At 37.7% G+C, this 71,672-nt stretch overlaps 3 protein-coding genes across 7 annotated transcripts; all 3 read left to right on the top strand.

The window, feature by feature from the left end:
- Positions 1 to 2,794: 2,794 nt before the first annotated feature.
- Positions 2,795 to 4,743, top strand: ccl20b (chemokine (C-C motif) ligand 20b). Its single transcript, XM_048175385.1, has 4 exons — positions 2,795 to 2,954; positions 3,414 to 3,516; positions 3,937 to 4,014; positions 4,112 to 4,743. The coding sequence occupies exons 1-4, from the start codon at positions 2,891 to 2,893 to the stop codon at positions 4,158 to 4,160; spliced, it is 294 nt and encodes a 97-aa protein (XP_048031342.1). The 5' UTR covers positions 2,795 to 2,890; the 3' UTR covers positions 4,161 to 4,743.
- Positions 4,744 to 14,783: 10,040 nt separating this feature from the next.
- Positions 14,784 to 32,495, top strand: tfr1b (transferrin receptor 1b). 2 transcript variants are annotated; one of them, XM_048174163.1, is made up of 19 exons: positions 14,784 to 14,824; positions 19,722 to 19,758; positions 20,369 to 20,418; positions 20,516 to 20,744; positions 22,492 to 22,738; positions 22,883 to 23,020; positions 25,403 to 25,490; positions 25,589 to 25,717; positions 25,838 to 25,933; positions 26,338 to 26,477; positions 26,568 to 26,728; positions 26,809 to 26,925; positions 27,005 to 27,090; positions 27,194 to 27,257; positions 27,458 to 27,584; positions 28,577 to 28,667; positions 29,649 to 29,885; positions 29,994 to 30,143; positions 30,244 to 32,495. In XM_048174163.1, exons 1-19 carry the CDS (start codon positions 14,813 to 14,815, stop codon positions 30,484 to 30,486), a joined length of 2,442 nt encoding a protein of 813 aa, XP_048030120.1. In that variant the 5' UTR covers positions 14,784 to 14,812; the 3' UTR covers positions 30,487 to 32,495. The 2 variants fall into 2 exon arrangements, with proteins under 2 accessions (XP_048030120.1, XP_048030121.1); XM_048174164.1 differs by lacking the exons at positions 14,784 to 14,824; positions 19,722 to 19,758 and adding an exon at positions 16,236 to 16,372.
- A 5,218-nt stretch (positions 32,496 to 37,713) lies between these two features.
- On the top strand, positions 37,714 to 46,809 carry tnk2a (tyrosine kinase, non-receptor, 2a). Of its 4 annotated transcripts, XM_048174970.1 has the most exons (16): positions 37,715 to 38,358; positions 38,538 to 38,715; positions 39,183 to 39,253; positions 39,929 to 40,156; positions 40,238 to 40,390; positions 40,753 to 41,030; positions 41,107 to 41,233; positions 41,310 to 41,456; positions 41,593 to 41,687; positions 41,937 to 42,131; positions 42,724 to 42,815; positions 42,936 to 42,980; positions 43,063 to 44,438; positions 44,526 to 44,621; positions 44,722 to 44,849; positions 45,141 to 46,809. In XM_048174970.1, exons 1-16 carry the CDS (start codon positions 38,311 to 38,313, stop codon positions 45,145 to 45,147), a joined length of 3,264 nt encoding a protein of 1,087 aa, XP_048030927.1. In that variant the 5' UTR covers positions 37,715 to 38,310; the 3' UTR covers positions 45,148 to 46,809. The 4 variants fall into 4 exon arrangements, with proteins under 4 accessions (XP_048030929.1, XP_048030930.1, XP_048030928.1 ...); XM_048174972.1 differs by lacking the exon at positions 42,936 to 42,980 and having other exon boundaries at positions 37,714 to 38,358; XM_048174973.1 differs by lacking the exon at positions 42,936 to 42,980 and having other exon boundaries at positions 37,714 to 38,358; positions 39,950 to 40,156.
- The last annotated feature ends 24,863 nt before the right edge of the window (positions 46,810 to 71,672 follow it).

The raw sequence follows: 71,672 nt of genomic DNA on the forward strand, positions 1-71,672 counted from the left end.
TCGTCAGCTCCCCATCATCACGGATCACCTGCACCTGGACTCTATTGTCAGCACCCCTATATATTGCACTCACTCCCTGCACTCCTTGTCCGTTCTCTGTTGTGTTTAGCGTATGTTGGATGTACTCTGCCTTTGTGTTCATTAAAGTATTGTCTGATTGTGGAAATCTGTGATCTGCCTCATCTCTACACCAGCATACCGTAACTATATATATAAATATAAATATAAATATGAGGACTATATTTGCTTAATACAGTAGTCAACATTTGGATCAAAAAGGTTCAAAGTTGTCCTAAGAAGAAGGTTTTAGGACAACTTTGATGACCCCTTCAAATGTTGACTACTGTACATTAATATGCATGCATACATAATAAAAATGCTTAACGTACAAAAATTGTCAATTTTCAATTTCATTTCAAACTCATTTTTTAATGTTTTTAAATGTTTAGATCTAAGTACTTGTTTTAAAACATCGTTTCTAGTGTATGTTTGCCTTGTTCTATATTTGCATGTTTTTAAGCATAAGCCTCACTAAATGTATTTCATCATCAGCTATTTTCCATGTAAATATTGCTGTCCTCATACACAGAACAACATTCACATCATTTCCTGGGTGCTATTTATAGCTCTTTAGGACATCTATATTTAGCACCTTGCTAATTTTAGACTTTTACATAAACAAAGTATATGAACGTAGCTGGAAAAGTTTGAAAAAAAAAAACAAAGGTCAAATCTATTTTAAGCCCAGATCCAAAATTGTACACATTTTGATTTTATCATTTTCCATAAATTAAAAATGATAAAAGGTCACATCTAAAATTAGCCAGTGCTATTTTCTTCATACAGTGAGTTATTAATTTCTGCAGATTTAATTGGAATTGGTGACACTGGAGTAATATAATATCAATTCAGCTTTAAAATATAAAATATATCAGCTATCCTGTCTACTTCATAAACACCATCACTTCTGTCCTCTCCTTTCTGTTTCTAGAATTCAATCATGACAACTGATTTCTTGCACAAAGCAGCAGGAACATGAAGAAAACGAACCACATAAATCAAGGGAAATGTCTCAGTGTAATACTAGAAGCGCTTTAAGATCGGCATAATGTGAAATGATCAAAAAGGATGAAAAGGATTAAAACCACATGCAACCCTTGAAATCTGAGCCTTATTGTGAAGTTTTGTTCGTCCAGAAAATTAAGAATAGGTCCGTTCCTTAAAGAGACAGTTCACCCAAAAATGAAAATTCTGTCATCATTTACTCGCTTTGTTATCCATACAGTGAAAGTCAATGGAGTCCAAGCTAACACTCTCATTGAATGGACCAAAAAAACACTTGAAAATATCTTCTTGAGTGTTCCAGAGAAGACATAAACTATCCCTTTATTGCTCTAGACCAGATAAACATACAAGTGAATCTTTTCTTTATATGTGATTGAGTCGGCACATTTGATCATATCTGCTTCACGTCAGTAGTGACACTCTCAGTGGAAGTTTGTCATTGCCAAGATAAAACATGAACTGAAGGATATGTGTAATAAGTTGTGACCAACTGTAAATGTTTATGTTATTTTAGTTCATAAGTCCAAAAGATTGAGTACTATAGGCCAATAAGATGAGTCATAACAGTTACTCTTTGATACATACATAAATCACCCAAAATTAATCTAAAATCAGATGCATTCATGATACATTGTTTACAAAAATGACTGCTCTTCATACATTTCTGCAGTGTTAATTTTAAAAGTAATGCATTACAATATTGAGTTACTCCCTAAAAAAGTAACTAATTGCGTTAGTTACTTTTTTATGGAAAGTAATGTGTTATGTTACTTTTGTGTTACTTTTTTCTCATCTGGCCGGGGCTTGTTTGTTTTTTTAATAACAAAAACAAAAATTCTATTTTTGGCAAATGTAAAGGCCCTTTCGCAACAAAAGTGACATGAATAAGCCTCAGGCTGAAGGAAATGCAAAATCGTGCCTGTACAGTAGAGGGCGCAACCCAAGAATAGGACACAAAAAATGAAGCACAAATGTGATTTTTATCTTAAGTTTTAAACTGAAAAAGTAAACTCACCTATTTTGTTGTAAATTTAAAAGAAATATATTACTTTACCAGTTACTTGAGGAAAGCAGTATAAATCTTGCATTACTTGTAATGCGTTACCAGCAACACTGCGTTTTTCTCTGCATGCAACGGTGCAACACAATGATCTCGTTAGTATTCATGTCATTAAGTGGTTCTGTCACATGCACACTTACTTACATTTGCATAAACAGCATCTAAAACGTAAATCATATAAACATGAACTTTACAGGTGTAAAAATGTGCTTTATTTTGAATCTTAAAGTTAATCTTTATTTAATCTGTGAATATTTAATTAGTTCATGGAATCAGTCAGTTGATTCTATTAGGCTATTTATGATCACAGGTATCCCAAATATTAGACATATTTTGACATTTTGACAATTTGACAAAATTTGAACGTTAAAAAAAAAGCTTTTTACATCTGAACTCTTTTACAAAAAAAGTTAAATGAATCACTTTATTTGTAAACTAGCTTTTAAATGAGCAGAATGTGTATTTTCAAGCACATTTGGAGCACAGTTCACCATTCCATCGATCAGAGGAATGTGGTTATAAAGCAGGAAGTAGATTACTGTTCAACTGTCTCACACCTGCTCAGTGGCATACAACCCATCCACTCCACATCTGAGGAATTTCAATGGGGAGTAAACAAATTCCAAAGGTGGGGGAACTCCCAAATCAAGGCCTTATAAAGAGTGATCTCAGTCAAGTCCAACATAAGCTCTTCTTTCTCTGTGTGGATTACCGCTCTCTTAAAAATACCCTTATGAGATACTGGACAACTTCCAAAGTTCGAAGATGGTAAAACTGTGTATTTTGACGTTGGTTACACTCCTCCTTTTTCAGGTGGAGACAGACGCAGGTGAGTGACTGCTTTTAAAGAATATGCATTAGATCTTTTAAAACACTGTTCTACCGTATGCGTTGATAATCCGCCAGCATGCTGTTATTCAACACGTGCTGTAAAAATATGCTGCTGAAATGTTGAGTAATTGCTTTAAACATTTTTTTATTATTATAGAACCCATTGATTGCCTGGACTATTATCAATTTAAAAATGAAGATGTTTCTTGATTAAGAGCACATTTGAAGTACAAAAAGAAGATGGATCTCATTACCTGTACAGCTTCTCCTAGTTGAAGTTATATTAGAAACCCTTGTATTAGCAGTCTGTTAAACTAACACATGTAAAAATCCTTAATGCGACACTAGATACAATACCGTTTACTATTGTTTTTGTCATTTTGGACATTAGTCGAAAGTTTGACACAGACTGTAGATGTGTGAATACAGGAATAACTCGTTCCCTTTTGTTTCACAGCCACCTGCTGCCTTAGTTATACTAAACACCCCAGACGCTGTGCAGTTCTGAAAGGCTATGATATCCAGGGCATAACTGGCGGCTGTGATCTTGCAGCTATTATGTAAGTATTTTTATTTTGTGTACATGTTTGATGCATGTTAAGTTAGGAATTATAAAAATGTGGCAACAACTTTTATTTATATATGAATTCAGGGCGATGAAGACACTTAAAAAGTGTCTCAATCACCCTGAATTCATGCTATTCAATTAATTTCATATAAAGTTATAACTAATATATATATATATATATATATATATATATATATATATATATATAACATATATATATATATATATATATATATGTTACTGATTGTCAAAAACAGTAATAATACAGACCAAACCATTCTTTCTTTGTATATTTTTGTGGGTTGAATTTGCAATGCCACATGAATAAACTGTGTTGACTTTGATTTGATAAGGCAACTGATAATATTGTCTCTGATGCTCATGGTATTCATGGTATTTTATGTCATTGCAGCTTCCACACCGAAAGAGGAAGATTAATCTGTGCTGACCCCACACAACCTTGGACACAAAAAAGAGTCGAGTGCCTAAAGTATGAGAAAGTGACTTATCAATCACTAACATGAAAGAATGCAGTCTTACCACATACTGTGTGCTGAAAATTAACGGAAATGTTCTGTCCCTTGTAGGATGAAAGCAGCAAATGTGAAGAAAATCAGCTCTACGAATTACTCTTAAGAACACAAAAATTACTTCTGAAGATCTTTCTATATATATATATATATATATATATATATATATATATATATACACATATATATAATTATATTCTTTATTGGCATTACTTAATTGCACTTTCTTCAACAGATTATTTATAGAGGGCAAATTACAAGCTACTAAATAGATTTGCTATGTATTTTAGAACTTTTTTTTACTTTTTTACAATGCAAAATACTTTTTGTACTGATAACTAACTCACTAATTCAGTTCATTGTTTTGTTTTTTTAACTAATTCTAATACCATTTAAATGTTTTCTATAAAGCAATTATATATTTAAAGGAATTATATATTTGATACCTGTAAACCATTCACAAATGGTCTCAAGCCTGTATTTTATTCTTTATTTTGTGGAATGGTGCCTATGGTTACTCAGTGCTGCCCTCTTCTGTTCAAGTCATGCCAGTATGACAAAGTAGGAATTTTTTTCCACTATATAAACTCTGTATAAAATTAAATAAACATTGTATGCAATTGTATATTTCACTCATATATTCCTTTATTTTTGTACTGTATTTTTTTAAATAAAGGTCCTTAATTTCACTCTGCACTTCTGTATGGAGGGAGGTGGGGGTGGGGGGAGGGAACAATCACTCATTTTAGAAAATGAGTGATTGTTTCTCTAGATAAGACCATTATTTCTTGTCTGGGATCGTGTAGAACAATTTGAAGCTGCAGTGAAACTAATTTTGACCAACTGTTTGGTGCCCATTGCAGAAAAATCCTGGAATGTTTTCATCAAAAACTTTAATTTCTTTTTGACTGAAGAAAAAAAAAAAGACATGAACATCTTGGATGACATGGGTTGAGTAAATTATCAGGAAAAGTTTATTTAAAAGTGGACTAATCCTTTAAGTGATGTTTGATCATTAATGATGAACACCTGTTGTTAACAAGAATCTGAAGAAAAGAGGAAGTATACAACTGACTTCAGCCAAAACCATTTAATTGAAATCAACTAAAGGTAAAAGACATTAAATCTAGATCTGATTTACTTATTATAACCAGATTGTCACACGTCTAAAGAATTTCTTATTGAGAATTAACATGATGTTTAGATGTTGGTGTTTTAAGTATGCCACCATAATGGTGGTCGGGGTTTGTTTTATTTGGGCTCTTGACCCTTTTATGTTTTTAAATTGATTTGTGTTTGAACAATTGAAATAGTGTTTCACAGCAAACACTTGTACATTGTTGAATCAAAAGACTAAAGGAGCAGATCAGCTTGAATTTGTGGCTTGAAAGCCATTTCAAATTAGCATCATAAAGAGGTCTCTTTCTCTTTGGTTTCTTCACTGAGATTCAGATATTACAAAACTGCAACAAAATAATTCCATTAAACAAATGCCACCATAATGCTTCAGTGTTAAAAATGAACAACTATTACCATTCAGGCTTATACATGAAAATATAGCATACAATCCTCAACAGTGGTGACAATAATTATTCATACTGCAGTGCATGATGGGAGTTTTGTCCTATGGTGATACCCAGCATGCATTGCAGTGTGAAGCATTTTTTTTTATCACCGTTGCGATTCACATGCTGAAGTTGTTCAAATATTTCTTATGCACCGCATGGTTTTAAAATTACTCAATATATCTGTTTGCTGCAGCACTTTCTTCTCATGCTGTAGTTTCACAGGGTTGGTAATGCAAAACCATTGTTGCAATAGAACTTTCTATTGAGTGTCGCTTCTTGTTAGTGTATATTCTTTGGTATACAACCCAAGAGGCGACAGTTTTTACAGCTTTCTTATTGGAAGAGTCAGAGATCAAAAACAAATACAATTTTAACTCCTCCAGAAAAACGTTAAAGAAAGGCTTAGAAAATTTACATTTGTGTACAAAATATTTAGCGAGAAACAAAATAAGATTAAGTAGGCCTAAATAAAAAACATCTCTCTCTATGGCTCTGGGTTGAAAACGCATAAACCATTCCCCTCCAACCGTTAGTGCTATGAGCGAGATGGAGAGGAGGAGCGCTGTATGCATCGACGTCACTTTCCCGCCGGAACGCGCTCCCTCAGCTGGACTGAGTGGCAAAAGAACCTGCTGCATGACTGGATTGAATAGGGGAAACTGCGAAAACGCGAGTAAAACAAACGATTACACTAAAGGTTGGGCTCGAAAGTGTTTCTTACAACTTGTCAAATAAACCTAATCCATGGATATTGACATGTAGCCAGGAGTCGTGTTTCCTGACATTTATATGCCTGATTTAACGCCGGGGAAACACAAAGCAAATCTGCCTGTGAATATTTTATATAACTACAATATCGGTAGGTTTAAATCCGCGTAATCACTTATACCAATGTTATATGTATCGTCATATTGTCCAGCCCTAAAACATATATAGTTTTATAGTATAGTTTTTGTCAGTGTTTATTTTAAAACACACAATTATGCAGAATATAAGAAAATATTTAATTGATGATTTGTCAACATAATAACAATGACAATACAATACAATACTGTATGATTTTACTTCAAATCCATGTTTCTCTGCCTGTAGTCCAGCTGTTTCTGTGAATAGGTTGTTTGCAATCACGTGGTTCTGGTGACGCACGAAATACCGGTGGAGGGCAAGCAGTGAAAATTAGAATGGAAGAGATGGAGAAAAGTCCTTTCTGTGCTGGTTTAGAAAGGTAAAACAGAAAATCACAAAATATGTTGGGCGTGATCTTTATGTTATGAAGATGAGCGACTTTTCCAATGAATTGAAAGACTTTCCTGCCATCGAGGAGGTAGATATAGAGAATGTAAAGCTGCCGTCACGCCGCGTTCAGTTCTAGTCTGGGTTTGTTTATATCGCGCTGCCTTTCTGCTAGTTAAGTTAGGGCAGTATTTTTGATTTTCTGTCGCGATTGTAGGTCATTTATGCTGAATCGAGAATTGCAACAGGAGCTCACATCATCGTTAAAAAAAAAACTGGACGGTGTAATACAATTGTTGCCTTTTATACGTGTAAAAACACACTAAGGGAAGCAGGTTGAGGAGGTGACAGGAAGACGCCGTATATCAAATCTAATAATGTCACTGATTTAACCCACTCCCTCTCACTCAATAAAATAATCACATAGCTGAGTGTTTTTGAAAGTGTTGTCTTTGTTGTTGAATCGACTTATGTCAGCTTGTTAAACATGTATTTATTTGGACATTTTCTATGATGGCTGAAGCAGCAGCGCGTGACACTGTTCTCATGGTAACCAGATCAACATTGTGAACTGAATACTACAAAACTTAAGTGAAAACACCAAATTACTATTCAGTGGGATAAAATAGCTTCTCTTCCCTGCAAACAATACCATGAAGAATGTGGATATTTAACCAAGTCAAAAACAAATAAGGTAAGCAGGTATCCATATTCATTTCAGTATCAGCAGACGCAAAACGCTATTAAAGGCGACAACTTTTAAAGTTAAAAAACGATATAAGTTATGTAAACGATATAAACACCTTCTGGGTTCTTGATTTTATCGATTTGAGCAACCATAAACGACGCAAAACATACAAATTTTGAGTTTTTGATAGGATTCCTATATAGAGGGTATGCATGTGACGTCACCATCGACGTTACGACTGTGGTCACGCCCACTGAGTGGCAAAAGACTGAAGGGGCTCGCACACCGGACGCGAAGCTCAGCGCCTTGCCACCAGGCCCGGTACTAGGCTTGCTGGACTGGGGGGGCAATCACAAATTTTGGTAGGGCAGCATTTTCTAGGCTAATATTCATAGCTAACTTTTTGTTTTTTTGATTAATCAAGAATCGTCTTGTGGCTAACAAATTATAGGCTATAGCCTAATTTGTACTGGCTATGTAGGCCATGGGAATTATTTATGGACATAATAAGGGGCGGAGCCAGACAGTTGTAAACATTCGGGGCTTAACCGAAATCTATATTTGTCTAATGACATTTTAATTTACTGACATGAAAGGAGCGTTTTTTGTAGTATTCTTGGTTAAAGTTCATAAAATGTACATTATATACCATCATCTAGGGGGGTCCGGGGGCATGCCCCCCCCGTTAAGAAATTTGTGTGTATTTTAAGGTTAAATGCATCAGTCTGGTGCACTTTGGAAGCTCAAAACTGAGAGCTTCAACCCATGTACAGAGTGCAAATGGAACAAAGAAACAGCATTGACTTGTACCTGGTCATGAAAGAGGGCTCAAACATCTTTTTAGTTGTCATATAGAGTCTCAGTCTACATTGTATTTTCGGATGCACACTTCTCTTTAAAACACGCAGCACAGAAACCTCAAACCTGAAAGATTCAGGGCTTTTGGAAAAACATTTGGGGTTCCAGCCCCCTTAGCCCACCCCTAGCGCCGCCCCTGGATATAATGTTCAAATTATTCATTGTTAACGAAATTACTGAGGAAATGTTCGCTGACAGCTATCTCAGCATGCAGAAAATATTTTCGGCTGATGCAGATGTGATCCTCATTGTGATATTTTTTTTAGGCTACTTGCTTGAAGATTAGGTGTACACTTGTTTTCGACTTGTTTTCTGATTAATGTTCGTTACTTCCCAGTTCGCATGTTTTTGGATTTTAAGTCCATTTTTGTGAGATTAAATATCATTATAAGCATAATATTCACTTTTTTTTCTGTGATTAAAGTGGCCGATCCTTATTCAATAGATAAGACGTTTTTAATGTTTATGTAGGCTTATTCATTTTTATTGTTGGCTGCACATTTTTGGGGGGGCACAAGGAAATTCTGGGGGGGCAATGCCCCCCCCTAGACCCGGCCCTGCTTGCCACGTCTTTAAAATTCGAACGCATTGTTTTCTATGAGTGTACGCACACCGGCGGCGACATTCGGCCATATTGTTCAGCCCTAAAACATATATAGTTTTATAGTGTAGTTTTTGTCAGTGTTGTTTATTGAAAAACACCCAATTATGCAGAATATAAGATGGAAAATATTTAATTGATGAGTTGTCAAACTAATATATAACAATACAGTATATACGGTATGGTTTTTACCTCAAAATCCAACAATTTGACACAAAATGATAACTGCAAATCCATGTTTCTCTGCCTGGAGTCCAGCTGTTTCTGTGAATTGCAGTGATCCATTTGCTTTTTTCCCTGTTGCTTTCTGCAGTTTTTAAATATATACCTCAGGGTTTGTATCAAAGCTATTTGTACAGTCAATCACAAAGCTTTTTCCCGTTTTGGATGTGTTTTGTGTGTTTTTCGCGACATTCACGCTGAAAACCAATACTGCCAATCAAGGGGCTCGCACACCGGACGCGAAGCTCAGCGCCGCGCTGCGCCATGACACGTCTTTCAAATTCGAACGCATTGTTTTATATTTTTTTCTGAGTCGTAGCTGGGCGCCGCGGACAGACGCCGAATGTCGCTGCCGGTGTGCGTACAATAGTTCTACAACAATGCGTTCGAATTTTAAATACGTGGCGAGGCGCTGAGCTTCGCGTCCGGTGTGCGAGCTCCTTCAGTCTTTTGCCACTCAGTGGCCGTGACCGCAGTTGTAACGGTCGACGGTGACGTCACGTGCATACCCTCTATTGACGCGTTGTTACATTTTTGAAGAGGTGCACATCAGGCTACGGCGTACACTCTATGCAGAAGTATAAATCAGCCTTTAGAAGTCGTAATACGTAAACAGCCCTGAGCAAAAAGTAAGTAGGCCTATAGACCTTATTTACCAGAGAAACAAGCGCGCCGCCATCTTTATAAAATTGTCTTTGAACTTCCGTTTTGCGGTAGCTCTGTACATTTATATGGCATCGCTGTCAAAGAATAATTAGTTGGTTAAGTGGATTTACTTGTTGTAGAGTTAATGAAAGTTATCATGAGCATTGTTATATTTAAAGCAGATGTCTTAACAAATGTCAGTAGATCGGGAAGATTTTAAAACGAGCAGTTCATTCATAAATGTAATATCGCTGTGGAAATACAAACCGGAAGTCAAAAGACAACGAGCGCAACGCTGAAAAGGGGCGGGGCTACATAAGGTCTATACGGTGTATACGTGCGTATGGCCCCGACTCTACACCACTGGTTATGTAAATTAGAATTTGTAAAAACTTGGCAAGTACACCTTTCTCACACACACACACACACACACACACACACACACACACACACACACAAATATATATTATATTAGAATTAATTTGTGTAATTTTACCCCACAAAAAAACTCCCACTAAATTAGCTATATTGTATTGTGTGAATCTATGAAAAAGAAAAAAGGAGAAAAAAAACCATTTAAAGGTCCCGTTTTTCATGTTTTTTTGAAGCTTTGATTGTGTTTATAGTGTGCAATATAACATGTGTTCATGTTTCGCGTGTAAAAAAACACAGTATTTTTCACATAATTTACTTATCTGTATACCGCTGTTTCCACTGTCATAAAAACGGGCTGATGACTTCCTTGTTCTATGAAGTCCCTCCTTCAGAAATACGTAACGAGTTCTGATTGTGCCAGCGGTTCCTGTGTTGTGATTCGCCAGCATTTTAGCGCATCTTGCCCGGAAAGGTCACGCCTCTTACCATAACGCGGAGATGCATGCGCTCAGTGTTAATGTAAACATAGTTTTACATGTGGATTATAATTTTCGGAACCGAGTTAAACATAAATTGTAACCATTGATCTCTAAGTACAGCGTCCCTGGGAAGGCCAAACAAAATTGATTGGACTGTGGGATGAAAATAACAGCGTTTCGACGACATGGCGACAAACACACTCTACAAACGCAACTCTTGCTCTTCTCCGTGGGAGCACAACAAGACCACGCCCCCTTTTTTGTGTATTCCTGTGGGCGGAGGTTAGTCAAAAAACTGTTTTAGTGACGTCATTAAAGGAGGAAGTAGAGGGATGTAGTCCAAACTGGCCGTTCAATGTAGGCGACTTCTGTTAAATTAAATATCTCGCTTGGCATTGAACTTTGAGCTTTAAAATTTTACAGATTTTATTTATACTCTAACAACAACATTACACACTAACTAAAGTTTGAAACATGGGATCACGAAGAACGGGACCTTTAATAACATCTGACTTTTTCACTGTACATATTATTGAGTTTTCATATAAAGCATTATCAGTTGTGTTTTAACTGATTTTTAAACTTATCAACCATTCTTTTTTTGTATATTTTTGTGGGTTGAATTTGCAGTGCCACATGAATAAACTGTGTTGACCTTGATTTGATAAGGCAACTGATAATATTGTCTCTGATGCTAGAATTCATGGTATTTTATGTCATTGCAGCTTCCACACCGAAAAAGGAAGATTAGTCTGTGCTGACCCCGCACAACCTTGGACACAAAAAAGAGTCAAGTGCCTAAAGTATGAGAAAGTGACTTATCAATCAGTAACATGAAAGAATGCAGTCTTACCACATACTGTGTGCTAAAAATTAACTGAAATGTTCTGTCCCCTGTAGGATGAAAGCAGCAAATGTGAAGAAAATCGGGAAATCCTTTTAAGAAAAAAAAAATAAATAAAAAAAAATAAATTATATATTATATATATATAAAAAATTGTCCAGTGAATGTACAGGTAATTACTGGCAAAAAAGTTGCCAATACTTTACTGTTAATTTTACAGTTCTTTTCCATACTACATTGCAGTATGTTGCCGTAAAAATACCATGTACTCAATCAAAACTCGTCAACTAATTTCATTTGCAGAAATTCATAAACTTATATTAATAACTATATGAGCATATTATTCACTTGAACTTATTTAATTTGAGTCCATTAAAAAAAAAAAAAAAAAATTAAACAAAATCATTAAAACTAGAAACATCATGTCAGCTATAATCTTTTGCAGATAACTGCTAACTAATAACAGCACATGTGCAATTACAATTTTAAGTGCATGGTTGGGAAGATTAAGTAAAACACTGGACAGAAAACGTATTGATTTAAGAGAAAAGCTCCATGGAAAAGCTAATGGAGGCTTGTTACCAATGCAAGATAATGGAAATAACAAACTGACAAAACGTTTTTAGAACAAATAACCAGCGGGCCAATGTTGATTCACGTTGTATTACGAGCTCTGTCACATTTTTGCCAGCAGGCTCTGTTTTTTCTTTTTTTTTTGGAGATTTAGCGTGCTCCACATCAACCTTTCTCACTCTGCCACTTCCACACACATTAGCAGCTTTTCAGTATTTACGGATATGACAAGACACGCACGGGCGAGTGACGTATGTATGCAATTTCCCACAAAAACCATCAGGTCTAGAATATAAACACTTATAAGAGGATTACTGGTGGATCCAAAATGGTCAATATTCATATTCATACATTTTATTCATATTTTATGTTAATCATTCATTGCTTATGATTTTTAATGTTACTTATGATTTCAAGTATTCATATTATCTTACTCAATTACTGGCATATAGTGGTAACATTTGTGGTTAAGTTGGGTTCCTGCCAAAATCATACCAGAACGAAGATGTTCTCAGAATCGATCAGACTTTATACTTTTTCTACAATAATATTTTGTATCTGTATTCAAATGAAAGGGGATTTTCTAAAAGGTGTTAACCCACCCTTTTGGGGGGGCTATTTTTTACTGTCATCACCATAATATTACCCAATGACTGTAGCAGGAAACCATGAAACGTCACAAAATTTCTTTAAATCCTCCAAAACAACAGAAAAGTTCACCATGACCTTTTCTTATCTATCAAAACCGACCTGAAAGGGTGATAAATTTCCCTATGCTTATGGTATAAAATGAACTGAGTCATTGATTGTTTAGCTTTTTCTTCTTTGCTCTTTCCTTTGCTCTTCTGCTTCATCTCTTCTGTCTGCAAATGTCTTAATTATTGTTCTTTCTTTCTGTATATTCTGAACTTCATCTATTAGATACAATACACTGGATTTTACAATACTCTAAATTTTATTAATAACTATTAATTACTTCTTTCTGATTGTTATTTTACCTTTTGGTTTTATTAAATATTTTCATTATCGATTAAAGTTTGCGTGTTAGGCTAAATTTAATTGCAATGAATAAATAATTTTTCAGCCTGGATCTCATTTTCTCAAGTTTTTGCATCAATTACTATAGTGAATCAGGGTAAAACAAAAACATGTTTTGGTAGAAGCATTGATGATGTATTGACTCATTTAAATTGTCAATTTCAAATTATATAGTGTATCTTTATATTTGAAACCATCAAACAGTTGTGGGAGTGAAAACACTGAAATAGATAACTAAATACTTGGACTCGATATATAATATGGCTGTAACACACCATGCGTAATACAAACCTTTCACAATTACAGAAGAGGATGACACAATGGAAATGTGAATGACGGTCTTTCCTTATATAAGCAGTTCAAGATAGCAGCGATTCAAGCAGGAAATTCAGAGAAGATTATAGCACTTAGCTGGATGAATACTTTCTTTGTTGTACAGGTACTGGATGACGTGGCAAAATAACAGACTGAAGACGGGAATTAAAGACAGGTAACAGGAAGGTATCCAGTGAGTCCTTCCTTCCAGGACAACATTAGTTCCTGTAACAGTCCTAGCGATGACACCAGACAATGCATGAGTGTTTGGTTCTTGCTTATAGAGCAACTGATGAGGTTGATGACAAACAGTTGTGGTGATTGAGCAGACAGCAGTGTGAGCCGGTGATGGCCAGGGAGGATTATGGGAAATGTAGTGTGTTGTGGTGATTGAAGATTGTGACAAATCCGCTAAGCACGTCATCGAGTTAAAATGAGAGTACAGTCCTGTAAAAGACTGGACAGTCTATACAAGAAAGGATTTTGTCTAATATGATTCTTTACCTGCACATTTTGCAAAAGTTAAAACAGTTGTTTAAAAAAAGCCTTGTTCATGTATGGATGGCTTGCATCTAGACCGGCCCAGCCAGAATGACAACCTTTTTGAGCAAGATGGTGCTGGATTGCTGAAATTCTGCAAGTCTTCTCTTATTTTAGCTGCAATGAGCAGCTTTACACTATTGAAGGTGCCTGTTAGTCACTTCTCTCACAATTATCAGTTCCTCAATGTAGTTTTGTAATAGCACATCCTTGTTGAGTGGTTTGCATGACAGCAAAACTCTTCTGATCTGCTGTTTTCAAGACACAAGATCAGTGATCTTTATTGTGTAAGGATCTAAATACAAGCGCATCTAATGCACAAATCTTATTTGCACCACATGAGTAAAGAAAACAGACAGTTATTTTATTCACCACTTCCTTCTCCACCACCAGTTTTAGTTATCAACCTTTTTTTTTTTCCAGTGGATTTCATAAAAGCAAAACATCACTCATCTCATTTCCTTAAGACACAAAATCTGGGCTTTTTATTTAGGATATAACACAAGTGCATTTAACGTAATGGTGAAATCATCATTTTTAACAGATTGTAAGATAATTCTGAAGAAATCTTAAATTCTTCCTGTATAAAGAATATATTTTGATAACACCCAAACATGCCCATGCAGAACAACTGCAAATGGTTGCACGCGTTTGCACATGAACACTTAAAATTAAAAGAAAAAGAATACAAGGGAATTTTTATTCACCACTTCCTCCTCATACACTGGTTTTGTCACTCAGCCAAAAGTCTTGTTTTCATTTCAGATTGTGCCTTCAATATGGACAACAAGGTAAGCTTATCACACATATCTGTTTGAAGTATGCTGTGTAGAACTTACAAGGGCATGAAAAGTTATTTTTATTATTATTATTTAAATTATTTATTTTTTATTATTCAGAATAATTATAAATGTAACACAGTATAAAATACATTATTTAACACTAAACAATATAGTCTGTAAAATGAAAAGAAGAAAAAGACAAGAGGAAAAGTATTCATATTTGTTTTTTACAAATTCAAGATCCAGTATATTTGGGGATTTGGGGCATTACTGTAAAGTACTTCTCCATAAAATGTAGATTTTTTTTTTTTTAAATAATAAAATTAAAAATTAGTGATTTTTAATAAAATAACTATATATAACTATATACATTTTGCACATTTTTTGTCTGCATGTCATGCAAAACAACATACATCATACTCCAATGATAGTTACTTCCATGGGTAAATTTTCTGAAGTTTACATCTTTTTTTATTTTTATTGCATAATTATAACAAAGAACAAGAACATGTGGGGATACAAAAGAGAAAAAAAATATTACAATTTACATACAAATTGTTTTATTATTTTCAAAGCTTTTTATTGAAGGTTTTTTTGTTTTGTTTTTAAATGATGACAATAGGCCTAAATGTAAATCATAAAGTGAAAGTTAAAGTTTTGTGAATATGGTATTTACCAATTATACACAAGACATCATCAGAGTGAAAAAGACCTCACTGACTGAAATATTACACAGCTGGTGAAACACAAGAAGTAAGGAAGCTGAAATTCGAAGCCAAAAACGTTTAATAACAGAAGTAGAATAGGTGTGAAAGAAATTCTTCCTCTTTTTATAAAACAGTGGTAAGGCGGTTCGGAACTGAGCACGCATCTTTTACTGGCTGATGTAAAAGCCAGTTTAGGGTCCGTTCACACAGAACGCGTCTTTGCGTCTAAAAACGCGAGACGCAGCGCTCAGGAGTGGTTTTAAAAAAAGCGCAGCATAGAACGCGAGAGTCTCGAGACGCGCCTTTGAGACGTGATGCAATAACGACAATAACGGAAATAATAGAAATAGGCAAACTGCAGAATTTACAGATACAAGTTTTGACATGGAAAAAAAGAAAATAAGATAATAATGAGCGCCTCCTCCGCCATGTTGCCATTATATAAAACAGTTGTCATGCCAACTCGCAACGCTTGCCCCGCCTCCGAGTTCTTCTGATTGGTGCACTGTTTTGGAACTGACATTGATGAGTGGCGCTGCGTGTAAAAGTTGAAATTCTTTTAACTTGACACGGCGTCTTAAAAACGCGGCGCTCATGTGTGAGGCGCTGCAAAAGACGCGAGATGCGAGCGTAACGGTCATGCACGTCCGTCAAGCGCGTGTTTACATAGAAAAACAATGGGAAAGTAGCGCATTGGAATAGAAAAACGCGTTCTGTGTGAACGGCCCCTTTTTTAGGAGTAGGAAGTGACGTTTAGATTTGCGTGTGGATGTACGTGCCGTGCGCGCACCGGGTGCTGGCGACCTAAACGCGTGGTGAACATTCAGGACGTTCAGAATCGCATTTCCAAGTAAGTACTGACATCTAAACAACACACACTAGAAGAAACACTTATTTACAGGACCAGTTTTCACATTTAAAAGTAAGACTTTTGCGCATCAATAAGCCACTTCGTTGCATCTTTTATAAATTAGCAGAATGGCCTACAATGTGACAGCTCGATGAGAACGCACTGTCAGTGAACTTCATGCCATGCTTTGGCTGAATAAATAAGTTGACTTGTTTAATACGGTTTGCGCTATTGTTAAAATGTTAAACATGCACATTACTTGTGTGCTGAAAACTATAAAGATCCATAGACGGTCACCTTGATGATTATTTAGGCGGAAATACAGACTTTACCAAAAACTTAAGTGTAAATGGGTATTTTTAATAATATAAAGGTCTAGCTTAGCATATAATGAGCTGAATTGAATATTAATTTGTGCTTCGGTTTGTTTTCTATTTATTATTTCTCTATAACGTAAAGTAAGAATGAATTTCTGCGCCATGAGCACATGGACAGGAAGTGCTAAACATATTTGACCTTCAAGTGTTCTGTAAACATTAATAAACATATTTGCCTTTTTAATTCTTATATTAACGCATGAAATACTTTACAGACATTGAAAATAAGTAATTATATTGATATTCGTCCTTGAAGCATGTGCTGATATGGAACTTCCTTTTAACCTTGTATTGTAGAGATGAGAATAACATTAAAACAGATATTTTTCATTTTAATTAATGATTAATAATTAATAATTTTAATTATTGATTATTTTTTTAGTTCTCATAACTAATAACCAAAGAAAATCCTTATGAACGAGCCTCCATATCAGTGTCTGATGATGGTTGTGACTCTCACATGTCTTGAAGGATAATATCTTCATGCTTCCATGTCTAATTGAGCTCAAACTGCGTTTATGCTTTGCAGGCATCAGCAGTAAGGTGTTTTTCCCCTACTCATTGTGCCTGACATATCATATATCCAGCAAAGTGCTTTCTGGTTTATCTCAGTATCTGCCCTGTTGTTGGACAGAATGGACGCCTTTGCAGGAAGAATAAAAGAATCACTTTGAATACAGAGTAGATTGTAATTTCAGGGTTTTTTTATTTATTTGTTTATCAAACTTTATACTTTTTACAATTGTTTTTCTGTTCAAGGTTGTTGCACGTGATAAATGCTGTTTTGTGCCCAAGGACCTTGACTTATGGTTGCAAATAGCTTCAAGGGCACAATCTAAGGCAAAGGTTGGGTTGGGTTTGGCTTAATTTATTTAGGATTGTCCTAACCTGTCCTCTAGCAGTTTTGTTTTCAGTGAATCATAACTATTTGCGGTTATGGTGTTGCACAACTAAAAAGTGGCGCCAATTTGTGCCTGTTGGTGGTTAAGTTTGTAGGAAGTTTTCTTAACCTCACCCAACTTCCTCCTAATGCAACAACTTTTTTTTTTTTTTTGGTCATTCAAACAATTGTAGATTCAGTTGATTGCAGAAAAAAGGATATAATAGGACTAAACCTCAAAACAACAGACATGGGGAAGTATGCCCTGCATCACAAGTTGTAATTTTTTTTCACTATTTGTAAAGCCACAGTTTTTAAAGGGATAGTTCACCCAAAAACGAAAATTCTATCATCATTTACTCAGTTGTTAAATCCTTTTCTTTTTTCTGTTGAACACAAAGGAAGATGGTTTGAAGGATGTGTTAAACTGAACAGTTTTGGGGCACCATTGACTTCCATAGTAGTTTTTTTTTTTTCCTACTATGGAAGTCAGTGGTGCCCCAAAGTGGCCTGGTTACAAACTTTCTTCAAAATATCTTCCTTTTGTGTTCAGCAGAACAAAGAAATGTATACAGATTTGGAACAACTTGAGGGTGAGTAGATGATGATAGAATTTTCATTATCCTTTTAACTAGTTTTTATAAAGATTGTCTCATTTTGGGTTATAACCTGTGGCTCTACTAAGGTTTTTCTGTCATTGCTTGTTTATCCGGACTGGATAGTTGCCGTTTATTATACAAGTTTAAACCCTAAAGTGTTAGTTCACTCAAAGACCTTCGTAACACAAATTAAGATATTTTGATGAAAATCCGAGAGGTTTTTATCCTCCGTAGAAAACAATGCAATTACCACATTCAAGGTCCAGAAAAGTAGTAAAAACATGGGAGAGATGGGGGGAAAAAGGTTCTTTTTCACTCTGATAATGTCTTAAACTTTGTATAATGGGTAAATACAATATTCACAAAGCAAAATACCTTAAATTCAAACCTAACTGCAAAGTATTTGCTTATGCACATTTACTATTGTCATCAAAAATCTCCTCCAATAAAAAGCTTTGAGGAAAAAAAAAAGAATTTTCTCCTCTGTATCCCTCACATGTTCTTGTTCTTCGCTCTGTATTTATTTTATACTAAATTAACTAAACTTCAGAAAATGTACCCATGGAAGTAACTATCACAGGTAATGGACACTGGAGTATGATTTAAGTATGTTTTGCATCATGCAGACAAAAATGGGCCATATATATATATATATATATATATATATATATATATATATATATATATATATATATATATATATATATATATATATATATATATAGAGAGAGAAACATAAGATATTTTTCTTAAATATATACATGAATGTATGTTTATATAAATAAAATAATTATACACAAAACAAACACACATATATTATGTAAACACAGACTCTTATTTTGTACACGATAATCACGATTATCGTTGAACAGCCCTAATATATATATATAATTAGTTTTATTAGAAATCCCTAAAAAGCTCTTAATGCTTATTATTAAAAAAAAATAACTGCTACATTTTATGGAAAAGTACTTTACAATAATGCTCTGAGGCTACATCCCCAAATATACTGGCGAGAATACTTTTTTGTGCGCCAAAACAAAAATAATGGCTTTATTCAACAAATTTGCCTCTCCCCTGTCATTCTCCTATGCTATTTGCATTGCAGAGCTTCCAGGTTCTACGTCAGAACGACGACTCGGTATTGGCCGACGCTGTTCACATGAGCACCACAACGCATGCGTGTGATGCTGATAGCAGGAGCCGGCCAATAATGAGTCGGTGTTCTGACGTAGAACCTGGAAGCATTGCAACATAAATAGTGTAGGAGAATGATGGGAGAGACAAATTTGTTGAATAAAGTTATTTTTGTTTTGTTTTTGAGCACAAAATGTCTCCTCATAACATTAAGGTTGAACCACTGTAGTCACCTTGACTATTTTAATGATGTTTTTACTACTTTTCTGGACCTTGAATATGGTAATTTTGTTGCTTTCTATGGAGGATAAAAAACCTCGGATTTCATCAAAAATATCTTGATTTGTGTTTCGAAGATGAACGAAGGTCTTACGGGTGTGGAACAACATGACGGTGAGTACTTCATGGCAGAAATTACATTTTTGGGGGAACTGACCCTTTAAACCAATGCGCACGCACAATCTATTTTTCTTATGCAATTCTTCTCTGCCCTAATCTAGCTGTACAAGAAAGCTGGCATTGTATACTATAAATATTGTTGCTTTGTGGCGAATCGTTTATGTTCTGCTACTGTAAGTAGCTTTGGTTAAAACTATCTGCTAAATGCGGAAATGTAAAAGTACTTTTTTGTATTTTTCCCTTTGTATTTATTTCACTAGCTTCCTTTGGTTTGTAAATAGGCTAGTGGGCCACTAGGTATAAACTGAACCGTATTTCACAATTAGTAAATGTTTGTGGTGCACGTCACATTATCAACATTATATAATCGCCATATTGATTCCTATCACTGCTTTAACTAGCTCTGGAGCCGCTGTAGAGGGCGGCTCTGGGTTTTGGATGCAGTTCAACGAATCAAAAGACACACTCCTTATTTACTAGATAAAACATTTTTTGGACTTTGAACAAGGAGGGCTGTGTTTATGAATTCAGAGACTTTAAAAAGAGCTCTTTGTCTGATATTGTGAGAAACTTTGTTGCTAAAGATATATCTCTTCTGTTTCAGATTCCATGGCAGGAACAATTGATCAAGCCAAAATGAAGTTTTCGAAAATAGTAAGTTCTGTTTTGGACAAACTTGTCTTCTTTAAATATTAACTTTGCATGTATTTCTTTGGAGTTTAGAGCCTACTTTTTTCCCCCCTGTTAACAGGTAAACAGCCGCTCCTACACCCGGTTCAATCAGTCTCAGAATCCTGATGGAGAAAGCAGCCGTGTGGAGGTGAAGCTCTCTGTGGAAGGTGAGGAGGAGGAGGAAATGGATGGTACAGAACAAGGACACGTTCAACGTGATGCATACATGAGATCCAGTCATTCTCGGCCATTGAACAAGTGGAGGATTCTGGTTTGCGTGGGTGTTGTGCTGGCTGTCTTCTGTGTGGGTGAGTGTTTTTGTATATCCAAATGTCATTATCATTCAGTCATTATCAAAGAATATTAAACTAGGGCCCTGTTAAATCCATTTAAATTTTTCCTAAATTCTGTTTTCCATTTGAATAGTTTAAATTTGAATAATCAAAAAGGATGTCTAATCAATTGAATTCATAAAACTTTGATCAGTCATTTTGTGGTTTAACCCTTTCACGTGTAAGTACATGTATTTTGTCGTTTGAACACCTTTATAATGATCATGTTGGTTGATCTATAATGGGTGATGGATGCTGACATTTTAGTTTGCGCTGCGATGCTGAGCATCAGTGCTGTCACAATTACAAGATCTAAATTCATCCACTTCTTCTAAAAGACTTAAATAAGTGGTCGGTGAACTGGGAGAAGAATAGAGTAAACTTTATAGTTGCCTAGTAGTCGTTTCATTGTTATTTAACTAATTTGACCGTCTTTTGCTGCAAAACCAGTCCATGTGTGCTGTTTTTGCAAAAAGTCCAGCTCTTTGGACAGCAAGACATAGTAAAGCGTCAGTTTCTGTCAGTTTTACAGCAGCAAAACGAACACTGTTGTGTTTACTCGCTACTCACGAAATCCTGTCATTGCCACTGTAACGATGGAAAAACATGATAACTTTCAGTTTGCCAATTAAAAGCCGCTCGTACGCACAAGGTCATTCATCTTGAAATCATATGTGACCTGATCCAGCAAAATGAGTCACAGTAACCCAAATTTCAAAATTGAGTGCGTGCGTGCGTGTGAGAGAGAGAGGCAGAGAGATAAGCAAAGAGAGAACAAATAATGCTAGCCTATGCAATCATATCTTTGTGTAGGCTAGTTGACAATAACAGTGTAACAAATTCATAACGGAGATACCAGCGCGCTAGTCTGACAGGAGGATGGCTGGACCAATCGCGTGCCTGTCAGTCGAAACGGGGCTTCCCATTGATAAAAATCAGCGTTTATGTCAGTGTGTTTACATTTCTAAGCTTTTTGATTGGTTCTATACAACGTGTAACACCATATTTGGAGAGCAGAGATAGTGACGTTTCAGGGGATACCGGGAAATGCTCATAAGTGACGAGAGGAGTTGAAGTTCATTTCCAGCGAATTTAGTAAAACCATGTCAAATTTAATAGCCATTTAAATACCTTTACTCAATTATCTGGACTACGAAACTTTGGGAGATTATTTTTGAAAGTCTGTTCTTTGAAATTAGCTTAAAAAAATATATTTTTTTTTTCATTGTTTTTCCACATTATCGGCCCATATCTTAAAATAGAACGTTGCGACTTCCGACTCATTTCGCCAGAGTGTGTCACATATGATTGAATTCGCATCTTCTGATTGGTTCTTCTATGGGAAGTGGCGTTTAGTGGTTTCTGCCAGTGAACCGGTATTTCTGAATGGGCTGACACTGGGATTTAGTGGATTTGAAGCAAAAGTATTTGATGAACGTATACTATGTGTGAAGAGCATTCGCTCAATATCATTATCCTATTTTTGATGGAGATGGCTTTTAGCGTTTTTTGCATCTGAACTCTTCAAATATTAATTTGATTAATTTAAGAGATATAAATTAGTTTGCCATGGTCAGTTAAGCGTTCAATACAAAAATACTTGACCCCATAATGCTGTGAATGACCTATCAAAATTAAGTGTTTTAGAGAGCCATATTCTCAGTTTTTCCCTTGGACTCATATGTGAAACCAAACTCTTTTTTTTTCTTTTATCTTGTGACAGGTTTACTCATTGGATACTCTGTCAGCCGTAAGTCTGAGTCTCCTTCCTGCTCTTCACCAGACGGTGTTCAGCCAACTCAAAAGGTTCTTCAGCCAACTCAAAAGGTTCCTCAGCCAACTCAAAAGGTTCAGCCAAATCAAGATGTTCAACCGATTTATGACGTTTCTGATCCCTCTATGGATTGGAGTGACCTTGTTAAACTTCTGAGTGATAAACTGTCATCTAAAGCCATTGAAGATAATTTAAGGTATCTGTAAATCATTTGATATTATTGGTCATTGTTAGCATTGTCAGTTTAAACATTAACACAATTGTGAATGAGTAAAAGTACAGCCTTTTTTAAATATACAGATCTGTTATTGTTCTGATTTTCTGTTGTTCTTCCATCAAGTGTGTATTCCCAGAGGGATCGTAATGCAGGATCATCTGTAGATAACAAGTTAGGTGACAATATCCATAGTATTTTCACGAAACTGAATATGGAACCCTGGGTTGATGAGCACTATGTGAAGCTACAGCATCCTAACAGGTCAGTAGGCAATCCAGAAACACTTTCCGAAAATAAGTAACCACTCTGCAACCACAAAGAATACCCTGGCAACTAGATAGCAATACACTAAGTAAACTTTTAAAACTTTAGCAACCCCATTACAGCAAACTAAAACCATTCAAAAATCATAACACTAACAAATCTTTCTGAACAGTAAAAACCACATAACATGCATAAAAATGCATGCTAAAAACCTGTTAGAACACACAAAAAAACACACATAACAAGCATATAATGCACTACAAACCACACTGAACACTCACCTTTCAGAGGTCAGAATGTGCTGGTTTGTGTTTGGATGTATAACTCAATATCCATATAAAGATTTATCACATTATTTAATGCATTCTGACTTATTTACACTGTTAAAGAGCTGCATTCTCATGCTAAACATGGCCAAAGTTTCAAAACATGAGTTGGACGTATGACAGAGTATTTCTGTACCAAATACACTACTTCCGGTTTCTGAGAGTTTTTTCCGAGTAACACCCTTTATCATGTAATAAAGGGCGGAATTCCTTGTATGGGCACTTCTCCCTGATAAGCGTGCACACACACATCACCCAGAGCAAGAGCACGCCCATAAACGCGCTTCGTTCGGGTTACGGAAGCCGAGAGATTTTTCAACAGTGGCTGTGTCCCTTCGAAGGCCGCATTTGAAGGCTGCATACATCAAGACAGTCTAATTTAAGGAAAAATAAAGTTAGATTGCAAAGTAAGAAAGAAATTACAGTATTTTACACCTCACAGTGAATATCAGTCAATTTTATTGCGGTTACTTTTCTTAAAGCAGAACTAGTAACTTTTTTTTATCTTCATAAATAGTTTTCTAAGTCCTTGCGATGGTTAATTGACTTGTAGTGGTGTGTTTGACCCCCTCTGGCACGTCTACGCCAGAAAACAGCACTTGCAATTTGAGTTTCGCTGACCCGACACAATCTCGCTTCATGTTCACGTTCACGCAAGAGTGACAAAATGCTTTACGGTAATTCAAAAACAATGTATTTATTATGACTTTATAAGAAAATTTTGAAAATTACCCACCTCCATCGAGATTTCTTGTACTGTATTTGCAAAACTACTGAGCTGGTGAGCGTTAGTCGTTGTAGTCCAGAGCTGCGCTTGGAGTATTTGCGACAGTGTGATTCACTGAAGGAACCTGTAGGGGGAGCTTCGCAAATCTTACTGAGTTCCGCTTTAAAGGGTCAGTTCACCCAAAAATGAAAATTCTGTAATTTATTACTCACCCTCATGCCGTTCCACACCCGTAAGTCCTTCGTTAATCTTCAGAACACAAATTAAGATATTTTAGTTGAAATCCGATGGCTCCGTGAGGCCTACATAGGGAGCAATGACATTTCCTCTCTCAAGATCCATAAAGGTACTAAAAACATATTTAAATCGGTTCAATATTAATATTATAATGCGACGAGAATATTTCTGGTGCAACAAAAAAAAACAAAATAACGACTTATTTAGTGATGGCCGAAACACTGCTTCGGGAAGATTCGAAGCATAATGAATCTTTTGTGTCGAATCAGCTGTTCGGAGCGCCAAAGTCACGTGATTTCAGCAGTTTGGCGATTTGACACACGATCCGAATCATGAGTCGATACGCTATTTCATTATGCTCCGAAGCTTCCTGAAGCAGTGTTTTGAAATCGGCCATCACTAAATAAGTCGTTATTTTGTTTTTTTTTGGCGCTCCCAAAATATTCTCGTCACTTTATAATATTAATATTGAACCACTGTACTGACATGAACTGATTTAAATGTTTTTAGTACATTAATGAATCTTGAGAGAGGAAATGTCATTGCTGGCTATGGAGGCCTCACTGAGCCATCGGATTTCAACAAAAATATCTTAATTTGTGTTCCTAAGATGAACGAAGGTCTTACAGGTGTGGAACGGCATGAGGGTGAGTAATAAATGACAGAATTTTCATTTTTGGGTGAACTGACCCTTTAAATAAGACATCCTTTATGACGTATGCAGCCTTCAAATGCGACATCTGGAGGATGCAGCCTTCGAAATGAGACTCGGCTCCTTTCACCAAAGGAGCGTTTTTGCTTGTGAGGGAAAGATTACCTTTTTCAGCTTCCCAAAGAACCCAGCATTAAGGGAACAGAGGATGAAGGCAGGCACGCCTCCAGGAGCTCGGCACATAGCAATATGTTAACATGCGCACAAACTGAAACCACTTCATAACGCAAAAACAGCATAGCAACACGCTGACAAGTGCCCAACATGATAAACAGTAAAAATCCACATAGCAACATGACCAAAACCAGTCAGAACACCTTTTTCCATCTTTCTTTGGTTGCACTATTTGTAATCTGGACTGTTTTTAACCCTAAAAGCGCCAAACCAAACAAAGTGCGGTTTGGTTCAGAGGAGATCGGAAGTCCGAGGGGGTTCCTGGCTTACAGTGAAACAGGAGAAAAAGAGGTGAGCCTTTCTCTTCCTCTCCTTTGCCAGTCAGCTGTGTCATTAGTTGTCCCATGAATTGCATTCTCAGTCATTTTCTTAAACAAATGTATTCACAGGGCAGAGTGGTGTACGCCAACTATGGTGAGCTTGCTGACCTGCAGACCGTGCAAGACGGAGAATACAAAGTGAATCTAAATGGGTCTGTCGTACTGATGAGAGCTGGAAAAATCAGCATGGCACAGAAGGTGACTCTTGAGAAGCAGATCAATTCTTTTTGAATTATTAGTGTTTTACTAGAAACAGTCTATTAATAGTATCATACTTTTTTGCTAGTGCTGATCAAAGTATGTTTGTCACCATATTAGGTTATGAATGCAGCTAAGATGGGTGCAGTAGCAGCTCTGATCTACCCAGACCCAGCTGACTATAAAACGTCTGAGGAATTTGATCTCTATGGTCATGTAAGTGATGCAGTCATGATTGTTGATTTTGTTCTGCTGTTATAACTTGGAACATTGGACATTTTTCAAATGGAAAGACTACAGTTAATTTCAATTTATTTTATATATATATATATATATATATATATATATATATATATATATATATATATATATATATATATATATATATATATATATATATATATATATATATATATATATATATATTTATTATTTTTTAGATGATGGCAAAAGCAATCTAAATTGCCTGGTAAATGTTGACTTACACGATACATTACAAATCAGTAACAGTGATGGTTTAAAACAATTTTAAAAATTGATCAATTAAAATCATAAATGTATTTTATTGTTTTTATTTGTCGTTTTATTGTTTATTCATTCCTTCTGGTCATTAATTACAGGTCCACCTAGGATCAGGTGATCCTTACACCCCAGGATTCCCATCGTTTAATCACACTCAGTTTGCTCCTGCCAAGTCCTCTGGTCTTCCAGAAATACTCGCCCAGACCATTACTATTGATATGGCAAAAAAAATCTTTGCGTACGTTATAGTTTTGGTTTACCTTGATCTTTTTTTAAAATCTTTGTCAAGAAACATCAAGGTTAATTGGTATTCTTTAATTTCTCACAGGAAAATGGGAGGAAAGGATGCTCCTGATCATTTTAAGGGTGGCTTCCTCAGTTACAAGTTGGGAAGTGAAACTGACAAAGTAGCCATATCTGTCAATAATAACCTTGTTGACACAAAGATCCATAACGTGTTTGGAGTCATCAAAGGATACGTGGACCCTGGTTAGTTTCTACATTTTTGCATAAATAAGTCTATAGATCTGAATGCATGTGGTCTCACTGTGGTTGTCTGAATCCGTCAGATCGTTATGTTGTGATCGGAGCGCAGAGGGACTCCTTGAGCTGGGGATATGCCAAGTCTGCAGTTGGAACTAGTCTTCTGTTGGAGCTTGCAAGGGTTTTTACAGAGTTGAAGAAAGGTATGCTCTTGTCTGCCTGTGTTCAAAAGCAGTCTGTCGGTGTCTGGCATGCACTCACTTCTTGTCCTCTTAACCTTAGATGGTTTCAAGCCCAAAAGAAGCATTGTGTTTGCCAGCTGGACCGCAGGGGATTTTGGGAACGTTGGAGTTACTGAATGGCTTGAGGTTTGTGTGCCAATATCATCTATGCTTGGCTATGATAATTGTATTCAGTTTGTTTTATAACGCAGTTATATTTTTGTAACGTGTTGTCGTCTTTGTTAAACAGGGATACTGGTCATCAATAGACAGGAAAGCCTTTACCTACATTAGTTTGGATGGGGTTGTTACTGGTAAGTTTACTGTGTGCAAGTGATAAGTTTATTATAGGATTTTGTACACCCAATTACAATAGTTTTTTTTTTTTTTTTTTTTTTTTTAATGACAAACTATTAATATCTACTAGTGTGGTGGACAAATTCAGTTCCAGCCCTTTCCCCATTCTTCTCCCTATCCTTCTAAAAAAAATTAATTGTTTCTCTTTAATCGTCAGGTGTGGGTTCCTTTAGAGCTTCGGCCAGTCCTTTGTTGCACACCCTTCTGCAGAACACCCTGAAAAAAGTCAAAAACCCTGTGTCAGGTTCAAGCCTTCTCCAGAGTTACGGTGATTTGTCATCTCTGTGAGTAAATCTGCTTTGATTTTTGTTATAATGGGTCGAAACTAGGGCTGGACGATTAATCGAAAAGTAATCGAAACTGAAATTCAGAACCTCTAACCGACGTAATTTTCCCATGTCGGTTATTTCGGTTTTTTGTATTCCTTCCACCTTAAAAACATACTAGGCTACCGCATGTGTAGCCACATGACTCTGCCCCATCCAGTCAGTGGCATAAAAGCAAAACACGGAGGTGAACGCCGGTTCAGCACAGTGGCGCGCGAGCGGTGAGCCTTGCGTCTTCACTAAACTTTGTCAGTTGCATTTGTTTTATGGTTTGGACAGTCAAGCAATTAGACGATTGGATGTGTATTATTATCAAGCTACCGCGCTCGCGCAGCTGCATTGTGTCACGAACACACATACAAACAGTAGCTGTGAAGATCGCGCGCACAGCGAGGAACGCAGAAACTAGTTGTCAGCACTGTTCTGTGATTTATCACTAAAGTAGCTTAGAAACTCAAAACTTATTAAAGCATATATTTTTCTACTTTTGAAGGAACTATTTACAACCCACAGCTTCACAATTAATAGAGAGACGGTATGACTAACTCACACACGCAATCACTCGTACTGGTACTGTACTAATTTATCTGATTTACAACGAGCAGAAATCTGTAAGAAATGTTACAAACCATACATAAAATAACTGCTGAAAGTGAGCTATGATGTCAGATCGCTCTTTCAATAGGAAAAAATATCTCACCTTTAATAGTCAATCATATTTACAGTACAAACATTGTCAGTGAACTATGAGGGCAAAAAAAAAAAAAAAAAAATCCAGAAACAAAATAATCGTTCATTAATTGTAATCAAGGTAAAATGTTCAATTAATCGAGGTTTTGATTTTAGGCCATAATCGTCCAGCCCTAGTCGAAACATCAATATAATCATGATGGTTTCTGTGGTGACATGACATGTACGTGCTTCTGAGTCCATTTATGTTTTGTGCTCAGTTTGACACCCATGCAGATGGATGATGCTGCATATCCTTTCCTGGCCTTCTCTGGAATCCCATCTGTGTCTTTTAGTTTCGTCTCTTCTCAGGTAAGCGTTTTTGTTTTGTTGGCCTGTCAATTTAATCAAAAATAAAATAACATGATTAAAAAATCTTCAATCAGAAGAATTATAAGAGTTCTAATTAGTAGAATTATAATAAGAGTTATAATAAAAAAAAAAATCCTTGCTCTTCCATGCTTTATAATGGTACTCCTGATTTTGAAATCCGGAACATTTTATCCATCCATCATAAAAGTAATCCACACGGCTCCAGAGGGTTAATAAAAGTCTTCTGAAGCAAAGCAATGAGTTTTTGTAAGAAAAATATCCATATTTAAAACTTTCTTAACTAAAATAACTATCGCTTGGCAGACGGTCTATAAATTCTGAAGCGACGTATGAAGGAAGATGGAGTAGTGTAATCTCTTATATCGAAATTCTCGTTTTAGACTTCTTATTTGTGACCGTTTTGTTTTGCTCTGCTTCCGCTTTCGTCAATGCGTCATCCGTCAGGTCAAAGATTACTCTTGATTTGTGTAGGCCGTATGCCGGAAGCTAGTTATTGTACTTTATAAAGTTTTAAATATGGATATTTTTCTTACAAAAACCCATCACTTCGCTTCAGAAGGCCTTTATTAACGCCCTGGAGCCATGTGGATACAAACTTTTATGATGGATGAATGCATTTTTTTTTTACTTCAAAATCAGGAGCGCCATTCAGTACCATTATAAAGCTCGGTAGAGCCGGGATATTTTCTAATATAACTCAGACTGTGTTCGTCTGAAGAAGATAGTCATATACACCTAGGATGGCTTGAGGTTGAGTAAATCATGGGATAATTTTCATTTTTGGGTGAACTATCCCTTTACTGTAAGTTCCACAAAAAGCCATTTTCTAACCATTCAAGCTCACCACCCATTGGTTTTAAGAGACTGATGGCCCTAAATGTTGCTCTGTTCGTAAATGTCATATACAAAGAGTCATCCAGATGTTTGCAAACTCATTTTATTACATTTTTTTTCCACCAGGCCACTGCTGACTACAAGTTTTTTGGAACCGACAAGGATGATAATAATAAACTGAATCTCGTCACCGAAGGGAAAGTGGTTGAGCTGTCTTTGCTCGCTGCTCAGGTTGCTGGGCAGATGGCCCTCCGTCTCGTTCATGACCACATCCTCAAACTGGACATTACCAAGTATAGCAGTGTGATCAATGAGCAAGTGCACGCCATCATTGCTGGTGTTAACACTCTCAAAGATGACAAGGTAATGCTTTTTGTCATATGCATTGTTTTTGCAGTGAGCTACAAAAAAACTTGAACCAGTTTTGAATCTGCAAAATAACTTGCTCGTTTCTCAAAATACTTTCGACAGGTCGATAAAATTGAGTCTTTGTCCACGGAGTGGCTGAACGAAGCAAAGGGCTCCTTTAGTCGTGCCGCAGCCTCTCTAGCTACCGACCTCAAGAACAGCGACCTGAATGACATAGAGACGTGTCGCATACTCAATAACCGCATAATGAAGGTAAAGGTATTCTCTTGGCTTTTCTAGGCGCATCTTGTATCATCGATTGATACATATTGGCCAAGTTCTCATGTTGTTGTCATTTTCTTTCTCTTTTAAGGTGGAGCATAATTTACTGTCTCCTTACGTCTCTTTGAGAGATGTCCCGTTCCGCCACATTTTCTTTGGAAATGGGTGGCAAACCGCCAACGACCTGGAAAAGTATCTGAAGGATGTACATGTAAAAAAAGCACGTTTTGACATAGACCAGGTCCTAAACAAGTTTGCTCTATTCACCTGGAACATCCAGGGCTGTGCCAATGACCTGGCTGGAGATATCTGGGCCTTAGACAATGAGATATAGCGTTTTTCACCAACCAGATGTTGGTTTTGCTTAAAGGTTCTACTCGATGCACACATATATAATCCTGCCACTATGAAGTAGATCTGATTTGATTTGGAACCATGACTTTGATCAAGCATATCTTCAAAATTAGTGAGATGGCAGCTTTAAGTCAAATTGTGGAAGTTCTTTAAACATAATAAGAACTATATTGAGATAATAATTACAGGTATCATTCTTATCAGTCTTATTATATCTATACATATTAGTATATTGCATTTGGATGATTATAATATGTATTATTGCTGGACTGAGGATAAATAATACAATATTTAAATGATAAAGACATCGGAGCACAAGCTTTGCTTTGCTCTTCTGCTGACTGATTTTAAGGTGCATTTCAGGTTCAAGTTGTTATTTTTCTTAAAGATGTTTTTCCATGTCTCATCAAGTTGCATATGGAGTAAACCTTGTTCTCAGCTGCTAGTTGGGGATTTTAGTCCCTTTCGCACTTCTTGTAAAACCCCCAAACTCAGCCTTTTTGACCAACTGAGGACCATACTATATTTATTTCTTATTTATTTATCAGTGACAGTGTTCACTATAAAAGTGTCTTTTTTTTAATTATCGGAAGCAGTGCCTTCCATAATTGTGACGGTTATACTGTCAGTTCTTAAAAGCAGCATCTGCTAACAGAAATGCATGTTACCAACAGCTGGCATCAGAAATGTCTCTTGTTACAGGTGCTTGAGGAAATAAGCTCAAAAGCACCTGTTTTATTACTTGCAGAGCAGTTCCTCTTCTTTAAAAAAAAATATATTTTCATTTTTTTTTTTTTTTTTTTGAAGAAAAGCCCTAATTTGGCAAAACTGAAACCACAAGATAACAATTTGGGTTATGGGTTACAATTATGGTTTTTCAGATCTCCTAGTACTGAAGTATCTTTTTAGTTCTCGTTGGTCTGAAACAATTTAATGAATTGGCAAGGCAACTTTCCATTTTAACAACTCGGGGGCTCAAGCATTTTAGTGACAAAAGCATTTCTTTGTAACATTTATATTTCTATTCTAAAACCATTATCGGGAGCAGTGTCTTCCATAATGTGGAGTGTTCAAAGGTAGTTTTTGCCTACCGGCGTGTATATATCGAGGGCAGTGATCCTCATATTTCACTGTAGGGTGGATCAAATTATCGGGAACAGTGTTTCCCATAGTTTATGTAAATATTTGTTTTTCATTATCGTGTTTTTTGTTTTTTTTGTGTGGCTCTTTCCTGCTTTGTTTGCTTTGTAGGCAACTATTGAAGTAAATTGTGAGTTACATCTAGTCATGACTTTTGTTTTTCAGAGTCAGTTTCTTTTCAGTGTTTCATTGGGTTCTTGTTTCAGATTTCACTTTTCTGGTCTATTTCTGTTGCGAAATTCCGTTTTCAAAAAAAGTGTAATTGTGTAGTTTATAAAGAAGCTCTTTCAGACTTTTACGCATTTCTGTACCTGTATTTTTTTTTTTTTTTTTTTTTTTTGGGCAGGTGTTAGAAAAGAGGATGTGTTCATATTGCATAATTAGAATATGATGTATGACTGATTAGCTTGCTGCTGATTTTACATAATGGTTTCATGTTTGAAGGCACTTCTGACCAGTTTTGCAAGTGTGTATTGCATACTATTTTGAAACTTCGTCTTTTCTCCTCTTTGTGGCACTTACCAGAAACAGAGCTAGTTTGGTCTTTCATAGCATGTAAAAATGTGCATGAATTAAATCTAAACATCACAGATTGTTAAAAACAATATAAAGGATCTTTATGCTTCAATCTGTAATCTTGGTGAATAAACTGTTACTTACACGCAGGGATGATTTACCAAATTCATATTTCTCAAAATCAATAGCAGGGAAGTTGAAATTGATTGTTTGAACATGTGTTGGGTGTTGGGGTTACAACCATTTGATTACTGTGAAATGTTAGAACTGACATGTGTTTTCAAAATCTGTCAGCCTTGATTTGCTCTGAAATAAACTCTGGCATTGCAAGTATGTTTACTGCTGTGTAAGACCTATTATTTTTTTTCTCACCTCACAAGACATGAAAGAGATCTTGAACATTTTTGTTTGTCACCTGATAGTCATAAACTTGTTTGTGTTCATATTTGTTGAACTGGGAGGGCCAACTTCAGGAAAAGAAAAAAATCCAAAAGATATGTTATGATAAGGGTGTATTTGCAACTGGCTTAGTTAAAAAAAAAAAAAAAAATTAGTTGGTCCTCACAAGTAATGAAATGCAAAACTCCCATAAAGCAACATGAAAACCAGTGAGTGATGGCTGCTCACTGTTCATGAGGTCTGTAACAAATTCTAGAAGGATATCATTTGTCAATGTTATAGTAAATTACGTTAGAATGTGTTTCTAGTTACATTGTAGTCCCCAATGAGAACAGCTTCAATGGACACATGAATGTTATATTTCACATGATGTACAAATGCCAAGTTTAGATTTAGTCTTTATTAATTTTATTTACCTTAACCCTTTAATGCATAGACATCACTACAGTGGACAGCTATTCAAAAAGCCATTTCTTGCGATTCCATGGGTTTTGATTGTGCATCAACCACTACAGTGGAAACTAGTGCATCATCCTATACTCTGCCACCAAGTGGCAAACAGTTGTATGTTGATTTTTTTTCTTCTCGAAACCAAGATGGCCGATGGCCAGTCAGAAACGGCAAGTTGCTCAGGAATAAGGTAAAAAAAATTGTAAGTATTGATTTTAGATCGTTAGGAAATTCTGATTAATCATCTGTCCACTACATTGGAAATCATTCATCACTAGCTATATTTCATCTACAATTCATACCAATAGACTGTTGTTCTTAAAGGGATAGTCCACCCAAATATGAAAATTGGGTCATTAATTACTCACCCTCATGCCGTTCCACACCCGTAAGACCTTCTTTCATCTTCGTAACACAAATTAAGATATTTTTGATCAAATCTGATGGCTCAGTGAGGCCTGCATTGCCAGCAAGATCGTTTCCTTTTTCGATGCCCAGAAAGCTACTAAAAACAGTTCATGTGACTACAGTGGTTCAACCTTAATATTATAAAGCAACAAGAATACATTTTGTGCTCCAAAAAAAAAACAACTGCGACTTTATTCAACAATATCTAGTGATGGGCGATTTCAAATCTTTTGTTTCAAATCAGTGGTTCGGAGCATGTATCAAACTTCCAAAGTCACATGAACTATTTAAATTTCGAAACACTTTGAAGCCTGAAATCATGTGATTTTGGTGCTCTGAACTAAAGAAGCACCGTAGAACTCAGTAAAGCTTCGAAGCTTCGTGAAGCAGTGTTTTAAAATCAGCCGTCACTAGATGTTGTTGAATAAAGTCGTTATTTTGTTTTTTTGGCACACAAAAAGTATTCTCGTCGCTTTATAATATTAAGGTTGAACCACTTTACTCACATTAACTATTTTAAATGTTTTTAGTAGCTTTCTGGGCATTGAAAAAGGAAATGGCCTCACTGAACCATCGGATTTTATCAAAAATATCTTAATTTGTGTTCCGAAGATGAACGAAGGTCTTACAGGTGTGGAACGACATGACTGAATTTTCATTTTTGGGTGAACTAACCCTTTAAATACTTAATCGGCAGTAACTTTTTGGTTGTAAATAAATGTATTTGTGTTATTATAATGTAATTTGCAATTATGACAAAAAAGTTTCTGATTACATAATGTGTTACTAGTAATGCGTCATTAGGCTACATCAAATAGGTAATCTGGTTCCTTGTAATGCTTTACTCCCAACACTGCTTATTTCAGATGAAACTGAAAACACCTGATCGCTATTTCTTTCCCACAGTCTGAAAACATCAGTAGATCATTATAAATTTCAGTCTGAGGTTTTCTCAGAGAGGAGAGCTATGTTAGAAATGTGTCCATTTTGAACATCAGAATTATTAGATAATAAGGGTAAATCGACACAGACTGGTGGGGGCATTTGTTGTAATTCATGCATAAAAGGGTTAATTGATGAAGAACAGTCAATGTAAGGTTCCCATAAAGATACAAACGCCCCCGCGCGCTCGTCTGCGTAAAGAGCGCTGTCGCTTTAAGAAAGAGATGCAATCCTTGTTGTACCGAGGGTGAAGAAGGATTACGGCCGCTGAGCAGCTTATTCTCTGTCTTTAAAACGACTATTTAAGAGGTAAGTAATTCATTTGACAGTCTTGTCTGTTTTGAAATATAATTCACTCAAAACTAAATGAACGTGAGCTCAGACCGCTGCACTGGATGTTCGGGAATCGATGCAGGTACCTCTGCGCTACGCTAACCATCCTGATGACTGCAGGACTGCATCACTACAGAGCATGTGATCAGTATGGATAACACCGGCCTTTAATGCCTATTTCGTTAAATTTAACTGTCTATTTATAGGTTACTTACGCTTGTTGTGTCCGGCTCTATCTGAATATATAGAAGACAAGTGGCTGTGTCTCAAAACCTAGCGCGCTGTCTAGCTAGACAACACTAATGGGCCTGAGATGATGACTCGAAAGTCGCTTATTATAGCGGTAAAGTTAGTTTAACGTTTGACGTTCGAGGCATACGGTTTCATACCCATTATACTCTATGCGCATTTCATTTTTTTCAGCCCAAACCAACCCAGATATAAACAAATGTCCTTTGCATAGCACAAGGCTTAATTTCAAGAAATAAAATATATATTAATTAGCCCTATAAATCAATTAAACAATTTAACTATATGACATTATAATATCAAACTAATAGTAAAATGTTCAGAAGATTATCCCTTGTATAGGCTATACAATACTGAACCCATTTAAATCCATTAAGGTACAACACCGTTTGGCCTAAAGGTATCAAACAAACTGTAAATTACTCAGAATATTATTAATTATTAATAATCTGAAAAATAAGCCTTGTGCAACATGAGGAATTTACAGTTCCTTTGATACCTTAAGGCCAAACGGTGTTGTAGTTTAATGGATTTATAATATTGCATACATAAATGAAAACGATAAATACAAATGTCAGTGATACTAAAATATCACTTATTTATATTACTTTTAGTGATTCAAATCTTTTGAATCCATTCTCCAAAGAGATTAATTTATATTTGAATGCTGTTGTGTTATGAATGAAATGATTCATTGAATCATTCACTCAACAGATTTGTTAAACATAGAGTTGTTCGCGACCAAAACAAGTGTCATTATACATATTAACTTGCATGTCTATAAAAAGTCAGTCAGCGAGAACGATTTGAACATGTCAACTGGATGATGTTCACCTTACAGGGTCCACCATCATCCCTCTTACGTGCATTTATTGTGCAAATCTCTGCATTAGTATCAAATGTTTGTAAAAACATATTGTAACAAGGTTATAAATGCTCACTATGATAACTTATCTCTGCATTTGTAAATTTGTTTTGCAGTTTGACGTTGACTAGTCAGAAGCGGCCTTGATTTGGCTCATATGTGCCTGTCATGGCCCTGTCAAACACTGGGCCGCCGGAGGACCGTCCCTGACATCAGCTATTTTGGATATTTTCTGAAGACCTCAGGACTGGCCTAAAGCTTTGTAAGACCACTTCTAGATATCACTTTACCTTAAATCCCTCGTTGGGTAAATAAGCAAGACTATATTTGGTTCTCTAAAACTTGGAATATCCTGAATATAAGACTGAATTTAGTTATGAAATATTTAGAATATTGTTTCTATATGTGCTGTACCAAATTACAAGGCCAGTCTGTCTATCTTCTTATTTCTATTTAGTTCTCTGAACTTAGAATGTCCTGAATCAAAGAATGAATTGTTTAAATTGGATATTGATATTGTTTCTATATGTGCTGTTCCTCTATATAGGGCCAGTGTGAGTCTGTTGCGTAATTATATTATCTCACAGTATCAGAGTTTCAAAGAGTGTACATTTCCACCCACCCTGCCTCCTACGACAGTGTCCTATATTGGGAATCCTCATATTTGTGCGTAGAGGATCTCTGGAAGGGAAAAAGATGCCATGTGGCATTCTGTCTGCTCTTCTTAGTCATGCTCTAGTTGCCAAGGGTTATTGCGTCATTGTCACACTCAGTGGGTGATTTATGATGGTTTATGTGTTTAGTGAAAAAGTGTGAATAAATATGTTTATGGACGTCTGTGGACTGTTTTAATTGAGGGTGTTTAGGCAACTCAGTCACATTCTCTCTGCACCTTCCCCCCCGCCCTCTCTGTTTCACACTGGGAGGCTGCATAATTCATCAGTAGTGAATGGGTCAACATGTCCTGATTTACTGCTCTATAAGCAGATGTACATTTCCCCAAAAGAATCAATGAAGTTTTGACACCCTTTTTGTCTCTCTTTATATATATGTTACACGGCTCTCTGGAATACTTGATTCTGATTGGTCAGTCGGCTAAATCTGTGTTGTGTCTGGGCATATTTATATAAAATCATTGCAGAAATCTATCTATCTATCTATCTATCTATCTATCTATCTATCTATCTATCTATCTATCTATCTATCTATCTATCTATCTATCATCCATCCATCCATCCATCCATCCATCCATCCATCCATCCATCCATCCATCCATCCATCCATCCATCCATCCATCCATCCATCCATCCATCCATCCATCCATCCATCCATCCATCCATCCATCCACGCAGAACCTGATTTTGCCGAGTTCAACATGTTCCTGAGTCAACATCTTTGTTGATCCTGGAACAACATTCAAATCAACCAATCAGATTTGAGGGACAAGTTTACAGATTATGTCAAGTTTAGGCTTAAAATCATGAATTGGTGCTTCCAATCATTTCGCTCTGATTTTAGGAATAACTTATGTGTAGGGTTAAGTTTAGGGGTAGAGATAAGGTTAGGACTAAATGTTCGTAAAGGAACGTTGTTCCAGAGTCAACAAAATATGTTGATCCAGGAACGCGTCTAACTCAGCAAAATCAGAACGTGTTTCTGTCTATACGTCCATCCGTTGTAGTGTACATGCTCTGGCATGTAGTGTGGTGACCTGAGTTTGAATCAAGCTTGAGACGTTTCCTAATCCTATTCCAGTCATTTCCTGTGGCTATAAAAATGGCCACAAATAAAATAAAGGATTTGTACAGAAATGTTGACATCAGTATGTGTGTGTGTGTGTGTGTGTGTGTGTGTGTGGGGGGGGGTGGGGGGTGTTAAGCAGTGCAGTGTTGAGCACATTCAGTTTTGTACAGCAGTACTGTTTAAGGTTTGTGTTTTGAGGTCCGCCGCACTCGTGCTGCATCTCGCAGTGACTCAGCAAGAGAAAGCAAAATGCTGCTTCTGGAAAAGACACTAATATGGAAATGCCTTACCGTTAACAAGCTGTGACCTTTTTATTCATCTGACTGAGACCGGAGACTTAAGGAGATGAGACAGAGGATGGATGTTGACTTGTTTGGAAGACAGGACAGAGCTGCAATTAAATGGATTTTAAGGCACTGTGCGCAGTCTGCGCACTGATTCATTCACCCAAAAGGGTGGGATTAATCTTTCACATTAATTCTCAGGAGGCTGGGCAGAGGTTTTGCAACAGAAGACACGGTTTCACATGAGACTGCAACTATTTTTTCAGCGAGGAATCAGATTACACATGTTATTCTTGACTTTAGCGTATAAAAGAGAGCTTTGTGTTGCTGCTGATGCGAGGAAGAAGAATCAAACAAATATATCTTGCAGATTAGAGGAGACGCTTGACAGTTTACTGTGAAAACAGGACACACCCCGAGGGAGTGCAGTTCACTCATACACACACTCCCTGAAAGCACTGCTTTCCATGTACAAATGGCGGCGGTCTCAGAATACCAGCGGCACTATAATGTAAAAGATGAGGTAAAAGATGAGGTTTACTGTTTTCTCTACACAGCAAAAAAACTGTATTTTTGTCTTGTTTTTCAGGAAAAATATTGAACTATCCTTAAAATCACAGATTTACTTGAGAAGCAGAACTGTGGAGGATAATATTGTTTATGCTTAAAACAATATAAGATGTTCTTATGTTGTGTGTGCAGCCGGATGGTGGAGATATGCAGTCTGACGAAGGTACGGAGTGGCTCATGGAGCTGCTCACCGATGTGCAGCTCCAGCAATATTTTCTGCGTATCCGTGATGACCTCAATGTCACACGTCTCTCACACTTTGACTATGTCAAAAATGAGGACCTTGAAAAGATCGGCATGGGCCGACCAGGTGAGTGGGGTTGCATGTGTTTTAAGTGTGGGAGAGGAGCTTTGAATTTTGGAAGAATTAATTAAATTTTTATTTATTTATTTATTTATTGAAGGGCTGTCAAGCGATTAAAATGTTTAATCTAATTACACAATGTGGCGATTAATTAATCTTATTAATGGCAAATTATTCGCACATCAAATTTGTACATTAATTACCCCCAAAAAATAATTTAAAGTCATTATTGGGTTAAATCAGGTCAGATGGACATTAAAAAATTACCTTTGGAAAATAAATATTTTATTTGATTCAACATAGAATTTATTACACATAAACTTTTAGACTTTAGCGGCCATGAGGGTGTGTAAATGATGACATAATTTTAATATAATATAATATAATATAAAAAAGATGAGGTGAAAATTATTTGATATTATATTCATTATATTTAAACCTTCTGACCTTTTTATCTCTCTCTGGCTCTGCAGGTCAGAGACGGCTATGGGAGGCAGTGAAAAGGAGAAGGGCCATGTGCAAACGGAAGTCATGGGTGAGCAAGGTATGGTGAGGATCCTGAAATGGAAAAAAATGTCAGACTTCCTTTTAATGTCTGTAATTCTGAAAGTTATCCGACTTCATGAGAATAATATATGTACCGAGTTAAAACTGATCCTATCACTTTAGCCAAAAGAGGGGGCTACAGAGCCTCCCCGCCATGTCCATTTCTTACCTTTTACCTATGCCTAACGGCCGACAACTCTAATGTGTGAGCTGAATGTTATGAAATTTTAAGTATGAAAACAGCCTAAAAGACTATTAAAGTTTAATGTGTTACCATGGCAACTCTATTTAAGATATCAAGAATCCTTTTGCAATTTTACATCTGCCGTGTCTTGACCTTATTCTGACCAAGTTTGAAGTGATTCATAAGTGTAAAATGTAAGAGAATTGTTTTAACTGATACCCTTCTTGGGTAATTTTCATTCTGTCACCATTTACTCACCCTTATGTCATTCCAGACCTGTATGACTTTCTTTGTTCTGTGAAACATTGAAGGAGATTTTTTTGTAAATACGTCGACTACTTATTAATAAGACTTTTTTTCTCATAGCTGCATTTGAGCTTCACATAGATTATCATTGATGTCTGCCAGGTTTATGAATGACACCTCTCACTGTGTGAAGAGCTATTGCATCTTTTAGTCAGAGGCAGGTAGAATCACCCTCAGCCGTAGTCTCTGTGCTTGGGTCAGCAGGTGTTCACCGGAAAGCGGCCTGACTCAGATTCCCAGACCCCAGTGGTGTTCCGCAGCTCATCCCCATCATCAGCTCAACCAGACGGTCAGCCAGCCGATCTCACCTGCCTCATCAGTGACAGAGACCTAACCCTCTACGAGAAACTGGGAGACGGCTCCTTCGGAGTGGTGAAACGCGGAGAATGGCAAGCCCCCTCTGGAAGAGTGGTTAGGAAGATAAACATCACTAGTAATGATTAGCTTTTCATATGCATAATATAATGCATAGCTTTTCTTCCTGTGCTGTAGCTGAGTGTGGCTGTGAAGTGCCTGAAGACAGACCTGTTGGACCAGGGTGAAGGTCTAGATGACTTCATAAGAGAAGTTAACGCCATGCACTCCCTGGACCACCACAATCTCATTCGTCTATATGGTGTTGTCCTCACACACCCCATGAAGATGGTGAGGAATGAGAATTGAAGTACTAAAAATGGCATTATGTGTCTTTAAAAACATAACTATGTTGCTATATGAGTCTAACTTTATGGTGACTCAAGCAAACAAACCTAAACCAAATCAAACTACATTAATACTTAGCAAGAACACATCTTTTGAATGTTCTATTCATGGATTCATGGATTCCACAAAACATTAAGCATCACAACATTGATAACAATAAGAAATGTTTCTTGAGCACCAAATGAGCATATTAGAATGATTTCTGAAGGATCATGTGACACTGAAGACTGGAGTAATGATGCTGGTAGTGTAAATGATTTTCATTTTTGTGTGAACTATCCTTTTGCCCATCTTATTTGTTTCAGGTGACAGAACTTGCCCCATTGGGTGCTTTATTGGACCGCCTGAGGAAGCGTCAGGGTCATATATTGATATCAGTGCTGTGCCACTACACCGTTCAGATTGCCTGTGGCATGGCCTACCTTGAGTCCCGCCGATTCATTCACAGAGACCTGGCTGCACGCAACATCCTTTTAGCTTCCAATGACCTCATTAAGATCGGTGACTTCGGCCTGATGAGGGCCTTGCCTAAAAACGATGATCATTATGTGATGCAGGAGCATCACAAAGTCCCTTTTGCCTGGTGAGAAGAGTTCTAGACCACCATATACTTTTTATTCTTTCCCCCAGCTCATGTTGACATGCTCTGTGCTTTGCAGGTGTGCTCCAGAGAGCCTGAAGACACGTACCTTCTCCCATGCCAGTGATACCTGGATGTTTGGAGTAACATTGTGGGAAATGTTCACCCACGGGCAGGAACCATGGGTTGGACTCAATGGTAGTCAGGTATACACACATACCTGACCTTAAACACTTCTTTCTGTAAGTAAAGTTGGTGTGACATCTGTGTTCTTTTGCATAGATTCTCCATAAGATCGATAAGGAGGGAGAGAGGCTTATCAAACCAGAGGACTGTCCGCAGGACATTTATAATGTCATGCTGCAGTGCTGGTCACCCAAACCCGAGGACAGGCCGACGTTTGTGTCCCTCAGGGACTTCCTTGTGGAGGTAAGGTCTGTGATAGTAACAGCAGAAGGTGATTACACTGGTTAGAATGTCCTTTTTATTGTATTGCACATACACCAGAAAGTCAATATAATTATTGGTTGTTTTAATTAATGAAGTCTTTCTAATTCACTTATAGACAATGCCCACTGACATGAGGGCACTGCAGGACTTTGATGAACCAGACAAACTTAAAATTCATGCCAATGACATCATCACTATCATTGAGGGCAGGTGAGGGCGAGTTTTTTTGGGGGTCAGCCAGGTGTAGAAATCCACTGTATTAACCTACAGCCTTGGAAAGAAAAAAAAATATTGAAATTTGATCATCATTAAATGAATTGCAAGTCTTGACAGTTCTAGTTTTTCACCATTTATGCTAAGGACATGAATGTTGAACAGAACAGCCTTGCTTTCTTTAAAAAAAAAAGTGTATATTTAGTTATTTTAGTCTGTTTTTACAGCCTGTTTTCTGTGCTGCAGAGCAGAGAACTACTGGTGGAGAGGTCAGAACAGACAGACCCTGAAGGTGGGACAGTTCCCTAGGAATGTAGTGACCTCTGTGGCTGGTCTGTCTGCTCACGACATCAGCAGACCTCTCAAGCACAGTTTCATCCATACAGGCCATGGAGACACAGACCCACACAGAAGTTGGGGCGCCCCTGACAAGATTGATGAGTAATATTCCATAACCATGCATGATTGACCTCTTGTTAGCAGACACTATAGATTTTTTTCTCTCTCTCTCTCAGGGAACAGACTGCTTTACTTGTGTTCACCACTAGAGAACCACCAGTAATTCTCAACCTTTTTGACTCAAAAGTCCCAAAATATGCTACTTCCGGGATTTCTGCTGTAATTATAATAAAGCTGCTCGCTTTCAAACTTTTTTAACGGAAACTTTGAGTATTAATATGTTAAATTAGATTCGTTTTGTGATTTCAAATGTTTCAAGAACCTTGTGATCTTCAGTAAAAAATAAGTTATTGAGGGGTTAAAATAATGTTTTCATTTATTATTTTTATTATATTATTATATAGGAAATCTCAGTTTGAAATCTGAGATTCTCATCTTGATTTTGTATTGTATTTTTAGCATTTTAATTTCATTACATTTTAATTACATTTAAGTCCAATTATTTTAATATATTCATAGTAATTTGTTGATTTAAAATACTGTTTAGTCATCTCTGCCCACTTATTGAGAACCACTGAATGACTGAAAACACGCAGTTGGATTTAGTTATTTACCCCATGTGCTTTGTGTTCAGTCTGTACCTTGGTAATCCCATGGATCCTCCAGATATTCTTGGGTTGGATTCAAATGCGGCCAAGCCCACTAAACTTCCAAACCGGGCTAAAAGTAAGCAATGGCTTAATCTTGTTGAGCTGGGCTGTTCTGCTCTTCTTCAAATTCACCACTTCTTTATTTCACTCTGTCTTCTTTTGTTTCTGATCATTTCTTCTTCAACTTTTGTGTCAGAACAACCTCCTCCCAGACCTCCTAAACCAGCAGTTCTTCTTAAGAGTAAGAACCATTTCTCTTCTTCTAAGAATCACTGAATGATAAAAACAAATTTTCTTAAGTTTTTCTGATATCTTGTACCCAGAACCATTTTACGACTCTGTGCTGGACAATGATGATGATGATCTGATTGTAACGGGTGTGAAGAAGCTCTCGCTTAAGACTCCCAATTACCTGGGTTTACGCCTCCGGCCTTGGGAAAGTACTAGTCCGAGTGACCGCCTTAGCGAAGTCTCACTCATTGACTTTGGAGACGACAGTTTCAGCTCTACATCACCCTCACCCATTACCGAGACACCTAACCCCAGCACAGCGAAACCACCTGCATCCTACGCCGCTTCTATCTTGGATATGGCGCCACCGCAGAGCCCCAATCGAGCCCTGCCCAACCCCATGCACCCTACTCCAGTGGTGGATTGGGACATGCGGCCCCTGCCTCCTCTTCCGGCGTACGACGAGGTGGCCGTGGAGTGCGCTGAACAGGAAGACATGGAAGTGAGCTCCATAAATTCATCTGCGGTGCAGGAAGACACTGTATCTGAAAAAACACAATCAGAGGATAACATTAAAGTCGATGGTAAATGCAACGTGGAGGACAACCTCTTTCTACCATCCAAGCATGCTGAGGAAACCCATTCATTTTCGCAATCAGCAGACATCTTCAAGGAGCTTCAAAGGGAGGTGATGGTGAAGCTTCGGGTCCCTCCGACCGGGCGTTCCCTCCCTTCTTCACCCCTCCCGACTCCTTCAGCTCTCGCCCCACACCGCCAGATCATCCTGCCCTCCTCCTATGAGGACAAGCCTCAGATCCCTCCAAGAATCCCAATCCCACCTATGCGGCCCTCTAAGCGGGCAGGAATATATGGCAGCAGATTGTCGGTTTCCCTTGGAGACCATGAAGATGGGAGCCGCTGTCCACCTCAGATACCCCCAAGGGATCACGCTCTATCTCAACCCAACTCTCGGGCGCCAAGCCCCATGGCGCCGCAAGGTGGCTCCCCTCAACAGAGATCCAGCCTCTGTTGCGTCGGATCATTGGGCTCCTGCCTATCCCCGTCGTCATATTCCTCCGCGCCATCCAGCTCCTCCACCACATCATCTACGTCAACGGCCACCACTGCAAGTTCTCAGTACGGATCTACTGAAGTGGCCCAGACTCCGGCCAAGAGTCCCTGCATCCTGCCTATCGTGTATGGTGGAGTGAAGGCCAGCACCACTCATTACTACTTGCTACCTGATAAACCGGCATACCTGGACAAGTATGAGAGGTTCTTGAAGGATTCAGAAGGAAACGATGAGAAAAGAACCCCAAATATGGCCACTGTGAGGCCTATGGTTCAACAGCAAGTCAACAAGCTCAATGCTTCCCCTGGCCACACCAGTAACAGCGGGACTTCCAACAGTCTGGCCTGGCCAAGCAGCACTCAAGCAGGTGCCTACAACCATATCACGCTACAACAAGTAAGCAATTTTTCACCAGATACTCTCACCATTGGCTACTCAATGATGTCACGGTATTCTGAGATGGCTGATTGGTTGTTTCTGTAGGTGCAGGAGGCGGTACATGGAGTGACTGTAGAAGAGTGTCAAACGGCCCTTCAGACACACAGTTGGAATGCTCAGGAGGCCGTGAAATATCTGAAGGTATCTGTGTGCTTCATTTCAGACACAAAAGAGAGAGGTGCCCATGGTTGATAAAAGATCTTTGAAGCATTTACACATAGATGACTGTTTCCTGATGTAGGTGGAGCAGTTGTTCCGACTGGGTTTGAAGGCTCGGCCCGAATGCATGGAAGCTTTAGAGCGATGCGGCTGGAATCTGGAGCAGGCCAGCACTCAAATGCTGGACTCCTACGGTCCATCTAGACATAGGTAGTATGACTATATGATTATTAAAGGAATAGTTCACCCAATTAAAATTCTGTCTATATTTACTCACCCTCATGTCATGCTAAACCTGCATGACTTTCATTCTTCGTGAAACATGAAGGAGAAATTTTGAAAAATGTTATACATTTATGTCCATACAATGAAAATTCTTGGGGTTCCAGTGTTTTGGACCCTATTAAAATTTATTGTATGGAGAAAAAAAAACTAATTCTTTGAAAACTAAACTAAAAAGAAAACATCATACACTCAACATATCTCTCCGATTTGTGTCAGGTTCTAATGGCAGGAAAAGGAAGAACGGAGATGATCTCCTTTCCAGTGAATCCAATGAGAATCGAGTTTCAACTCTTTGACTGTGGACCAGTTATACAATAGATATTTGCTAATAGATTATGCAGGTCATGTGAACATTCATTGCTTAACTTCTTATAATCAATGCAAGAGAAATGCAAAATTCACTTACTTGAAGTACAACAGTGCAATGTGAACAGTTAAAAATGTGTTTGTATATTTTGCTTAAGTTTTAAAGAAGTTTGCTTTTCACTGCATCATATGTGACTTTACACTACAGCATTCAGCCTGTGAAATGTTTGTAGTTTATTTATTAAGAATATTTTATGTAGGAACAATCTGAAAAGTGGGGACATAATGTAAATCTTATGAGCACAGCTCAATATTGTAATGGTTGCTACATCCCTTATTTTATGTAAAAACATTGCAGGGTATACTGGCCAGACACTATAAGCTTTTGTATAGACCATTAAGGTACAATCGCATTTACTGTTATTCAGCGAGTTTTTGCAGACGAAGGCTGTCATTTCAATAGGAATCCATGTGATCAGGAATTTCACATGAGGGTGAAAGATTTCCCCACACAGATTCCACAGAGGGTTCAAGGTCACATGGTGAATGACCAACAGAAAGTAACTTCTGTATAAGCTGTGCTTCATACATCACTACATTATTGACAATAGACTTTTTTCCTGTGAAATTTCATGATAATGTGACCGCACCCTTATGCATCATGCATTATGCTCATACTTCGGTTAACTCTCATTCATGATGTTGCATGCTGTACATAGGCCTAATTTCAGCTTAGTTTTTCATTAGTTTTACTCTATTCTGTGGTGTTAAAATTAGTCACCACCTGAGACTGCACAGCCACAGATCACCCACAGTTGGTCTTTGTTTTTAATTATTTTTTCATGCCTCTATTGTTGTGGTTAGACAAGACTATTTTAGAATAAACCCATTTTTCATGTGCCATGATGACTGCAGACAATATACTTACACTGTAATTGCGCCTACTATATTATTAATTCATCCATTTCTTGTTAGTTTTGTTGGTCTTCATTGTCTTTATCATGGGACCACTAAAGACATGTCTTCCATTTGTTCACAGTTGCTGATTTAGCTATTATGAGAATATCATCTTTTTCATTTACTTTTAAGTGGAACTCTGCTTTGAACTCCATTACGCATTTTGTGATTTTGCTCAGGTTCATATATCACAGAAACAGCAGTCTCTGTGTGAAGATTATGAGAAGTTTGTATTAATGAAACTGGAACTGAATAACAGCTTTTTTATGTGCATTTTTCTTCTGTCAGAACATGTTAACCGTAAGTCAATCACACACAGATGTCTTACTAAGCAAATTGAGGCTTTTGCTCTGTGCTTGTGTACTCTGTAATTTTCATCTGCCTCTTGTCCAGATGCTCAGTATTCTAGATATGTTTTACCTACACTGGTTTTGTGTTCATGTCTTTGCAATTGTTGTTCAGTTTTTGGAATATAGCCTTTGTCAGTGCTCACCTCATGTAGGTTGCATCCCACTTTTTCTGAAGTGGATGGCAGAATGCTGGGCTTACTGTAAAAGCTTTAAAATGTGTATTGTATAATTATCTATCTGTATTTTTGTAATGAAGTATATATTTAAAACTGTTGTGAATGAGGTTTCATTATTTTATCATCCTTATTGAGTTTGAAGAATTACAGCAGCTATTCACAGATATATTCACAGATTATACGGAACATGAGATTCTAGGACTAACTGAACGAAGAGGCAGAGCTGCACCGTGGGGCTCACAGACCCTGGAAGTGGAGCTGCACCATGGGGCCCACTGAGCCATAGGAAGCCTTACAGAACATCTACAGAATGTCAAAAAGTACAGGCCACGGTGTCTAAAGAATATAAATATCTAATATAAATATAATGAAATACATAAAATATTACAAATTAATGAACGTTTATTTTGCTGTTATATTGTTTGTCAGGCGTCAAAATATTTGAAATATAGATGCTGATACTTTGACGAGTTCTCTAATCCACCATTAGATGTCAGTGTTGTGCTAAAGAATTACATTGCTTTCAAAGTTACTTATGTCATATTTCATATTCCCCAGACATGAATTTATTGTCCATTACACTAATAGCGCTTCTAGAGCAGACTTGACAAATAACCACAGGTTTTATTATGACAATTGTGACATAATTATGACACAAACTCTTTATGGCAGATTTGATTACTTTTTTATGTCATAATTTCTACTATTTATGTCATATGATTTACCAAAGCATGATTTTTTTGTTTGTTTTGTTTTACTAGCAATCAACCATGTTAAAACAAGTACAGGAATCAGTTGCATGAACATGTTACAATTGTGTCTTGGTACATTTATTATATTTAATATGGAATGCAAGAGTGGATGTCTCTTTGTCATATCTGAAGCTAAGCAAAATAATGCTAAGCTAAGATGAATATACAGTACACAAGAGTATACAGTCAAGAGCTTGTTGTTAGTCAGGAGCAGCACACCAGCTCCAGACAAACAATGCAACTAAAACCTGCTCTGTTAATAGAGTGCCTCAGGGATGACGCATTTTTGTAGGCAAAACCCGGAAGCGAGTTAGCATTTTAGGACTTCCTGTTCCAACGCCGTAAAGTCTATGGGTTTTTTGAATGGGTTTTTGCTAAATCGCCTGAAATAAGGTCTGTGGTTAACAAAGCCTCTAAATATTTTCACGTTTTGATCTATGAAATAAAACACACCAGTTATAACCCACTTGTGATTTTTTTTAAACTTTTACTGTGTCTTAAAATCGGCGGTTGCTAACAAATTGCTAAAAGGGACTACTTCCTTTGGCGGGGACTTTAGACGTCACGTCATTATTAAAAACGGGACATTTGGACAGCATTTCTCATGAAAAAGTGGATAAGTATTCATAACAGCACAGATCATAATCAGCGAGCATGTTTTTAAATAAAGTTGTTTTTTAAATACAGTTTGAGGAAGCTTGGTGGTGACGATGTTGATCCGCGACCATGGTGTGCTGCAGTCCGTTTATAGCCTACTGTTAGCCTTTTATATCTGACGACTTTATTTAGGCTTCAAAATCTATAAATGTTGTGTTAACTTGTAACGATGATCTTGATAGACAAAACGTGTAAGTGTCATAACCCTTTGTTAAACACAGAGCTTATTTTCTGCGATTTTCCAAAAGTCTATGGGAAAAATGCATAGGCTTTCAATCGAGGGAACCCGTGCGCCGCTAACTTCCGAGTTGGCCTACAAAAACACGTCATCCCTGTACAACAACAGCATATCTTGCTTCTGTGAAACAAACCAAAACCATGTTACATACATATGGAGCAGAAACAACTCAACCTCAGCGTCCATTTTCAGGGATTCCTGCTTCAGTCTCTCCAGCATTGAGCTTGTCTAATATTAACGCAGGTCCTAAAGCTTTTGCCTGATCATAACCCGTCTTTTTCCAGTGTCTCTCAGCCATCTCTCTTTCTACAGTCTTTCTTCAAATCTCCCTTTTGCTCACTCTCTCTCCTCCCCCATTATGAGTGTATACGCTCCCTATTGCATAGTGTGTATATTTTAATGAGATTTTAATGACTTTAAAATATTACAATTTTAAATTGGGGCTCGCTGGAAGCGGTCAAAATAAGTAAGGAATAACCATCGCTCATCCAGGCTACTGACCGCTTTTCTGGGAAACCAATGATCACTGCCGCCATATTGTGTCAAACGGACATTATAAGTGATTTTATAGATATCTAGTTAAAAAATGAAAATGAAAGCATGGCTGGGGCAAACAATGAACTAGTAAGAGACGCAACAAGCTCGGCGGGGGAAAGTTTAAAACAGTAACTTGGATATCAGATTTATAATAACAAATTAATGCTGTTAACATTTTGGTTTGTTTCTAACTCGATTGTTTTTGGTATTGTCATGGGCATTTTTTCTTAGCAGAAGTGTTCATCATAAAGTATTTCATTTACATTTGTTTATTTCTCAAATAAACCACTACAGCGACCCATCTTTCACACCACCACTAAGGATATTTATGAATGTTTTTAATTTTAGTCAATGTTCAGACATTAGGACAAGTAGTAATTCAGTTTAAGCCTTTCTGTTGTTTTGTCTGTTTTGTCTGTTTTATCATGTCCAGTGGAAATTTCTCCCTTGGGTTTTAAACTGCTGTGGTTAGGGAAACAAAGTATACAGTAGATCCTTTGACACAGTAATTTATGACTTACAAATCTCACTTTGTAAGCATTTTTATTTATTTATGCTTGTTCTATAGATTATGTAAAACTAAATCAATATGATATTTTCTCCTGGTGAAAGGATACCATATTTTATGTATGCAAGTAAATTTGGGATGTAAAGTGTGTTTATTGTAAATTGTACATTTTTGTCTAATCAATTATGTTTATTTATTCATTCCTATCAGATTATATAAGAACAAAACATGGTCTTGTAGCAGTTAACCTATCTGATCATGCTTAGTGATGGAATTTATGGATTCCATTCCATTCCCTAAATGTAACCCTGGACCACAAAACCAGTCATAACAGTCAATTTTTGGAAATTGAGATTTATACACCATCTGAAAGCTGAATAAATAAGCTTTCCATTGATGTATAGTAGGACAATATTTGGCTGAGATACAACTATTTGAAAATCTGAAATCTGGAGGTGCAAAAAAATCTAAATATTGAAAAAAATCGCCTTTAAAGTTGTCCAAATTAAGTCCTTAGTAATGCATATCCACTTACAGTTGGAAATTTACAAAATATCTTCATGGAACATGATCTTAATGATTTTTGGCATAACAATACAATGTATTGTTGGCTATTCAATATACCTGTGCGACTGATTTGTGGTCACAAATAATAAATGACACTTATTTGTTGGTCTGCTAAATCAATACTCAGTCAATACTGAGATAGTCAAGGTGTGCAGGCTTTCAGCTTAATCAGTAATTGATTAGAGGGGCCTTATATGCAGGTGTAAGCTTTGTCTCTTGGCGTTTCAAGGGCTGATTGATTAATTAAATCTATAATATTTAGATTTGTTAGATATTAGCCCTACTCCAAGCACAAAACAAGTTAGACTTAGATTCAGATATAGCCATCTTATTTTGTTCTATAGCTTTTGGAAACCAATGCATATATTACTTTAAAGTGTCCCTATTATGCTATTTTCAACATTTCTAATTTTGTTTTGGAGGTTTCCTACAATAGGTTTACATGCACCCAAATTAGAAAAACATAATATACATCACCTCATTTCTCATAGAGTCTGAAAATAGTTTGTTTGAAGATTCAGTCTCTCTAAATCCCTCCTTTCCACAAGCCTCTGCTCTGATTGGTCTACCACTTACAGTGTACGTTGAAAAATAAAACGCCTATCTGAAATTCAGCTCCAGAGGCTTCTTCAGCACTTGTATACACCGTGATACAGTAATTAATTTTTTCTTTATCAATTCCAGCAGGAGTCCTCATTTTTTGGAAGTTAATTCGCAGTGCTGAAAACGTGTTCTCGACATGTCGAGATTATGCAAATTTGTTACATTGTTACCCAAGTATGTAACAAGAAGTAAGACTGGAATTGCCGATGACTTGTTTCGGAAGTTCAGAATCAATTATTTCTTTTAGGAGACAATAACTTTATTAGTTGTGCACTTTGATCTTTAAAACTTTGCAGACATTTGACATTCACAAACAGCTATATTGCACATTGCATGAAAGGTATATTCAAAAAAGCATAATAGGGGCACTTTAGGATAAATCTCTTTATGCTTATTAGTCTTCGATATGTAGATGCTACTCATCATGTGGCCAATGAAATTTATCAAGTGTTTGAGAATGAGAGTTTGTGAGACTAATGTCATGTACCTTGTGACTTGTCACACTCATGCAGGTGCCAGTACAGTGCCAGAGTTTCTTAATTAGAAGGTGCCACTGACTCCTGCTTCACAGTCCTGGAGGTGTCGGTGTGAATGTGTGTTTGGTTTAGGTGGACAATTTGCAAAGACATCTGTGCTGCTGAATATGAATACACTCCTGACTTCATAGATCTTATCTTCGTCCCTTTCTCTTTCACAACCCAATATCATGAGGACAAAAAATATTTTATAAGATGGCAACTTAATTTTTAGGAAAAGTTTTTTTTTTTTTTTTTTATATATAAAGTAGGTCCACCTCAAAGCCCTAAACCTAACCATCTGTGGAGAGTAAGTAGATTGTACAAAAATGTTACTGTCACACACTGCTCGGAGACGCAAAGGTTGAGGATCCAAATGCAGTAATTTATTTAAGGGTAGTCCAAAGACATGTTACAGTGGTATCCTAGAGAAGACGATGAAGGCAGGAGTAGGAACAATAACTTAGTTTAATAACATAAAGCAGTCAGGATACACGTAGAAACAAGTAACATTAAACAATACCGGACACTGGACTGAAGACAGGGAGGAACTTAAATACACACACTAATAAGAAACAGCTGGGGATGAAATCAGTGTCCATGGTGAATAATGAGTGGTGGGAGCAAAACACAAAGGAACACGTGACAGTCAAACAACCTGGACGAGACAGTGAACGTAACAGTAGCTCCCCCCTCCGGCAAGGCGCGTCCTCGCGCCGTGGAGGAACATCACAGGGGTGGCCGGAGGGGGCTCTGGAGGTGGGCGGAGTGAAGGAGATGGAGTGATGAAGGGAAGACGACGATCCCCTGGCGGCGTGGGTGGATGACTGCTGGCACAGACCCAGAGCTCCCCAGATCCGACAGTCCGCGGCCGAGCAGATGAAGGGAGGAGTCCAGATGCTGAAGGGCGGACTAAAGGCATCTGGGGGATGACCGACGGAGACTCGGCAGGTGGATTCTGGTGCGCAGACGGAGAGCTGGCGAACTCCCGCGAAGTCGCTGGCCTAGGAGACTGCGGCGATGTACAGGCGACGATCAGCGGAGGTGTAGCTGGAGATCCCGAGGGCTGCGGTGACGTCGGCTCTACCGAGGACAGAGGCGACTCCGAGGGGAAGGAGGAGCCCTCTGTAGCCAAAGGGGTGGAGGGACGGAGAGTACTCGACAGCTCGAAAGTCCGTGGCGGAAGAGGAGGGAAGACTGACCAAGGGGGAGCCGGCCGGACGAGGGAGGCCAGAGGAGCCGTCAGTCGGAGGGTCTCCGGCGGAACTGTAGCTGGGAGGAGCCTGGACGGAGCCAGCAGGTCGACGGGCCGAGATGGAGTGTTGAGGACGGCAGCTGGAGGCGGAGCCACCGGAACCTCTGGCTTATGTGCTGCTGGTGGGAGTGTGACCTGCGGCTCGACGTCACAGGGGTTCCCCGGAGACGGCGCAGGGCAGACGATATCCAGCAGCGATGGTGTAGGAGGACTGGCTGAGCGAACAGTAGAAGGAAGATCTGTAAATAGAACACAGTCCAAAATAATGTCTCTGGTAAGTAACAAGGATGAAGATGACGGGTGGGCTTGGGTGGGCGTAGACTCATCGCTGAAGTCAATCAGCCAGTCCTCCCTCTCCGTAGTCAAATCTCCCTCGTCCGCAGATGTCGTGGGCTCACACCCCTGGTCAGACGTCTGGTGGAGTTCCACTTCCTGGACGCTGGTCGCCTCTGTCCTCGGGGTCTTGGGATCTGGCTGACCTGTAGCTGCCGGTTGTAACTCTCCGTCTGCGGGGGGCTCGCACGAGTACTCTGCGGTCCGTGGGGAAGGTACGGGCTCTGGGTCTGGCTGTGCTCTGGATCGGGGACGAACGCTCTCCAGACACCTGATGATGGATTCCATCCAGCTGAGTCCGGAGGTGTCTGGGAGGTCCAGGAGATGATGGTAGTTGGCCCCGATCCAGAACAACGACTTCAGGGTTTCGTCGTCGAAGGGGCAGGCGAGTGCAACGCTGATGAATTCCTTGGTGAATAAACAAAAATCGTGGTTCTTCTGTGCCACTAGCGTGAATCTACCGCAGAAATCCATCTTTCGTTTTTAGGTCCGGTATTCTGTTACAGTGGTATCCTAGAAAAGACGATGAAGGCAGGAGTAGGAACAATAACGTAGTTTAATAACATAAAGCAGTCAGGATACACATAGAAACAAGTAACATTAAACAATACCGGACACTGGACTGAAGACAGGGAGGAACTTAAATACACACACTAATAAGAAACAGCTGGGGATGAAATCAGTGTCCATGGTGAATAATGAGTGGCGGGAGCAAAACACAAAGGAACACGTGACAGTCAAACCACCTGGACGAGACGGTGAACGTAACAAGACATAATCCAAAAAGCCAAGCAAAAGGTCAAAACACATGGATTAACAGTTCAAACATTAACAGGCAAACAGGGTGAATCTAAAAGACATGCAAGCAAGGTCAAAACCAAGGAACAGGACACAAAAGGCTTGTTCGAGATGCATCGGCGCTGCGCAGACCGATCGACATATGACATAAAAGTACCGTGAGAGTGTTTGAAGAGCATGTGACTCTTTTGAACTTTTGAATAGCTCTAGTGGTACTTTGATGTCATACGCTGTTCGGTCTGCGCAGCACCGATGCATCTCGAACAAGCCTAAAAGGAATGCTCAGAAATGCAGTGATGACGCATACAAGACTTTGCAAAGAACGACTGAGAAAACCAGGCAATATACTGTAGGCAGAGGTAATGAGCTAATGAGCAACAGCTGAATTCAATGAGTGCCAATGAGTCCGGGCAGAGGATTATAGGAAATGTGAGGGAATGACAATAGTCTTATGTCGATTGCCCTCTGGTGGCTATCAAGGGCTGGTGATCGTGACAGTTACATTATGTCCCTAATTGAGAACCACTGATTTAGACAAAATACTATAGAATTTTACTATCGCCCATTTATAAATTATCGGATACAAAATGAAAATAACTATATCGCCAGAATTGTAATATTGTTGCATCCCTAGTTATCTCTGTCCTAGAAGTCTGTCTAAACTGTCCGCCATTATAGCCATCAAAGTGGTGATTGTGTAACAAATCCCCTGCCTCAAGGTTAATATTAAAAATAATTATAATAATTTTTTTTTATATTAATTAAGATTTTATGGACATTTTTGTTTACATTTGCATCACAAACCATTTTGGTTTCTTTTTTTGGGTCTCCACTTGATGTCCAATGTAAAGCTCTGAAGCAAAACCAATTTAGAAGCGCTGATCTCGAATACTAGAAGGCATCAGAGTGAACCGTGCAATAAAATTTATATTCAGTGATTTTTTTGTTTATTAAAACCTTGTGGCGCATAAAGCTCAGACTGAAAATACTGAAATGGCCCTGATGCATATTATTGTAATAATTCAAATTGGAATTGAAAGCTTTAGGAGACCAAATATGTTTCTTTAAACTCTTATTGAAAAGCTCCACTGCGTTCATGTAATATCCGATGACTCTTGTACCGGCTGAGATCGGACATTAGAGGTGCTACAGGTCAGATTTGTGTCTGCTGTAATCCGGCTTCTAGAAACCGCTATCACAGAAACATCTAAGACAGCTGAGATTCAGATCGATAACGCTCCTGTTGTAAACAAAACTGCTGTGCTTCCCATGGCCCATGAGTTGCCCTGATATATCAAGGAAGCTGGTGATACTTCAAACCTTTATATATACTGTTTGTTTTTTTTCATCATCCTCTAGATCTCAGGAGAAAGATGGCACAGTTGGATAAACTAAAAGGTGTGCATCTGCAAAGGGTGTGTGTTTGTTATTACCAAGAGATCTGAAAGTGCTGTCTGCAGTGGCTGTTTGTCCATACAGGAAATGGGGACATATTCCCAGTCATATTGTCTTGTGTTTGCTGGAGCATTAAAAGCTGTGTTGGAGACCTAAATGTTCTGTGACTCATTGCCGAACCTGAATATATTGATCCCATCACACTCAGATGATGTCTGGCTCTTCTCCGAGCCCCAAAAAGGTTCATTCAAAGGTGTTAAACCCAAGGGCTACAAGATAGATAATGCACTATAAAGAAATATTCCAAGGTAATTGCGTAAGCTGGGCATCGCACTGAAATGAAAGTTTTTGGCCGAAACAAAAAACAGGCCAAAAACTAAAACTAAAAATATTTTGTATAATGTCATCAGTCACTATTTATGTTTAAATGCAAATAAACCAGGATCATATCATATGAATGCTGCTTTTTCTCTCTGTCTCTGTTTTTGCAAACACCAGTCTCCATGATGGTGACCTCAATGAAACATCTAAACTTCTGTTAATTCTCAGTAAGAGCTTCTGTAGACCTGACAGAAATAAAGTCAGTCTGGTTAGTAATAAGTGAAGCTGGTAATGCTGTTTGTGGAGTTGTTTAATCAGATCTTCAGAGATGTTTCACCTCTCATTAAGCAGAAGCCTCTGGCCTGAGCAGAGACTTTGGGTTGAACGTGTTTGTTTTCTTCATTTAATGTCTTTTATCTTCGGTTCATCTAAGGCTGTGGCTGAAGAAAGTTGTAGTTTGTGTTCTTATTTCTCTTTCATTCAGTGTTTGTTCACAGCAGGTGTTTGAATGATTGAAAGAATGTTTTAGGAACATCATACTAACCTTCAAATAACATTCTACTAACATTAAGGAAACTGGACATTTTTATGTTCTTGGAATGTTACAAATCAACGTAGAATTTAAAAATCAAATTTAAGTTGAAAGAACATTTGAGGAACATTATACCTTATAAAAACGTTCCCGTAACATCAAGAAAACAACGTATTTAATGTTCCCAGAACCAACACTGAATATTTAGAGAATGTTCTTATAACAAAATTCTGTTAGCTGGGTAGCCCCGCCCCAAACTCACACTATTGGTTGAGCCTGTTGCTATGTTATGTTGGTCAAAATGTTCAAACAAAGAAAAGTTTTGATAGTGCCACAGAGTGTTTACACTTTTTAGAGTCAACCTACAAATGGTTTACTAGCCTACATTTGTCTCTGCAAAATAAATTGGAATAGGGGAACCCTGTTGACAAAAAGCAGCATATGCTGATTAGGTATGTTTTGAAGCATAGAAGCTGGTTTGAGCTGGTTTATGCTGGTCCTTATAATTGGTCATGAGCTGGTTTGAGCTGGTTTATGCTGGTCCTTATAGTTAGTCATGAGCTGGTTTGAGCTGGTTTATGCTGGTCCTTATAGTTGGTCATGAGCTGGTTTGAGCTGGTTTGATCTGGTTTATGCTGGTCCTTATAGTTGGTCATGAGCTGGTTTGAGCTGGTTTATGCTGGTTTGAGCTGGTTTATGCTGGTCCTTATAGTTGGTCATGAGCTGGTTTATGCTGGTCCTTATAGTTGGACATGAGCTGGTTTATGCTGGTCCTTATAGTTGGTCATGAGCTGGTTTGAGCTGGTTTATGCTGGTCCTTATAGTTGGTCATGAGCTGGTTTGAGCTGGTTTATGCTGGTCCTTATAGTTGGTCATGAGCTGGTTTGATCTGGTTTATGCTGGTCCTTATAGTTGGTCATGAGCTGGTTTGAGCTGGTTTATGCTGGTCCTCATAGTTGGTCATGAGCTGGTTTGAGCTGGTTTATGCTGGTCTTTATAGTTGGACATGATCTGGTTTATGCTGGTCCTTATAGTTGGTCATGAGCTGGTTTGAGCTGGTTTATGCTGGTCCTTATAGTTGGACATGAGCTGATTTATGCTGGTCCTTATAGTTGGTCATGAGCTGGTTTGAGCTGGTTTATGCTGGTCCTTATAGTTGGTCATGAGCTGGTTTGATCTGGTTTATGCTGGTCCTTATAGTTGGTCATGAGCTGGTTTGAGATGGTTTATGCTGGTCCTTATAGTTGGTCATGAGCTGGTTTGAGATGGTTTGAGCTGGTCCTTATAGTTGGTCATGAGCTGGTTTGAGATGGTTTATGCTGGTCCTTATAGTTGGTCATGAGCTGGTTTGAGCTGGTTTATGCTGGTCCTTATAGTTGGACATGAGCTGGTTTATGCTGGTCCTTATAGTTGGTCATGAGCTGGTTTGATCTGGTTTATGCTGGTCCTTGTAGTTGGTCATGAGCTGGTTTGAGCTGGTTTATGCTGGTCCTTATAGTTGGACATGAGCTGGTTTATGCTGGTCCTTATAGTTGGTCATGAGCTGGTTTGATCTGGTTTATGCTGGTCCTTATAGTTGGTCATGAGCTGGTTTGAGCTGGTTTATGCTGGTCCTTATAGTTGGTCATGAGCTGGTTTGATCTGGTTTATGCTGGTCCTTATAGTTGGTCATGAGCTGGTTTGAGCTGGTTTATGCTGGTCCTAATAGTTGGTCATGAGCTGGTTTGAGCTGGTTTATGCTGGTCCTTATAGTTGGTCATGAGCTGGTTTGATCTGGTTTATGCTGGTCCTTATAGTTGGTCATGAGCTGGTTTGAGCTGGTTTGATCTGGTTTATGCTGGTCCTTATAGTTGGTCATGAGCTGGTTTGAGCTGGTTTATGCTGGTCCTTAGAGTTGGTCATGAGCTGGTTTGAGATGGTTTATGCTGGTCCTTATAGTTGGTCATGAGCTGGTTTGAGATGGTTTGAGCTGGTCCTTATAGTTGGTCATGAGCTGGTTTAAGTTGGTCAAGTGCTGGTCCTTATAGTTGGTCATGAGCTGGTTTGATCTGGTTTATGCTGGTCCTTATAGTTGGTCATGAGCTGGTTTGAGATGGTTTATGCTGGTCCTTATAGTTGGTCATGAGCTGGTTTGAGATGGTTTGAGCTGGTCCTTATAGTTGGTCATGAGCTGGTTTAAGTTGGTCAAGTGCTGGTCCTAAGCGACTAGCTCCAGCTCAGGACCAGCTTATAACCAGCTCATAACCAACTAAGGACCAGCTGCCATGCTTCAAAATATACCTAATCAGCATATGCTGCTTTTTTCAACAGGGAAAGTTTATTTTTTATTTTTTTAAACACACATTTTACTTATTCAGATCATGTGTAAAAGTTGTGTCAGATCAAATGTAAAAGTTGTTGAATCCTAAAACTAATGAACAGCATGAATCATTCTAAATATTTCATTCATGACGTAATGTTTCTTCTGAAGTAATATAAACATATTTAATTAAATATAATTATAAAATATTTTTTTCTGTCTGTATTGTGAAAAGTCTGAGGTGTAGACAGAGAGAAAGAAGGCCTTGAGTGACATTTTCTTATAACTTTAATGTCTGACGGGCAGACTTTAGACATTAACGTGACGGGGGAGGGACAAATGTGAGGGTGCAGGTGGCTCGTCTTAAGATAAGACCATGGCTTTAGTTCAAACAGCTTTACACCTATCAATTTCCAAACTGTCATTTAGTGACAGATAACTGCAGGTCACCAAATAAGCTCCCCATCATCATAACGCTTCCGTACCAAACCCCCCTTCCCACACACACCGTGATTAAAAGCAGACAGCAAATTAATTTATGCTTTGATGACTAATAGACACAGATGCTCCCATCAAAGTTCTTGGTTATCTCTGAAATGTGTGATGTAATGCATTTTTATCATTCAGTCTCCCTCTCTCACTTTTTCTTTTCCTGTTTCACCTCTCATTAAGCAGAAGCCTCTGGCCCGAGCAGAGACTTTGGGTTGAACGTGTTTGTTTTCTTCATTCTGTGCTCCGTGGTGTGAAATTTTAAGTACTTTTCTTTTAACCTCTGTTCATCCTCGTCCACTGGGCTTTTTCAAAATTCATATCAGAATAATTATGCTCTGTTACTCTAAGTGTGATTCTGTGTATCACAAGTGTGAAAAGGGTTTTATGATGTCCTGATGCATGAGCTGAAAAGAGCTCAGTGTATGTTCTTTTCAGTAAGATCAATAAAACCATATAAGCTACATCTTTCTTTATATGCACTCAGCATGTGCACACACGTTTTTGTGTGTATTTTGGGTCTATCTATCTATCTATCTATCTATCTATCTATCTATCTATCTATCTATCTATCTATCTATCTATCTATCTATCTATCTATCTATCTGTCTGTCTGTCTGTCTGTCTGTCTGTCTATCTATCTATCTATCTATCTATGTTTGTTCCACCTGTCCATTGCTTTTCCATTCGTCCATTGTTTGTCCCACATGTCCTTTGTTTTCCATCTGTCCACTGTTTGTTCCAGCCGTCAATTGTTTTTCCATCTTTCCTTCCATTCATCCATTTGACGTTCTGTCCATCTATCATTCTCTATTTTTTGACGAACTTTGCTTTTGAATTTAAAAAAATCATATATATATTTTTAATTTTCAGTTCATTTTATTTATAATTCCTTCCATTTAAATTCAAAATTCTGTCCTGTTTTTTACCTCAATTTAACTTTTAAGAATTTTTAGAACTTTTAAGAATTTTAGAATTGAGTGCATTTTTTTTATTTTCAATCCTCATTTCTGAATGGCACTGAGGTTTCTGTAAGGGTTACCTTAATGTAATTAGTTCACTATAAAACAATAGAAGTCAATGGAAAGTCTCCTCTATGATAGAAAAAAACATTGTGTCTATTGTTCTTTTCCTATGGGGATTCTCCCTCATCCTGGTTTCTAATGGAGACAGATGCCTGTAATGGGCTGTGGAAATGGACACAGATGCATCACTAAACAAAGTTGCACATCAGCGACTGAGATGCTCATGGAAAAGTGCAAAGGGACTTCTTTAAACATGAATAATGACTCCTGAGCACCCCAATCTCTTTTTCACACTCTCTTTCTGACCTCCAATTTCTGTAATACCATTGAGAACAAACAGAATACAGTAAGTCCACCTTGTTCCCTGTCTCCCTACTTACTCATTATTAGGCATTAGAGTTCTTGAGAAGGTGACTGGGACTTTGCAGTAAGGGTGGGATGTGTATACGTTGCAGGGGGCCTCCAAGCTCAGAGTTAACTGATGATTCATGCTACAACAACTTAAACAGACCTGCCAAGGCAAAACGCCTAGCTGTTGGTTTTACCGTATTAACACACTCCCTGCTCCAGTTTCACCATGCTCAGCTGCACATGAGAATGATGATCAAAAACTCTTAATGCCCCATCAGGGATGTAACAATGATAGGCACATTATACCTATGGATTTTCAGTCACTTACTGTAAATATGAGCTATAAAATGAAGCCCAGTGTGTTTTATCTAAATATCTAACTGATTTTCTAAAGGAGTACTCAGAAATACTTTTTTTGTTGTTTTTATGAACCATTATTTTTCTTTTGTGTAACCCAAAATCATATGTTTTGAAGAAATTTTATTCATTTTTATTTAATAATTAAAAAATAAAATTTTATATAACTTTTTGGTCATATTTGGAGTTTGACAGCCTGTGGTTACCTGTGGAAAAAAAGCAATGTGAACAAGATTCAACATCTTTTTATTTTGTGTTCCACTAAAGAAGGAAAGTCATAAATCTTGAAAACAACATCAGCATGAGTAAATAGTCGCATAATGTTCTTTTATTTGTTTCTTTCTTCTTCTTTTTTGGGTAAACTATCCCTTAAGTTCAATTCAGCAGACTGGGAATGATTTCCAGCACATTATCAGTCACGGGAAGAATTTGAAGTAGATCAAACCTAAATGCTTTGTGACTCATACTTTGGTGAGTCTGTGTCACCTCACCTTGCCTGCCTCTTTCCCGACCCTACTCATAATGGTGATTTATGTATGCACTTTCTCTTTTCTCCTACAGTAATTGACAATGTGATGAATGGCTTTAGAAAAGAAGGCAAGGCGCTCCAGCAGAACGGTAGTTTGTTCTTCTTGACTAGGAAACAGACTCCAGTGTCCTTTAAAAAGTGAGATTTGCATTCATTTGCAGATGGCTTTGTGGAATGGACAATCACCAGCTGACAGTGAGGCAGATTTCTCTTCAGTCGAGTCAAATATGAAAGGCAGGCATCTTTAATCTTGTTGAATGAACCTGTCGGAGCACACAGCCAATAAACTGATGATTTACATCACGAAGCTTAATTAAAAGTAAGGAGACTGTTGAGATGCTTTAGTGTTTATTACTGAAAAACTGACACATGATAGACTAAAAATGTAGAGTGACCCCAACAAGAAATTGAACACTTTTCTCAAAACTAATTTAACTTTTCAGAATCATTTTATTACTTCCATGAGGTTCACGTCCAAAGAAAATTAGTTATTAATTTAATGGTGTACCAACCTAATGCTTTTGAATGTAGCTTCTTGGTGTCTATTGAACCACATGTGAAGGATATCTCAGTGCTATCACTTTTGATCATTATTGAATTTTCTTCAAGGCTGACTCTGGTACATTATTGGAAAATCTTTTCAGTATATTGTGTAACTTTGTAAGGAGGGAGGGAAAAAAATGTATCAGTCATTTTAGATAAGTGAGCAAAGATTCAATGTCTGATGGCACTCTCAGGGCACATTTCTCTTGCACATACATCCACACACACTCCATCTGTCTTGCCAGATATGTAACAGTGTCATTACACATTTTCACTGTCATATTAGTGTCATGTTCTATTCATACCACAGAATGGGTTGCTGTTCGATCTGCTGATGTTTCTTATATGAATAATGACACTGATAATGAATAATGACACAATGGATGTATTGGAAGTCACTGGCATGCTAAAAACTTTATGCGGCAAATTCAATAGCAAATTGTGCCGCTTTGCATGCAGTATTTTAAAGGGTTAATTCACCTAAAAAGTAAATTTCTGTCATTAATTACTCACTCCAAGACGAACTTTGCTTTTGAATTTAAAAAAATCATATATATATATATATATATATATATATATATATATATTTAATTTTCAGTTCATTTTATTTATAATTCCTTCCATTTAAATTCAAAATTCTGTCCTGTTTTTTACCTCAATTTAACTTTTAAGAATTTTTAGAACTTTTAAGAATTTTAGAATTGAGTGCATTTTTTTTATTTTCAATCCTCATTTCTGAATGGCACTGAGGTTTCTGTAAGGGTTACCTTAATGTAATTAGTTCACTATAAAACAATAGAAGTCAATGGAAAGTCTCCTCTATGATAGAAAAAAACATTGTGTCTATTGTTCTTTTCCTATGAAAACAATAAAAAAATAAAAAAAATGCACTCAGAAATTTACTTTTTAGGTGAATTAACCCTTTAAAATACTGCATGCAAAGCGGCACAATTTGCTATTGAATTTGCCGTATAAAGTTTTTAGCATTAATTACTCACTCCAAGACCTCCGTTTATCTTCAGAACACAAAATAAGATATTTTGGCTCAGTATAGAGTGCCTCAGGGATGACGCATTTTTGTAGGCAAAACCCGGAAGCGAGTTAGCATTTTAGGACTTCTGGTTCCAACGCCGTAAAATCAACTGAAATAAAGTCTGTGGTTAACAAAGCCTCTAAATACTTTCACGTTTTGATCTATGAAATAAAACACACCAGTTATAACCCACTTGTGATTTTTTAAACTTTTACTGTGTCTTAAAATCGGCGGTTGCTAACAAATTGCTAAAAGGGACTACTTCCTTTGGCGGGGACTTTAGACGTCATCATTAAAAACGGGACATTTGGACAGCATTTCTCATGAAAAAGTGGATAAGTATTCATAACAGCACATATCATAATCAGCGAGCATGTTTATAAATAAAGTTGTTTTCTAAATAAAGTTTGAGGAAGCTTGGTGGTGACGACGTTGATCCGCGACCATGGTGTGCTGCAGTCCGTTTATAGCCTACTGTTAGCCTTTTATATCTGACGACTTTATTTAGGCTTCAAAATCTATAAATGTTGTGTTAACTTGTAAAGATTATCTTGATAGACAAAACATGTAAGTGTCATAACCCTTTGTTAAACACAGAGCTTATTTTCTGCGATTTTCCAAAATATGGGAAAAATGCATAGGCTTTCAACCGAGGGAACCCGTGTGCCGCTAACTTCCGGGTTGGCCTACAAAAACGCGTCATCCCTGGGGCACTCTATTGGCCGACGCTGTTCACCTGAGCACCACAATGCATGCGTGTGATGCTGATGCAGGAACTGGCCAATACAGAGTTGGTGTTGGTGTGGTAATTTTGTTGTTTTTTATGGGAGATTAAAAAAACCTCAGATGTCATCAAAAATATCTTATATAGAAGGTGTGGAACGACATAATGGAGAGTAATTAATGACAGAAATTTCATTTTTGGGTGAACTAACCCTTTAATGTCACTATCCATCGGCAATACAGTTTAACCGTGTGTTAAATTAGCTGAAATAATGTGTTCAGTTAAGCTCACTGAACAGCATTTTGTGGCATACTGTTGATTATCAAAAATAAATAAATTAATTAATTAATTCAATAATAATAACTTGTCCTTAATTCTCTTAAAAACAAAAATCCATGTGTAACGGAGATATTTTTCACTGAGGGACTTTTATTTTGATGGGTTGCTCTGTCTCCGGTATGTCCGCGGGAGATGCAAAGACGTCTGGGAAGGAGAAGAAGAAAAAAACCGTAATGATCAGACACGCATGCAGACACGCCATGATTGCCGTGTGAGGAGGTGTCGATTTATCCGCCTGTTTTAAAAAAAGTAAGACAGTGTTATACATTCAGTTTACGTTTTGTGCACACTGAAATTACCCTGTGAAGTCGGAGACGTTGTTGTGAAGCCGGAGACGTCGTTATAGCAGAAGTTTGGTCAAGTGCGTCATCGGATGAAGAGCGGTGTTGGAGACTGGCCGAGAGCACGAGAGAGAGTTGCTGGAGCCGTGAGTTTCAAGAACACTGTTGTTTTATTGCATCGTTCGACTGGGCATTTTGAGATTTCTGCTGTTTTTTCGAGTCACTCATGAACTGTCTTACAGAGCGAGAGACACTGATTTCTTCCTGCGAGTTACTTAAGTGCACTTGTTAGTGCGCGAGAATGCGTTTTTGAATTGCACTTAATTTCTACGGAGTGATTTCTTTTTGAGCATTTTTTCCTTTTCCTTGAGTCTGAATCTACAAGTCACTCATGAACTGTCTTACAGAGCGAGAGACATTGATTTATTCCTACGAGTCCCTTAAGTGCACTTGTTAGTGTGCGAGTGTTTCTGAACTGAGTGATTCTTACAGAGTGATTTATTTTTTTTCCCTTTTTATTTTCTAAGTATTTTTGCAATTTTGGAGAGACTGAGATCATTACGATCAAGTTTTACTTCTGAAACCCCCGAGAAGCACTATAAGCCAGACGCTGTTTAGTGAGTCGCGTGCACCCCGTGGCTGAGCGCTATTTTGTTCCAGAGAGTTCGAGTTTTTTTGGGCCGTGCTGAAATTTTTTTTGTTTATTACCCTGCCATCCTTAAGACATCTCCCTGTTCTATCTCACTGGTCTCATTGTTGCAAGTCGTCTCATCTCATCTCAAGTCATCTCATCTCATCTCAAGTCGTCTCATCTCATCTCAAGTCATCTCATCTCATCTCATCTCATCTCATCTCATCTCAAGTCAAGTCATCTCTTCTCATCTCAAGTCTTCGTCGCTACAGACTGGTACAAGAGTTCGTTACACACACACACACACTTTACTGATTCTGATTGAACCGAACTGAGTGTTAAAATGAACTGAGAGTGTCAATTTGAACCGTGTCCATGTGAGCTGAATCAAAAGGAAATTGATTCATTAACTGATTCATAAGAGTCATTGGAGTGAAGTCCATAGTGTTTGCTATGTGAAATGAGTTAAGTGAAACGAGTTGTTTGAAACAAGTTATTTGAAAAGTTATCAAGTTAAAGCTTGAAGAGTTTGTCCAGACCTGTCCAGTGTTTGATAAGCAGCTTGGAAACTGGTATTGAAAATAATTCTTTGAAATTTATATTTGAAGTGTTTTACGGGTTGAGATTGTTAACCTTTTGGAAGGATTACCAATATTGAAAAGAAATTCCAAAACTCTTTTTGTTTTTTTTATTCTCATTTTATTTCATTCTATTGAAATAAGACACAAAGACAAAAATACAGTTTATTAAATTAAAGAAAAGAGGAATAAATTGAATATTGTTAAACAATACAGTTGAAGGTTATTTCATATTTTTTTTACTTACCTTGGTGTAGGGGCGTCTCACTTAGACTGTTAGGTTTAGGAGGGTGGGAACGTGAATTTGAGTTGTCACTTTATATCACGTATCTATACTTCAGGAAGCCACCGCGTTGACACTTACTGACCTGAAGCCCACACTATCTGATCTTATAATATAATAGTATAAGATAAAACATATACACCTATCGTGCATAATTGAGACTCAAAGCACCAGAGTGAGGACTAAGATCCTTCCACTCTCAAGTCATCCAGGGTAACACTTACATTTCCCCTACGGAGCGAGACTTAGCGTTTCGTTACACATGGCAGGTGCGTTCAATGGAAGGGAAAGGGGGTTTTATTGTTTATGGCAGTTCATTATCGTGGCAACAAAGTGGTAAAGTTGAATGTAACATTACACAGAAAAGTTATTAAGCATTTTTCACAATTAATCATATTAACTCACATTTAAATCTTAAGTGAGTTGGTTGTGTGTTGGTAATCAGAGTGTTGGCTGTAGTCATTGACTTCCATAGTAAGAAAAAAATACTATAGAAGTCAATGGCTACCGTCAACTGTCTGGTTACCAACATTCTTCATAATATCTTCTTTTGTGTTCAACAGAAGAAAGAAACTCATACAGGTTTGGAACAACATAAGTAAATAATGACATTTTTGGATGAACTATCCCTTTAACCTGTACTGAACCTGGAATATTCCATTAAATTGCCATTGTTTTTTAGCACAAATTTTGTTGTAGACATGCTGGAAACCATGAATTGAACACAATGGGAAGGACAGAGGAGTGTTTATTCATTGTATGGCAGAATGTCTTGTTCTTAGTTAAATTGTCATGACAGCAAATGTTAAAACCTCTGACATTTCTTTCCCATGAATTAATGTCAAAGTGTCAATTAAAATTCCATATTCTTCACCCTGGAGATATGTTAACCCAGGCCAGCACCAACATACATGTAAGTTTCTTGACAAATGACACATTGAATCTGTAACACTTTGTAAAGAGAGACAGAATGTAAAACTGTAGCTGAAGTAAAGGTGTGAACTGTGGTGCTGTGATTGGTTCCCAATGGCTTTGGAGGAGAGTGGCACCGCCAGCATAGCTGACATAGCTCTGAAGAACATGATTAATTGTGGAAATGGCACCCTCTTGACCTCTCAAGCTCCTCTTTACCATTATTCCCCCAATCAAATCTCCTCCTGTCTCAGCCCATATCCCAGAGGAACCAGGGAAAGTAGGAGCAGACAACTCCCTATATACGCTGTGCTGTAGGTTTGGGCCTGAAAATGATTTCCTGTTTCTGGATGGAAGCGATAAGTATGTTTTTATCTACACTCTGGAATTAGATATGTGGCCTAGGGAAAGTGAAGTTTGTCCTCAAACAGAATTTACTGTCACTACAGAAAAGTGTCAAATCCCAAACACAAAGGATGAGGAGATTGATAATTTGTGTAGTCGTGCCTGAGAGTTATGCACTGATTACATCTGGAATGGGCAACTTCGGTCCTGGAGGGCCACTGTCTTACAAAGTTTAGCTCCAATCCTGATAAAAGTCACATTAATGTTTGGCAATTTTAGTATGGGCAGAGGTATTTTATGCTGGTTTTGCTGGACTATCCCTGCTATTTTACGTTCCCAGAACATTTTCAAAACATCCCCACTGGTGTTAAGGATGTTGCCTAGTAATGTTCCCAGAACGTTCAGAGACAGTCACGATGTGAAGTTCTTTTAAGGGTTGGGGGACATTACACAGTAAAATCTCCAGAGTTAAATCAACTCTGCTCAGAGTACATATGGTTCCTCTCTAAATAGTGTTAAAGTTACACTGAAGCAGAGTTAAAGTTAATGAGATAATTAAGCAATTAATAAGGCTGTGACTGATGACAGTTGTAGTTCTTGTGTTTCTCTTTTCTTTAGTGATTCTGCTTGTTAACAGCAGGTGTTCATCACTAATGCACAATCATCACTTAATTAATTGTTTAATTATCTCATTAACTTTAACTCTGCTTTAGTGTTATTTTAACACTATTTAGAGATGGACCATATGTACTCTGACCTGAGTTGATTTAACTCTGGAGATTTGTCTGTGTATTTGGCGGACCTTCACAGAACATTCAGGACGTTCTCTGAACGTTTAGGTAACCATAATTTATTTGTGGAAGGGACATTATTTGGCGGACATTCACAGAACATTCAGGACATTCTCTGGACATTTAGGGAACCATAATTTATTTGGAAATGTTCTCTGAACGTCCCTGCTGCCCTTGAAAAAAAAATTGAAAATTAGAGCTAAACTGATTAACAAAAGCGGCTGTTCAAATAAAAACAAATTTTTTCTTTAATATCTTATAAAAAAGTGCACTCTACAGGTATTTTCTGGATTATTATGAAACTTTTTCTGTAAAATACAAATGTCTTGCAGTAAATCATTATCTGACAACAGCACATGCATGAGCTAATGTAACTGCTGTATCACTGGATCAGTTACTACACAGTTATGCAGTCTTTAAGTAAAGCAACATGCAGCAGAACATCAGTGTTTCTGGATCATCACTGACTGAAGCACAGGCTCTACTCTCCAGCACAATGATAACCTCACAAAACTCAGATAACAGAAACAGAACATTCACGAGTTCATGTGCCCATATAATCTTAGCGTAAGTGGTAAACAGATTTGGCTTGCTGTCTGCTATAGAGGGGCTCGGAAAGGATATTCTACTCGAGCTCCGATTGCCCCCCTATAACTGGCAAAAAAAAAAAATAGTACAAAAAGGAGGAGAAGGGGAGGAGGAGGGATGCCGAAAGAACTAACAACAGGAAGAGGTAAGATGCTGGTTTTATACCTTGGTATTAATTGGAAGATTAGATGGGCGTACTCCTCCTGAAATTATGTTTATTAACTTCACTTAAACTCTAACAGATCTCTCTAGATCTCAGCATCTTCACATATTACAAACCACTCTGACTTTGTTTCTTTCATACAAAACTTCTTAATGAGGTGTTGATGTTTTAGTCTGAAGTCACCGTTATGGGCTCCTGACCCTTGACGTTTTAACTTTAGTTTTTCTCCAGTTGTTGTAACTGTGTGTTTCTAAAGCACATTTGTTACAATCTGATCAGATTATTTTGGTTGCTTATTGATGATGACATCATCAAATAGTAGCTTTATTCACTGATCTCTGAATATTGTATTTCTCTCATGTCATTGTAACCCTAATACTGCATACAATCCTGTCCTGTTTTTATATTTTGAAATTTTTTAAAGTCATTGTGCAGAAATTATTCAAACAGGATCACGTAGACTCAAACAGACATCAAGATTCAGCATATGATCCTCGACAATAATTACAACATTTTCAGATAAGCAGATTAACTCTGAGCATCACAAAACAAGCTACTAAAGTCACAAAAAAAGATTTTTGTTTATTGTCACCATTGTTGAGGATCATACGCTGATTCATGATGCCTGTGTGAGTCTAAAATACACTGCTCAAAACTTTGTCTGTATAATAAATTAAAAAAAAGAAAACTCATAAAAAAGGACAAAACTAACAGTCAACACACTCAAAGTTTATACTCTGGAGTTGATCAGTGAATCAGGACAATCCATGATGATTGAATCACCATCATTAAATAACCAAATTCATCTGATCAGATTTTCTCTTGCAATTTTTGCTGTAACAAGCATGTTTTGGAAACACAGTTAAAACAGCCAGAGAAAATCTAATGTTAAAATGTCAAGAATCAAGAGCCCAACTAAAGCAAACTGTAATGATGGGTCAACAGCGTGAGGATCCATTTGCAGCGTCTTTATTAAGACAAGACAGCACAATACAAACAGGGACAAAGCAGTAGCGTAAACAGGGACAGGCTTGGGTCAAGACAGGTGGTAAGACCTTGATTCATTGCAACAGGCAGGGGTCGTGGCAGGCGGCAAGCAACAGAGTCTAGGAAACAGGCAGAGATCAGGGTCGGCAGCAAAGGTTCACAGAGGTAAGGCAGTCCAATCGATAACAGGGAAACAGTCCACAGGAAAACGCTCAGAAATGATCACCAAGGCAAATCAAGACTTCGCGGTGCATGGATGCGTGTGTGAGTGTTTTATGGAGTGAGTGTGATGTGGTGCAGGTGCGTGTGCAATCAGTCCCAGGAATGAGGGCCTATGGGTAATGTAGTCCAGATAGGAACAAGTCAATATTACGGTGACGGGATGAAGAACCGCGGGAGCCGTATTCGTGACACAAACACTCACCTCCATAACAGTGACTTCAAACTTTATTATTTTCTATAAGACATCAACATTTAACCTGTCACGGGTAACGTTCCGAGAATGTTCAGAGACGGTCACGATGTGGAGTTCTTTTAAGGGATGTGGGATGTTATTTGGTGGACCTTCAGGGAACATTCAGGACATTCTGGAAATGTTTCGTGGACCATAGAACTATAGAACGTTCACGAGTTCACACTTACAAATGAGTCAGATAAATTAATTGGTAAATGTATTTGGCGTGCTGTCCGGGGAGAAGCCTCCGAGGGATTCTGAAAGCTGTCGAGGATCCTTAGGTGTGTTTATATATAGGCCTGTACTCATGCTGATTGGGTAGATATGTTGATTACGGATTGTTGACAGCTGGTTGAGATGACGTGATAATTGGGTATCTTATTTGACTTGTTCCTCCCGAACTACGTTAATAAAACATCATATCTGTTAACTTCCCAAATGTCCTCTTTGTAATGTTCTTGCAAAACCATAAAATAACCAAAATAGAATGTCCCACTAAACTCATATCGGGAATGTTATTAAATGACCAACAAAGGACTGTGTGGGAACGTTCTGTTAAAGGTCCCGTTTTTCGTGTTTTTTTGAAGCTTTGATTGTGTTTATAGTGTGCAATATAACATGTGTTCATGTTTCGAGTGTAAAAAAACACAGTATTTTTCACATAATTTACTTATCTGTATACCGCTGTTTCCACTGTCATAAAAACGGGCTGATGACTTCCTTGTTCTGTGAAGTCCCTCCTTCAGAAATACGTAACGAGTTCTGATTGTGCCAGCGGTTCCTGTGTTGTGATTCGACAGCTCTGAGCGCACCGTGCCCGGAAAGGTCACGCCTCTTACCATAACGTGGAGATGCACGCGCTCAGTGTTATTGTAAACATGTCTTTAATTTTACCCTATCAATTTGAGCCGGAATCAGACCCGGTGATTGGACTGCGGGATGAAAATAACAGCGTTTCGACGACATGGCGACGAACACACTCTACAAACGCAACTCTTGTGTATTCCTGTGGGCGGAGGTTAGTCAAAAAACTGTTTTAGTGACGTCATTAAAGAAGGAAGTAGAGGGATGTAGTCCAAACTGGCCGTTCGATGTAGGCGACTTCTGTTAAATAAAATATCTCGCTTGGCATTGAACTTTGAGCTTTAAAATTTTACAGATTTTATTTATACTCTAACAACAACATTACACACTAACTAAAGTTTGAAACATGGGATCACGAAGAACGGGACCTTTAATGTCCCAAAATATCCTCTTTGTAACATTCTTATTTGACCATGAAATAACCAGAATGGAACCTTGAACTGCAGCACTTTCATTACCAAAAGAGGATGTTTTAGGAACATTCGAATGTTCTGTAAAGGTTCCGAATTTTCGTCACCTTTAGAGAACTTTTAGGGAACGTTGCGCAAGGTCTCGAGAACGTCGCCTTCTATGTGGGATAGCAGACAGAGATTAATGTTTGCAAATGAGTTCAAACACAACCTTTTTTTTTTTCTAGCACCACCTGACAAAATCTGTCTAGCTGTTTCCAGGCAAGTTGCTCATTTACTTTGAGTGAAAAATTTGAATATGGCAAAACCAGTAATTTTCAGGGGAACTGGCACATAATAGAAATGATAATGGACGTTGCAGCTACTTCATTACCTTTGGTTAAATGTAATGAATACTTGCAGTTTAGAGTGCACAGACCAAACGCTCTGACAAATTTTGTTTGCTATAGCGATCAGCACAAAATGAACTCTTTGTATGGACCAGCATTAAGCACTCAGAAGAGGAGTGACATCCATATTTAGCTCAAGTGTGTACGCGGGCTTTGTGTCAATATATAGTGGCTGGGTTCTTGGCCTTCTGGATGTCACGTATGAACCTCATGGCACTGAATAAGCAAAACACTGTATGTATCCACTCTCATGTTTTCAGTTATAAGTGTTTGAATGTTTCTTTATTCTGACAGCTTTATTGTCTAGTTCTATCTGTAGATGATTGGATGTCTTTCATTATAGCCACAGACTTGTGAATAGAGCTTTTACATCTGCTGTAACACTTGACCTTTCCATTTCTTCAATTGTAGGAACCTCTAGGAAGTTTATGTTTATGTGTGAGGGTAAATACAAAGCAGAGTCGACCTGTGAAGCTGGCGTATTGTTCACGTGTCGTCTGTGCATGTGTTCGAAAGTAATGAGAGAGGGAGGAAGCTAATCAGGACTATATAAAACAAATCTCTCTCTGATCCTGAGGCCTCT

The sequence above is a fragment of the Megalobrama amblycephala genome, linkage group LG22, assembly GCF_018812025.1.
Source record: "Megalobrama amblycephala isolate DHTTF-2021 linkage group LG22, ASM1881202v1, whole genome shotgun sequence".
Lineage (NCBI taxonomy): Eukaryota > Metazoa > Chordata > Actinopteri > Cypriniformes > Xenocyprididae > Megalobrama > Megalobrama amblycephala.

Bases quoted from the DNA above. Each gene is read 5' to 3' on its own strand.
- ccl20b (XM_048175385.1), top strand. From the start codon at position 2,891: ATGGTAAAACTGTGTATTTTGACGTTGGTTACACTCCTCCTTTTTCAG. The intron at 3,517-3,936 runs GTAAGTATTTTT...ATGTCATTGCAG, and splicing joins TGTGATCTTGCAGCTATTAT to CTTCCACACCGAAAGAGGAA. The intron at 4,015-4,111 runs GTATGAGAAAGT...TGTCCCTTGTAG, and splicing joins AAAAGAGTCGAGTGCCTAAA to GATGAAAGCAGCAAATGTGA.
- tfr1b (XM_048174163.1), top strand. The intron at 27,091-27,193 runs GTTTGTGTGCCA...TTTGTTAAACAG, and splicing joins GAGTTACTGAATGGCTTGAG to GGATACTGGTCATCAATAGA. The intron at 30,144-30,243 runs GTAAAGGTATTC...TTCTCTTTTAAG, and splicing joins TCAATAACCGCATAATGAAG to GTGGAGCATAATTTACTGTC.
- tnk2a (XM_048174970.1), top strand. From the start codon at position 38,311: ATGGCGGCGGTCTCAGAATACCAGCGGCACTATAATGTAAAAGATGAG. The intron at 41,688-41,936 runs GTGAGGGCGAGT...TCTGTGCTGCAG, and splicing joins ATCACTATCATTGAGGGCAG to AGCAGAGAACTACTGGTGGA. The intron at 42,981-43,062 runs GTAAGAACCATT...TCTTGTACCCAG, and splicing joins ACCAGCAGTTCTTCTTAAGA to AACCATTTTACGACTCTGTG.